The sequence below is a fragment of the Phocoena phocoena genome, chromosome 2, assembly GCF_963924675.1.
Source record: "Phocoena phocoena chromosome 2, mPhoPho1.1, whole genome shotgun sequence".
Classification (NCBI taxonomy): domain Eukaryota; kingdom Metazoa; phylum Chordata; class Mammalia; order Artiodactyla; family Phocoenidae; genus Phocoena; species Phocoena phocoena.
Genome location: NC_089220.1, coordinates 32,409,429 through 32,481,517, shown reverse-complemented (window position 1 = coordinate 32,481,517; position 72,089 = coordinate 32,409,429). Strand labels below are relative to the sequence as shown.

At 40.1% G+C, this 72,089-nt stretch overlaps 1 protein-coding gene across 1 annotated transcript; it reads left to right on the top strand.

The window, feature by feature from the left end:
* The first annotated feature begins 36,410 nt into the window (after positions 1-36,410).
* On the top strand, positions 36,411-68,547 carry EXD2 (exonuclease 3'-5' domain containing 2). The gene is made up of 8 exons (XM_065872359.1): positions 36,411-36,749; positions 50,732-50,988; positions 55,292-55,418; positions 62,632-62,963; positions 63,973-64,079; positions 64,334-64,469; positions 65,572-65,928; positions 68,331-68,547. The coding sequence occupies exons 1-8, from the start codon at positions 36,411-36,413 to the stop codon at positions 68,545-68,547; spliced, it is 1,872 nt and encodes a 623-aa protein (XP_065728431.1).
* Positions 68,548-72,089: the final 3,542 nt, after the last annotated feature.

Here is a 72,089-nt window from a genome sequence, read left to right as displayed (position 1 = left end):
TCTCCACTGCAATCAGGGAACCCATCTCAACTATAACTTCTCCCTTCGTGAAACCTGTCTACAGAAAACAGTCACCAAATAGTTTACAAGGATACTGGTGCCCATTCACTAATGTATTTCTCAGTGCTTTAGAGAAGGGAGTGTCCTCTGGGATTTCTCAGATGAGAGAGTGAGGGGGTGGCAATTCATACATATAGATCCACTCCAACATTTCTATCTCCTTAAGCCTTTGGATTCCTTCTAAGTATGCCAGGAAGGTTTTGCATCTCAACTTTATTGAATATAGGCCACTACTAAAATGCAGTTTCAGTCAACCAACTGTTAGAGTCATTTCCAGCTGCACAGATAACACAGTAAATCTAGAATTTTGATGAGTGCCCACATCAACAATTCAACCAAATCTAATATTACATTCTGTCTTCTTTACTTATTTCCTTCTTGGAAAGGAAGAATCCATTCTTCCACATATTCTCCAAGTTTCTTCAAATATAAATCAGCAAAGTATTGCAACATTAAGTACAAGTCATTTCTTCCCAATCAGACCGTGGAAAATGTTGCGATCTGACCCTGGTTATGGATCTAGAGCAGTGGTCCTCAGCTGGGGATGATTTTTTCCTCTAAGGGTACCTTTGGAAATGTCTGGAAATCTTTTTGGTTGTCACAACTCAGGCTGGGGAAGCTGCTACTGGATCTAGTGGATAGAGGTCAAGAATGCTGCTAAATATCTTACAATGCATAGGACATCTCACAACAAAGAATTATCCACAGCCATTGAGAAACCCTGATCTACAGCTAACAATGAGTGGTTGGAGTGAAACTTGGGGAACATAGACATCCTGCAGATGATATAATTACAGGACTTTTAAGCAAGGGATGAAGGGCTGTTTCTACTGGAGAGATTTGGGCATTCTAGAATCTTAACTTTGTTTGTGTTCCTAATGTCCCCATTCCAAGTTTCAGTGTCATACCCTTCCCAAACAATGCTCCATCTTTCACTAGAGTTTTGGCAAGGCTATGAAATCAACTTCTGTTGTAATTCTGAAACCTGCACAATTAAATTTTATGATTGATTTAGCCTTCAGGTGCAAAAACTAAGGGGTTCTTTTAGGGCTGCCATAGAAGCTTTTGTCGTGCCTTGAACTGAATGTTTAATGACTTGAACTTTTAATTTCTTTATGTAAGTTCTTCAGTGCGTGCAAATAAAGTCACTCCCAGCCTACAGTTGTTATAGTCACCATTACCATCAGTCAAATATGGCTCCAAAGCATTTGCGTTAGTGGGCACTTCAACACAAATGACTAAAGGTGATAAAATGATGTCATTACGTCTCATTTCCCGTTGATGAGTTGCTCAACATTGAGTTTGAATTTAAGGATATGACCAAATCAACCCGAAATCCTATATCTGAAAGTCTGTTTCTTAGAAACACTCTTAGACTATTTTCTGCATTAGTCAGGATTCAATAAAGAAACAGAAACTGCAGCAGTTATCTGAGGAAATTAACACAAAGAGTTATTAGAGCTATCACAGGTGTTGGAGAATTGAAAAGGGAAAGTGAAACAGAGAAAGTAGTAACTGCAAGCAGTAGATGGAGAAATAAAAGGTCAAGGTTGGGGTTATTGGGACCAAGCACTTGAAGGAAGGGTCTTAAAGGTGGAATCCAGACCCTGAGGAGAACATGCTGCCTTGTACTGACCTTATACTGGTACCTCAGTGGCTCAGAGGAGGGACCTGAGTCCCGAGGTCTGTCAGGACTCAGACCGCTGAGGAGGTTGGCTGGCTGGCTGGTACTGGTATCTCTGAGGAATGTGATAAGCCTCCTTCTGGGAATATGGAAAGAAGTCCAAAGCTGGAACCAACCGCTGCTGCTGGCATGAAGAACTGTTGCCTGGGTGACACTGATAGAAACCGGAAGTGAACAGGAAGGAGCAAGTCCTTTCTCCCTTATTTCTGTCTCTGATCTCCCACTATTGGCAGAACCTAACGGAGAGCCAGGCTGGCAAAGGAAATATGTGAATTGCAGAGACCTAGCCTAGCACCAGAAGAGAGAGCAGAGGTCGGAGGGTTTGAAGAACAATTTCTTGACAATCAGCATAGTTAGACAACCATTATTAGATTACATACAAAAAGATGATGGAGAGGAAGGAGCCTAGAATATTTCACAGGTTTCTAGTATTAGTAACAAAAGGAATAGTGGAGAAAGAGGTAGAATATATGTGGAGTGGGGAGTAGAGAGGAGGTAGCTTGTAGTGAGTGAAAAAATCTGTTGGGATTGATAAATTTAGTTGGAGAAACCTGGAGTCTAATGTAGTATAATTCAAAGTGTCGTCTCTGGATTAGCTAGTATGCAATTTTAAAAAATTGTGGCAAAATACACAAGATAAAATTTATCATTTTAATCATGTTGTCAATTGTGGCAGGTAAATAAATATATAAAATTGACCATTTTAACCATTTTTAAGTATACAGTTCTGTGGCATTAGTTATATTACATTCATATTGCTTTGCGATTGTCATCGCTATCTAGCTCCAGAACTTTTTCATCATCCTAAACTGAAACTCTGTACCATTAAACAATGACTCCTCATTCCTCCTTCACCCAGCCCCTGGCCACCACCATGAATCTGACTGTTCTAGCTACTTCGTATAAGTGAAATCATACGTTATTTGTCCTTTTGTGTTAGGATTATTCACTTAGCATGATGTATTCAAAGCATGTATTATAATTTAATTCCTTTCTAAGGCTGAATAATATTCCATTTTTGGTACATACCACCATTATGTGCAATCTGTTTTTATCAATCCTCAACAAGATAAAAGCTTGTGCCAAAGTATAAACTACCTATGTCAGCAAGCACAATGTTAAGTTCCCTTCACATTTTTGTTGGAAGATTTTTCAGTGAAGGAAGCAGAATGCTGATTTACATTCCATAGCAAGGTCATTTGCTCATTTCAGCCCAGTATTTTGAGTAGCATTGGTATAATAAGTATTTAGAGACACAGCTTTGGACTGGAGATTTGGGAATCATCATCTGTAAAAGAAAAAAGTCCAAACTAGGACCAAGATGCAATTTTTGCGTAATGTAATTTACAGCCTCTTTCCAGGAAGAAATCAGAATTACTGATTAAATGCTCACAACTAATGGGATTATAACTTCTGAGAAACCAGTTATGCACCCACTCACCCTTCAGTTAAGAGTATAGTGAGTTTTACCAAATATACTTTTCTTTTTTGTATCTACTCTAAAATGATTTTCTAACCAATCTCTTCCTCTCAGATATCCCTACCAAAAGTAAATCTTTGAATTTAACTTCTTAAAGGATAATAGTTTTAAAAAAATCATGATAGGTACAGATATGAAATGAATGTGTCAAAGATTTAATTTAACTCATTAATTAATGAGGGAATTGGAAAAGATGTTACAATCAGTTCAAAGGAACATCCAAAGACCAGACAAGTATCTAAGCCCATGGGAAATGTTGAAACCAATTTTCTTAATAGATGCAAAGCTCGCTTATTGGAGGGTGTGGGGGGGCAGGGACGTCAATAGAAGCTTCACCTAACAGAATTTGTTTGCAAATATAAAGACAATAATTATTTGCATTACTATTAGGTTTTTTTTTTACAAATTAGCTTATATCTCTTCAGTTTTGTAAAACAGTTCAAAGTCAGTAAAAGGCATAAATCCCATAGAATCTAAGTGGCAAGAGTATATTTAAAACAATGCATAGTTTCCAATTTCCCAGTAATCTTTCGGTTCATTTAAAAGTATTTCACACTTTCTCCCATATCCTACTACAGAGCTTCTTCCTTATTGCAAGATGATAATGAAATTTTGATACATGCTCATATCAAAATTATCTGAGAATTTTTCTTCAACACTTGGCTTCTAACGTTGGTTGCTGATGTGAGAGAGTGATGCAGGAGTCTCAAAAGAAGTGATTTTCACTGAATTCTCATATTATTAGCATGGCACCCCTATCCTTAACTAGATAACATAACCTCTACCCTCTCCAGGAAATCAATCCTAAACCTTCTGCAGGGGCCCGTAGGGGAGTGACTTGGGAACTAGGGAGGAGCTGGTGGTCTGCTTCCAAAGTAGACTTTTAACCAATTATTGTGCTTTTAGTCCCAACTTTTACCTGCTTCTTGAGGTACCTGGTGCTGCCAATTCTAGAGTCTTTTGGTGGTTCTCCGGGACAAAGCAGGCTTGCTCTTAGCCTGTCCTTTGACAGATGATGAGTCTGCTAAGTCAGTTCCCACCATCCTTCTGCTTTCCAGCTTCCAAAATGTTAGTGATTTTATGTCCTGTTCCGTGAGAGACTGACTATACAAATGGACAAATAGCCATACCACGTATGACAATAGAACACTGACCCCTAATCTCCACGGCAGGCAACCAGCCTCTGGGGCAGTCAGCCCAGAAGTGTCAGTGAGTCAGCTTCCTTATATCTTGCCCCCACTTCCAACACAGGACCAAACAGAGAAAGCCAAAACAATCACAGAAGAAGCCTGGCTTCCATTTAGCATATCCCTAGCTTCCCCATGACAATGAACTCCATTCAGAGAATATCTAAAGCCTTCCCTTGTTTTCACTATAAAGATTTCCCATTTCTCTGCCTGCCTTTGAGTCTTTGCCAAACAGAAGTGATGGTGGCTGACTCCCTGCCACAGCAAGTTCTGAGTAAATAGCTTCTGTTTTTTCTCATTTGGGTGGCCTTCATCTTTTTCTATATCTTTTTACCTTGAAGCTTTGTGTTTTCCCATTTTTTAAGAGGGATTTCAGGAGGAAGTGGACTTATATGTGGCTCAGTCCGTCACCTTTAACTGGAGTTCTCTCTCTGTGCTCTTTTCTCTGTGATCTAGAGGCCAGAGTCTACACTTTTCCCCCAGCTCCAGAAAACCCAAAATAACCTTTGTCTTTTCCTCTTGCAAACCTGGATGCAAAATTCAACACCTATTCAAAGTCCTCCAAAGAATCTACTGGAACAAAAGCATTAGAGAACAATATAGACTTAAGGGAAACCTACATAGGAGGGAGAGAAGATGAAGTTGCATAACACACACGCCCCCATGACCCCGCATAAAGAACTTAAACTCACATCCCAGAACACTTTAAACACTCTTTCTCTCCCAAAGTGTCTCCTCCAAGGTGTCTTTCTCCCAGGAAGATTCAGCCTTTCAGTCTTTCAACCCCTATTGTTAGATGAACTTGTCTCACCGGGGGATGTATGTGTCTCACCCTCACTCTAAGGAGGCTTCATGAATTTCTTCTAAATGAATTCAGGCATCTTTCCCAAGAGGTAGTCTCATTCCAGCTCCTTAAGAGAAAAAAAAAGTTCTGATTCTCTAAATCACCAAAAAAGGATACCTTTTCTCACTTGCTCACAAATAGTCTTTTTGTGTTTCCAACTAGCTTGTAAGCTTCTTGAGTGCATAGCTACATATTTTTATAATCTGTATAGTACCTAATAATATTACAAAAGTTTATAGATGTGACCAGCAGGCAGAAAGGAGCAATAGAATTTCAATGGAAGGAAATAGGATATTCAGAAAGAGGCTATTTAGTGGTTCCTCAAAGTTTTGACCTTTATCTTCAAGACACTAAACAAATCCAGTAAAGGGTATCCACTGTTTTTTTTGCGGTACGCGGGCCTGTCACTGTTGTGGCCTCTCCCGTTGCGGAGCACAGGCTCCGGACGCGCAGGCTTAGTGGCCATGGCTCACGGGCCTAGCCGCTCCGTGGCATGTGGGATCTTCCCGGACCGGGGCACGAACCCGTGTCCCCTGCATCGGCAGGCAGATAGATTCTCAACCACTGCGCCACCAGGGAAGCCCAGGGTATCCACCTTTATTGTACATCTCCTGGGCACTGTATTCAGCAGGTTTAAGTTGACCTGGGTGGCATGCATTCATTATTAGTATCTTTCATGTCCTGTATCACTTAGGGATTGGGTTCTATTGCTAGTAACAAAGACTTGACTGCATGGCTTAAAAAAAATTAATTTATTTTCTCATGTAAAAGAAGTCCAGAGGTAGGTAGTTCAGGGTTAGTACAGACTATAGAGGGAATCAGGGGTCCAGGCTTCTTCCTCCTTTCCACTCCACCTTTCTAGGTACCTGGCTTCCATCTTCAAGGTGCCACTGCAGTGGCAGAGGGCTGTGGAGTGCCAGCCATCAGGTCCTAGTCTCAGCAAGAAAGAAGTAGAAGGGTAATGACAAAAAGGCAAAAAAAAAAAAAAAAAAAAAACCACCAAAAAACGCCCCCTTTTTAGTAACTTTACCCAAAGTCCAATGCAAAAACTTGTTTATACCTCATTGGCCAGAATGTAGTCACATGGCTACCATAATTATTCACAATGGAGACAGAAAAATGCATTTTTTTTAGTGCATTTAATACCCTGACTTCTGTTACTAAGTAGAGAGGAGAATGGATATTGGGTAGGCCACTAGCACTTCTGCCACAGTTCCTCTTAAATTTTCTGTACATGATGTCCTAATGCTTGGCATTAAGTTGTCCTTGGAATCAATAAATAAATGAATAAGCCATTTTTAGATAAATCAAGCAGTTCACAGCATGATCTCTCTCTCTCTCTTTTTTTTTTTTTTGTAGTTAATTGACTTTATTACTAGAGCAGATTTAGGTTCAGAGAAAATTCTAACATAAAGCACGAGTTCCCATATGCCTTCCCCCCATATCCCCCCGCCTTGCCACACAGGCACAGTTTCTGTTAACATCTTCCACTGGTGTGGTATGTTTGTTACAATTGATGAACCAATATTGATGCATTATTACTAACTAAAGTCCATAGTTTAGGATTTTCTCCTTGTGCTGCACAGTTCTGTGGGTTTTAATACATGCATAATGTCATGTATCCATGACAGTATCATACAGAATAGATTCACTGGCCTAAAATCCCTCTGTGCTCCACCTATACACCCCTCTCTTCCTCCCCAGGAACCTCTGGCAACCACTGATCGTTTTACTGTCATCATAGTTTTGCCTTTTCCAGAATATCATATAGTTGGAATCACACAGTATGTACCCTTCTCAGACTGGCTTCTTTCACTTAGCAATATGCATTTAAGGTTCCTCCACGTCTTCTTATGGGTTGATAGCTAATTTCTTTTTATCACTGAATAATATTCCATTGTATGAATGTAATACAGTTTTGTTATCTATTCACCTATTGAAGAACGTCTTGGTTATTTCAATTTATGACTAAAGCTGCTATAAACATTTGTGTTCAAGTTTTTGTGTGGATTAAGTTTTCAACTCATTTGTGTAAATACCTAGGAGCATGATTGCTGGATTGTATGGCAAAACTATGTTTAGCTTTGTTAAGGAACTGACAAAGTATCTTCAGAAGTGGCTGTACCATTTTGCATTCCAGCCAGCAATGAATGAGAGTTCCCGTTGCTCCATATCCTTGTCAGCACTTGGCACTGTAGTGTTTGGATTTTAGCCATTCTAACAGAATTTACAGAATTAATGAAATACTGGTATCCCATTATTGTTTTAGTTTACAATTCCCTAATAACATATAATGTTGAACATCTTTTCACATGCTTATTTTGGATATCATATAACTTCTTTGAAACGTCTATTCAGATCTTTTGCTCACTTTTTAATTGGGTTGTTGAGTTTCAAAAGTTCTCTCTGTATTCTGTATAACAGTCCTTTATTAGATATGTTTTGCAGATATTTCCTCCAAGTCTGTGTTTTGTCTTTTCATTCTCTTGTCTAATAAATTTTTGGCATAAAGTCATTCATTATATTTTCTAATTTCTTATATCTCTGCTGTATTTTGTTATGTTCCCCCTTCTAATCCTAGTATTATTTATTTGTTGTTATTTCTCTTCTATCTGGATCAATCTCACAGAACTTTTTTCATTAGTGTTTTCAAAGATCTAACCTTAGTTTTGTTGGCCATATGAATAACATCTTTTTCTATTATATTAATTTATTCTCTGATTTTTGTTATCCTCTTCCTTCTAGTATTTTGGATGTATTCTTTTGTTTTTTTCTAATGTATTACCTGATCACTTATGTAATTGATTTTTAGTCTTTCTTATTTTCTAGTGTAAAAAGCATATAACGTTATCAATTTACATGAATCCTATAAATTTTCATATAGGTATAGTATTTATTATTCTCAAATCTAATATTATAAATTTCCATTGGGATTTCTTTTCTGAGCTTTAAATTACTAAGATTTTTTTTTAAAAAAATTCTCCAGGGGCTTCCCTGGTGGTGCAGTGGTTGAGAGTCCGCCTGCCGATGCAGGGGACAGGGTTCATGCCCCAGTCCGGGAAGATCCCACATGCCGCGGAGCGGCTGGGCCTGTGAGCCATGGCCGCTAAGCCTGCACATCTGGAGCCTGTGCTCTGCAACAGGAGAGGCTACAACAGTGGGAGGCCCGTGTACCAGAAAAAAAAAACCAAATTCTCCAAATATATGGAGTTTTAAAAACAATCATTTTATTACTGATTTCTAACTTAATTGTAATGTGGTCAGAAAATGAGATCCGTATGATAGCATTTTTTTTTCAGTATGTAGAAAGTTGCTCAATGGCCTAAATTAAAATTAATTTTCTTAAATCTTTGTTTTTAAAGTATGTGTGTGCTTAAAATACTGGGTGTAGAGTTTATACATGTTCCTTAGTAAATGTTAATTAATAGTGTTGGAGACAATCCTGCAATCACTGGTGAGTCTTGGATGTCTTTTCATATTTAAGAGTGCTATAGGCTGAATGTTTTGTGTCCCTTCAAAATTCATATGTTGAAAACTAACTCCCAACATAATGGTATCAGGAGGCAGAGGCCTTTGAGAAGTGATTAGGTCATGAGGGTGGAGCCCTCATGATTGGGATTAGTGCCTTATAAAAGAGGCCCAAGAGGACTTCCCAGTGATTAAGACTGCATCCTTCCAATGCAGGGGATGCAGGTTCAATCCCTGGTTGGGGAACTCAGATCCCACATGCTGTGTGGTCTGTAAAAAAAAAAAAAAAAAAGAAAGCCCAAGAGAGCTCCCTACCCTTGGTTAAGTGAGGACACAGTGAAAAGACAGCTGTCTATAAACCAGGAAGTAGGCACTCACCAGACAATAAATCTGTCAGCACATAGATCATGGACTGTGAGAAATAAATTTCTGTTGTTTACAAGCTACCCAGTCAATGGTATTTTGTTATTACAGTCCAAAGGGACTAAGACAGAGTGAGTACTAAAAAGTTGACTGGAAATTATTTATGCATAGATGGGGCTTGTTGACTGGGCCTTAAATGTAGGGTGATTGCTTATGGATGTAGACAGTTTATTATGGGATCCCTCAAATGATATATCCTTCCATTCTAATAATTTCTGTCCTCTAAAATTATACTGATATTTGTTTGGCTGCTATTATTGCCTCTCCTGTTCTTTTTCTTCTTTGGGCTTATAAACTTTTCACTCCTTTATTTTCATTAAAAAAAAAAAAACCCAAAGAAACCCCCCCCCCAAAAACCCATCACTTTTTATTGATGTATGTATGCATTCAGAAAACCAACATAAATATGCAACCTGAACACACATGTAAACCAGCACTCAGATTAAGAAACAGAACATTATTAGCACTTCAAGAACCTCCCCATGTTCTCTTCCAGAGTCACTGCTCCACTAAGAATAATCACTACATTTGTTACCCAACCATACTTGGGTCCGCTCACCTGCGCATAGTAAAGCCAATCTACTGACACTGGATTGTGGTGTAGGAAAGTGCAGCATTTATTGCAAGACACCAAGCAAGGGTCCAGGCAGCTAGGGCTCAAAAGAGCTGAACTTCCTGATGGCTTTCAGGGAAAGGTTTTTAAAGACAGGGTGTGGGAAAGGGGTTGTGGGTGTGAGTGATCAGCTCGTGGACATTCTTCAGATGGGTTGGTGATGAGGTACTAATAATACTACTGTCTCATGAGGTTATGAATATTAAATGAGGCAAAATATGTAAAACATTTTGCAAAGTTCCTAGCACACTGTGATCACAGTCATCAAATGGCGGCTATTATTATCCCTTATACTGTTTATGCACGTCTCATTTCTCCTATTTTACACATTCTATGACAAAGCAACAGCACATAGCACACATTAGCTGCCTCACAAATAACAGTTGCTGATAAAGACTGGGTGAATGAAAGTTTTTAAATATAAATGGAAGGTATTGTGGTTATTGTTATAAAAGATGGGATAAATTATTATAATGGCTATAGTATAAAATGTGCTGCTAATGAGGAATACATTATTTAAACAAGTGTCTCTTCTATTTACCTTCATCATTTAACAGTTAAGAATATCTATGCAGTGGAGAAACATTCCTGGAGCTAATTAGTAAGGACAGTTAGATGTCCCAGATTGCATTTGTAAGGGTTCCAGAGGCTTCTTTCTTTAAAACCAAAACAAACAAAAATATCACCTGGAAACAAAAACAAAAACACCACTTATCTGAAAAGATGTTAAGGTTTTCCAATTTTAACAAATCTTTTGTTCAGCAGTGGAGAAACTCGGGAGGCACCACCTGCCCCCAACTGCTTCCGTACAAGATGGCGTCGTCCATTTGTACACCCTGACTGGGGTTGTCCCTTCAGCCCGTCACAGGACCGGAAGTGGTTTCGGTCCTAGTGGATCCGGGTGGGTGCGCGCAGGTGGCCACAGAGGTTCCAGGTCTTCAATGTGAGGCGCCGCAGGTGTTCCCGGTGGGGTCCAGGGCCGCAGGTAAGCGAGGATCAGGGGCGGGCGAGGCTCTTCTCCAGACTTGTGCGAGTAGCGGAGGGGGTTTCCAGCGCGGATTGAGGAGAGGGCTCAGGAAGCTGGCGATGTCACCGTGTGCGGGGGCGACTGCATGCGGGGACCTCGTTTTCCCCAAGCGACTTGGCCCTGCCCCTCTCCCCGCCCCGCTCGCCCGTTGCGGGGGCGGTTCAGCACCCAGGTGCGCTCCGAGGGCTGTCATCTCGGTCCGCGGCCTCCCACGCCCTTCCCTCGGCGCCTCCTCGGACCCCCTTTTGCTCTCTATAGGAGTATATACCAAACCTTCGTGGCTTCTTTTTTTTAAAATTTTAATTTAATTTATTTTTTATACAGCAAGTGCTTATGTTATCCATTTTATACATATTAGTGCATATATGTCAATCCCCGTCTCCCAATTCACCCCACTACCACCCGCCCCTCGCCTTCGTGGCTTCTTGACCCAATTCTTAGGCACCGCTCGCAGCACCTGGCAACTGCTTGGGCGCTGCGTGTTGCACGCGTCCACAGTTACAGTTTGGTCCCCTCCATTCGTCCCCCGCCCCCATTGTTACCGCCTCTTTCCTCTCAGACCACACCCGTTGCTCCGGGCCTTGCTGGGAGCCACCTCCTTCCCTTTTCGCATCCCTGGAATAGAGCAGAACCAGAACGTTAATGATTATTTATTACAAAATTGATATCTGCTCGTTTAAATATAAACGAAACCCAAACCTTTATAAACTTTTAATATATTAATGGACGCAAACTCCCTTAGATACCCATTCCTTGAAAACACTATAACGTATTTTTTTAGTTTCATTGCAAGGGTAGAAGGAACAGTACTGAAAGGTTTTGTTAATATCGAAGTTACGAGGTACGAGAGAAAAGAGTTTTAAGAAGGGGAAGAAATTATAAATTTTGGTCAAGTTGAGTTTGTTTTAAAAAATGTATTTATTCTGTATTTATTTTGGTTGTAGTCCATGCATACAATCATATCAGAAATTTAAAATAGATCCTCTTTGACCTATCTCTTTACATCTCCATCTTTTCTTCTTTAATCTCTTGACCCCAGGTAAAAACTGTTATCAGTTTGGGGTGTTTTTTCTATTTCTTTGTCTTAACATTTATTGATATGTGTTTGTACATATAAGTATGTAAGGTTTTGTGTTAAACTTTTACAAATGTGGCATATTGTACCTCTTCAACAACTAGGGTCTTGGAACTTTCTCTTTGTCAATATGTAGACATCTAGCGTATTCGTTCTACCTGCTCTGTACATTTCAGAGTGTGTTAAGATCCCATTGTATGTGAGATACCATAGGTTGCTTACAGTTTTTCACCATTAGGCACAGTGTCGCAGAGAATATCCTTACACCTGCGTCTGTGTGCTTGTGTGAGCGTTTGTCAAGGATAGAAACCTGCAGGTGGAATCAGTGGGTAGGAGGGTGTGGACGTTTAATGCCAAACTGCCCAACAGTGTATAATCATACCTATTTCCCCAGCTCTTTTAAACACTTGATGGTATCAGTCTTTTTTACTTTTGCCAACCTGATGGGTTGAAAATGACTCTAATTTGGTGTTTTAATTTGTATTTCCCTAGTCATTGGTGAGATTGAGCATCTCTTCATGATTGTTGGCTGTTTGTATTACCTCTTTTGAGAAATGTCTCATTTCTATTGGGTTGTCTTTTATATATGGTAGTGTTTTATATATTCAGGATATTAATCTTTTATCATTCATATATGTTTGAAATATTTATTCCCAACATACTGCATTTTAAAGTTGTTACTTACCTTTTAACCATAGAGCATCTTTGTAGAACAAAAGTTGTAAATTTTATGTTTAAATGTATCAGTCTTTTACTATGTGTGTTTTGTATTTTGTGGCTTTCATTCCTTATCCCAGTGGTTCTCAAATGGGAGCTATTTTGCTTTCTAGGAGCAACTTGGCAATGTCACGAGACATTTTTTGGTTGTCATCTAGTGGGTAGAAGCCAGGGATGATGTTAAACATCCTACAATGCACAGAAAAGCCCCTATAACAAAGAATTTTTCTGGCCTAAAATGTCAGTAGTGCTGAGGTTGAAAAACCCTGTTCTACCTTGAAGCAGAGTTTTCTCTTATGAGTATGTTTTCTCCTGTAAGTTGTTATATGGTAGAGTTTTTCTCTAATTCCTGTGTGAGTGTGTTTGAGTGTGTGTGTGTGTGTGTGTGTGTGTGAGAGAGAGAGAGAGAGAGAGAGAGAGAGAGAGAGAGAGAAAATGGTGTGTGCCTTACTCTTTCCAAACAATGTCACTCTGAATATCAGTCCATTCTTGACCCACTAATCTAAAATGACGCATTTATCATGTACTAATTTCTCACCCACATAGTGTCTGTTTCTGGACTCTCTTCTGTTCTATGTCCTAATTTTCTATTTTGCTGGACCAATACCATAACATTCTATGTCAAATATATATTATACTTTGATATCTAGTAGTGTAAATAGTCCTCATGATTATTTTTATTGTTATTTTATTAGACGTCATATACTTTATCAGCTCACATACTCATTATTTAATCAGTGTTTTGGTGGTAGTCTTACAATTTATTTTCCAGATTAATTTTAGAATCAGCTTGTCAAGTACTTTTTTTGTTTTTTTTTTTGTTTTGTTTTGTATTGTTTTGTTTTGGCTGCATTGGGTCTTTGTTGCTGTGTGTGGGCTTTCTCTAGTTGTGGCGAGCAGGGGCTACTCTTCGTTGCGGTGCATGGGCTTCTCATTGCGGTGGCTTCTCTTGTTGTGGAGCACGGGCTCTAGGCACGGGGACTTCAGTAGTTATGGCACGCAGCCTCGGTAGTTGTGGCACACGGGCTCAGTAGTTGCGGCTCACAGGCTCTAGAGTGCAGGCTCAGTAGTTGTGACGCATGGGCTTAATTGCTCCGCGGCACATGGGATCTTCCTGGACCAGGGATCAAACCCGTGTCCCTGCACTGGCAGGTGGATTCTTAACCACTGCGCCACGAGGGAAGTCCTCAAGTAGTTTTTTTTTTAAGTGGCTTTATTGAGATGTAATTCACATAATTTGTTGTTTAAAGTGTACAATTCAGTGATTTTTAGTATATTCACAATTATGCAGCCACTACAACCTAAATTTAGAACATTTTTATCATCCCCCAAAGAATCCCATACCTATTAGCAGTCACTCCCCTTCCCATTCCCCAGCACCCTAGCCCTAGAGAGCCACTAATCTTTCTGCCTTTATAGATCTAAATATTTTGTATAAATGGAATCATACAATTTGTGGTATTTTGTGATTGGCTTCTTTCATTTAGCATGTTTTCAAGGTTCACCCATGTTGTAGCATGTGTCAGTACTCATTCCTTTTTATTGGTGAATAAAATTGTATCATATGGTGTATTTGTTTCCTAGGGATACGGTATTGAAGTAACACAAACTGGGTGGCTTAAAATAACAACTGTATTCTCTCACAGCCCTGGAGGCTATAAAGTCCAAAATCAAGGGGTCAGCAGGACTGTGCTCTCTCTGAGGGCTCTAGGGGAGGATCCTTTCTTGCCTCTTTCTAGCTTCTGGTGGTTGCCAGCAATCCTTGGCATTCTTTGGCATTCCTTGGCTGCAACTGTGTAACTACAACTTCTGCCTCTGTTTTCTTCACATGGCCTTCATCCCAGAGTGTCTGTCTTCACATCGTAATTCTCTCTGTGCAAGTCTGTCTCTGCGTCTCTTCTCCCCTTCATGTAGGACACCAGTTATATTGAATTAAGGGCCCACTCTACTCCAGCAGGACCTCATTTTAACTTAATTAGGTATACAAAGGCCTTTTCCAAATAAAGTCACATTTGTAGGTAATGGGGGTGAGGACTTTTAGCATATCTTTTGGGGGAACACAATTCAACCCATAACATTATGGATATGCTATATTTTATTTATCCATTCATGAGCTGATGGACATTTGGTTTGTTTCCAGTTTTTGGCTATTATGAATAATGCTGCTATGAACTATTGGGCGGACATGCGCTTTCATTCCTCTTGGATATATACTTAGGAGTGGAATTGCTAGGTCATACGGCAACTCTATGTTTAATCATTTGAGGAACTCCCAGATTATCTTCCAAAGCAGCTGTACTATTTTCTGTCAACATCAGCAATGTATGAGAGTTCTAATTTCTCCATATTATTGCCAGTACTTATTAGCTGTCTTTTTAATCAGAGCCATCCTCATGGGTGTGAAGTAGTATCTCATTGTGCTTTTGATTTGCATTTCCCTAATACCTAATGATGTTGAGCATCTTTTCATGTGCTTATTGGCCATTTGTATATCTTCTTTGAAGAAATGTCTATTCAGATTCTTGCCTGTTTTAAATTGGTTTCTTTGTCTTTTTATTATTGAGTTATGAGTTTTTAAAATTTATTTTATTAAAAAAATTTTGGGGGTCTGTGTTGGCTCTTCTTTGCTGCCCATGGGCTTTCTCTAGTTGCAGTGAGCAAGAGCTACTCTCTGTTGTGGTGCGTGGGCTTCTCATTGCGGTGGCTTCTCTTGTTGCAGAGCATGGGCTCTAGGCGTGTAGGCTTCAATAGTTGCAGCATGCAGCTCAGTAGTTGCAGCACGTGGGCTCAGTAGTAGCGGCATGTGGGCCCTAGAGAGCAGGCTCAGTAGTTGTGGCACATGGGCTTAGTTGTCCCATGGCATGGCATGTGGAATCTTTCTGGACCAGGGATTGAACTCGTGTCCCTGCGTTGACAGACAGATTCTTAACCATTGCGCCAACAGAGAAGTCCCATAAGAGTTTTTTATATAGTCCAGATACATGCCCTTATGAGATCTATGACTAGCAAATATTTTCTCCCATCCCATGGGTTTTTTCACTTTTTTGATGGTCAATTCATTTTTTTGTTTCTTTGTTTTTTTGTTTTTATTTCCATTACTCTAGGAGGGGGATCAGAAAAGATCTTGCTGGGATTTATGTCAAAGAGTGTTCTTCCTATGTTTTCCTCTAAGAGTTTCATAGTGTCCCATCTTACATTTAGGTCTCTAACCCATTTTGAGTTTATTTTTGTGTACGGTGTTAGGGAGTGTTCTAATTTCATTCTTTTACATGCGCTGTCCAGTTTTCCCAGCACCACTTATTGAAGAGACTGTCTTTTCTCCAGTGTATATCCTTGCTTCCTTTGTCATAGATTCGTTGACCATAGGTGTGTGGGTTTTTCTCTGGGCTTTCTATCCTGTTCCATTGATCTGTATTTCTCTTTTTGTGCCAGTACCATATTGTCTTGATTACTGTGGCTTTGTAGTATAGTCTGAAGTCAGGGAGTCTGATTCCTCCAGCTCTGTTTTTTTCCCTCAAGACTGCTTTGGCTATTTGGGGTCTTTTGTTTCTCCATACAAATTTTAAGATTTTTGGACTTCCCTGTTGGCGCAGTGGTTGGGAGTCCACCTGCTGATACAGGGGATATGGGTTCGTGCCCCGGTCTGGGAGGATCCCACATACCACGGATCAGCTGGGCCTGTGAGCCATGACTGCTGAGCCTGCACGTCTGGAGCCTGTGCTCTGCAATGGGAGAGGCCACAACAGTGAGAGGCCCACGTACCACAAAAAAAATAAATAAATAAAAATTTTAAGATTTCTTGTTCTAGTTCTGTAAAAAATGCCATTGGTAATTTGATAAGGATTGCATTGAATCTGTAGATTGCTTTGGGTAGTATAGTCATTTCCCCAATATTGATTCTTCCAATCCAAGAACATGGTATATCTCTCCATCTGTTTCTATAATCTTTATTTTCTTTCATCAGTGTCTTATAGTTTTCTGCATACAGGTCTTTTGTCTCCCTAGGTAGATTTATTCCTAGGTATTTTATTCTTTTTGTTACAATGGTAAATGGGAGTGTTTCCTTAATTTCTCTTTTAGATTTTTCATCATTAGTGTATAGGAATGCAAGAGATTTCTGTGCATTATTTTGTATCCTGCAACTTTACCAAATTCATTGATTAGCTCTAGTAGTTTTCTGGTGGCATCTTTAGGATTCTCTGTGTATAGTATCATGTCATCTGCCAACAGTGACAGATTTACTTCTTCCTTTCCAATTTGTATTCCTTTTATTTCATTTTCTTCTCTGATTGCCAGGCCTAGGACTTCCAAAACTATGTTGAATAATAGTGGTGAGAGTGGACATCCTTGTCTTGTTCCTGATCTTAGAGGAAATGCTTTCAGTTTTTCACCATTGAGAATGATGTTTGCTGTGGGTTTGTTGTATATGGCCTTTATTATATTGAGGTAGGTTCCCTGTATGCCCACTTTCTGGAGAGTTTTTATCATAAGTTGTGTTGAATTTTGTCAAAAGCTTTTTCTGCATCTGTTGAGATGATCATATGGTTTTTTTTCTTCAATTTGTTAATGTGGTGTATCACATGGATTGATTTGCATATATAGAAGAATCCTTGCATCCCTGGGATAAATCCCACTTGCTCATGGTGTATGATCCTTTTAATGTGTTGTTGGATTCAGTTTGCTGGTATTTTGTTGAGGATTTTTGCATATATATTAATCAGTGATATTGGTCTGTAATTGTCTTTTTCTCTACTATCTTTGTCTGGTTTTGGTATCAGGGTGATGGTGGCCTCATAGAATGAGTTTGGGAGTGTTCCTTCCTCTGCAATTTTTTGGAATAGTTTGAGAAGGATGGGTGTTAGCTCTTCTCTAAATGTTTGATAGAATTCACCTGTGAAGCCATCGGGTCCTGGACTTTTGTTTGTTGGAAGATTTTAAATCACAGTTTCAATTTCATTACTTGTGATTGGTCTGTTCATATTTTGTATTCCTTCCTGGTTCAGTCTTGGAAGGTTATACCTTTCTAAGAATTTGTCCATTTCTTCCACATTGCCCATTGTATTGGCATAGAGTTGCTTGTAGTAGTCTCTTAGGATGCTTTGTATTTCTGCGGTGTCTGTTGTAACTTCTCCTTTTTCATTTCTAATATTCTTGATTTGAGTCCTCTCCCTCTTTTTCTTGATGAGTCTGGCTAATGGTTTATCAATTTTGTTTATCTTATCAGAGAACCAGCTTTTAGTTTTATTGATCTTTGCTATTGTTTTCTTTGTTTCTATTTCATTTATTTCTGATCTGATCTTTATGATTTCTTTCCTTCTGCTAACTTTGGGTTTTGTTTGTTCTTCTTTCTCTAGTTCCTTTAGGCGTAAGGTTAGATTGTTTATTTGAGATTCTTCTTGTTTCTTGAGGTAGGCTTGTATTGCTATAAACTTCTCTCTTAGAACTGCTTTTGCTGCATCCCATAGGTTGTGGATCATCGTGTTTTCATTGTCATTTGTCTCTAGGTATTTTTTGATTTCCTCTTTGATTTCTTCAGTGATCTCTTGGTTATTTAGTAACGTATTGTTTAGCCTCCATGTGTTGTGTTTTTTACGGTTTTTTCCCCTGTAATTGATTTCTAATCTCATAGCGTTGTGGTCAGAAAAGATGCTTGATATGATTTCAATTTTGTTAAATTTACTGAGGCTTGATTTGTGACCCAAGATGTGATCTATCCTGGAGAATGTTCTGTGCGCACTCAAGAAGAAGTGTAATCTGCTCTTTTTGGATGGAATGTGCTATAACTATCAATTAAATCTATCTGGTCTATTGTGTCATTTAAAGCTTGTGTTTCCTTATTAATTTTCTGTTTGGATGATCTGTCTGTTGGTGTAAGTGAGGTGTTAAAGTCCCCCAATATTATTGTGTTACTGTCTATTTCCTCTTTTATAGCTGTTAGCAGTTGCCTTATGTATTGAGGTGCTCCTATGTTGGGTGCATATAGATTTATAATTGTTATATCTTCTTCTTGGATTGATCCCTTGATCATTATGTAGTGTCCTTCCTTGTCTCTTTTAACATTCTTTATTTTAAAGTCTATTTTATCTGATATGAGTATTGCTACTCCAGCTTTCTTTTGATTTCATTTGCATGTAATATCTTTTCCCATCCCCTCACTTTCAGTGTGTATGTGTCTCTAGGTCTGAAGTGGGTCTCTTGTAGACAGCATATATATGGGTCTTGTTTTTGTATCCATTCAGCAAGCCTGTGTCTTTTGGTTGGAGCACTTAATCCATTCACGTTTAAGGTAATTATTGATATGTATGTTCCTATGACCATTTTCTTAATTGTTATGGGTTTGATTTTTAGGTCCTTTTCTTCTGTTGTGTTTCCCTCTTAGAGAAGTTCCTTTAGCATTTGTTGTAGTGCTGGTTTTGTGGTGCTGAATTCTCTTAGCTTTTGCTTGTCTGTAAAGCTTTTGATTTCTCTGTGAAATCTGAATGAGATCCCTTGCTGGGTAGAGTAATCTTGATTGTAGGTTCTTCCCTTTCATCACTTTAAATATATCATGCCACTCCCTTCTGGCTTGTAGAGTTTCTGCTGAGAAATCAGCTGTTAACCTTGTGGGAGTTCCCTTGTATGTTATTTGTCATTTTTCCCTTTTTGCTTTCAGTAATTTTTCTTTGTGTTTAATTTTTGTCAATTTGATTACTATGTGTCTCAGCATGTTTCTCCTTGGGTTTATCCTGCCTGGGACTCTCTGCACTTCCTGGACTTGGGTGGCTATTTCTTTTCCCAAGTTAGGGAACTTTTTGACTATAATCTCTTCAAATATTTTCTCAGGTCCTATCTCTCTCTCTTCTCCTTCTGGAACCCCTGTAATGCGAATGTTGTTGCATTTGATGTTGTCCCAGAGGTTCCTTAGGCTGTCTTAATTTATTTTCATTCTTTTTTCTTTATTCTGTTCTGTGGCCGTGAATTCCACCATTCTCTCTTCCAGGTCACTTATCTGTTCTTCTGCCTCAGTTATTCTGCTATTGATTCCTTCTAGTGTAGTTTTCATTTCAGTTATTATATTGTTCATCTCTGTTTGTTTGTTCTTTAATTCTTCTAGGTGTTTGTTCTTTAATTCTTCTAGGTCTTTGTTAAACATTTCTTGCATCTTCTCGATCTTTGCCTCCATACTTTTTCTGAGGTCCTGGATCATCTTCACTATCATTATTCTGAATTCTTTTTCTGGAGGGTCGCCTACCTCCACTTCATTTAGTTGTTTATCTGGGGTTTTATCTTATTCCTTCATCTGGTGCAGAGCCCTCTGCCTTTTCATCTTGTCTATCTTTCTGTGATGTGGTTTGTGTTCCACAGGCTGCAGGATTGTAGTTCTTGCTTCTGCTGTCAGTTCATTTTTTTAAACTTTTTTAAAAATTAAGTTTGCATTTGATTTACTACATTATTTTGAGTATTTGAGTAAAACAATCTCTTGTTTATTAAAGAAAAATAGGGTAATTATCATACCTTCTGTAGAGAGTTGTTGAAAAGATTAAATGAGTCATGTATATATGAATATACATGAGTATGCATGTAAAGAGCCTGGCACATTATATGTGCTCTGTAAGTGACAGCTGCTATAATATATCTGTGCTCTTCAAGTCTTCTTCTGTATCTTCAGTAAAGCTTTCTGTTTTTCTTCATATTGATCTTGAACATTTCTTGTTGAGTTTACACCTAGGTTTGTTTGTGTGTACATGTGGTTGTTGTTTAAATACATGTGGCTTGTGGGACTTCCCTCGTGACCCAGTGGTTATGACTCTGTGCTCCCAACGCAGGGGGCCTGGTTTCGATTCCTGTTCAGGGAAGTAGATCCCACATGCATGCTGCAACTAAGAGTTTGCAACTAAGGAGGGCTCGAGCTGCAACTAAGGACCCCACGTGCTGCAAGTAAGACCTGGAGCAACTAACTAACTAAATAAATAAATAAAACAAAAAACATGTGGCTTGTAGTTTTTTTTTTTTTTTTTTTTTTGCGGTACGTGGGCCTCTCACTGCTGTGGCCTCTCCCGTTGAGGAGCACAGGCTCGAGGAGCACAGGCTCCAGACGCACAGGCTCAGCGGCCATGGCTCATGGGCCCAGCCGCTCCGCGGCATATGGGATCTTCCCAGACCGGGACACGAACCCGTGTCCCCTGCATCGGCAGGCAGACTCTCAACCACTGCGCCACCAGGGAAGCCCTGGCTTGTAGTTTTAAAACAGCTTATATTGCTATGGGATTTTCTTCATATTGTTATAATGGGTATAGAAAACTATTGATTTTATATTCATCAAACTTTCAAAATTTTAAGTTGTAAAAGTTGTGACTTGTTTACTAATCCAGGTGATTCCAATACTGCCATTCTGTTAAGAGCTATTCTTTTCCATTCTGCCTTCTTCTGCCCTGATTTGGATCTTCTTTCCCTCTTGGCCGTGCTATTGTGAGTCTTCTAACAGGTCTCCTTGCCTCTAGCCTTGCCCACCTGCAGTCCAGCACCCACACTGCCACCATGGTGTTCTTTGAAATAGGAGCCTGAACTTGTCACTTCCCTTATAAGTCTGTTATTGGCTCTCCATTACCTATAAGGTTTTATCTTTCAGGGTAATAGAAGGCTCCTCACAACTTGACCTGTATCTACTCCTTCTCGCATCATCCCTCTCTGTTTCCTTACTTGCACATTGGGCTCTAGCACAGTGCTATCCAGTAGAAATAAAATGTGAGCCCCATAAATCATTTAAAGCTTTCTAGTAGCCACATTAAAAGTATAAAAAGAAACAGGTGAACTTAATTTTAACCGGTTTTATTTAACCCAGTATATCCAAAATATTATTTCAACGTAAGATGTAAAAAATCGGGAATTCCCTGGCAGTCCAGTGGTTAGGACTCTGCGCTTCCAGTGCAGGGGGCACAGGTTTGATCCCTGGTCAGGGAATTAAGATCCTGCAAGCCATGTGGCACGGCAAAAAAAAAAAAAGATATAAAAAATCAATATGGAATTAATAAAGATAGAAAGTATAATAGAGGTTACCAAGAGTTGGGGGAGGGAGGAATGGAAAGTTATTGTTTAATGGGTACAGAGTTTGTTTGGGATGATGAAGTAGTTCTAGAAATGGATAGTGGTGATGGTTGCACAACCTTGTGAATGCAGTTATGCTACTGAATGTTACACTTAAAAGTGATTAAAATGGTAAATTTTGTGTTATGTATGTTTTACTACAATAAAAAAAAGTCACCTTAAAATATCAATATAGAAATTATCAGTAAGATATTTTTTACTTTTTTTAAAGAGTAATTCTTCAAAATTCGGTATTTTACACTTGCAGTATGTGTTAAATTTGCTTGTACTCTTTCACGAGTACCACGATGCTTCGTGCCTTTTGTGTCCTTACGTGCTATTCCCTCTGCCTTGCGCACCTGGAGAATGTTTGCTCATTTTTTAACACCAGTACCAGTCTCAGTGTTCATCCCTCTCAGAGAGTGTTTCTCTTAATAATCCCCTTACTCTTCCCTCTTTGCCATCCCTGTACTTGTGTGTGCTTCTGTTGTTGGTGTTTCCTCACCAAATTGCAGCTTGTTCAATACATGCATTTCTCCTTTTCTGAATCCTGCATTTTTGAAAGCAGCTTGTGCCATTTAACTCTTTTTACCCAAAGTCTAACACAATGTCTGGTTTATTGAAAGTGCTATTTACATGTTTGCTGAATGAATCCCTTGGCTAGGAAAAAACCCACACAAAATCTCTCCATATAAAAATGAATTAATAAGTTTTTTGAATGTTGCCGACAGTTCCCTCATATGGAGGTACCCCACTTGCTCCTTCAATTTCTCTGTGAGGCCTTTCTTTTTCTCAGGTCACACATGATAAAGAATAAGTAGGAACCTGATAGCCTGGGAATTCTAGATCTGAGGGAGCCCTTCTCAATGGAAGCAAATCAATAATACTTTGTTTTTTCAACTTTTCTACTGTAACGTAACCTCATTTTAGTGTTATTAAACATGGAGATAGTTTGAAATACAAAAATAAATTTGAAAAATGAATTAATAAAAACATGTTAGATGCTGTTATTTTCTTTGAAGACAGAAATTCACTTTTCTATACAAAAACATGTTTAAGTTGGGAGGGAAGGCACAATCAAGATGAAAGTCGATTTCAAAGGGTAAAATGTTTGGCTGAAGCAGACAAGAGAAAATTTAGAAGAAAGAAATGTAAAATTTTGTATTTAACTGCAACGTATAAATTACAAGTATATAAAATGGGGAACTCAATATGATTTCAGTGAATTTTAATTTACCACAAACTCTATGAGGGTCGGTGTGATTCTGCTATTCAAAAACCTATCATTTCATCCATCATTAATAAAATATAGGGTCCAGACCCTGGGAAGTAATAGTACCAATGTAGTCCACATCAATTAGAACATGTCTCAAGTTTTGAATACAGACCTGGGTGCCACATTTAAGAGATACCTTGACAAGCTTGGAGCCATTCCGAAAGATCTGGCCATAATGGCAAGTGGTCTATAAACTAGGTCACGGGAAGCTGATTGGGTTAAGTAAAATGTACTAAGGGGAGTCATAAGAGCTATCTTCACATATTTCACAAGCTCTAAGGAGGGAGTAAACACTTGTCATTTCAGAGGCCAGACTGAACATCAAAGAGAGCAGTTTCTATGTAGGGAACTTTTACAGAATGCAAGGACTTTTCAACAAAAACTACCTCTTAAGGTGATGAACTCTGTTCCTGGATGTATTCAGGTAGAGATAAAGTCATGATCTATCAGGATTACCGTGGAAAGAAATCTTGAATTGTGTGAGAGCTGAATTTGGCTTCTAAATTTTAACTCTATGATTCTTTGTTTTCCTTTAATAGTTCTGTGGTTTATAGAACCTCAGTAGTAGTCATAGCTAACATTTATTGAACCCTAATGTGCTAGCCAATATGCTGAGTATTTTGATCATCTTACCTAAGTCTCACAATAATCCTGCATGGTAGGTACTATCCTTCCCATTTTACTGAGGAGGAAACTGAGGCTTAGAGAAGTTCAGTAATTTGCCCAAGTTTATATAGCTAACAATTGGCAGAGGCTGGATTTGAACTCAGGATATTTGACTCTACTTTATCCTCTACTTTATGCTATTCTCTAAACATTTTAACATATTTGTTTAATTCATTAAAATGAGATTTATTTCAAGAATATAATCATATGTCTTAAATGTTAAGTGGGATATTTACTTTGCCTATCTCTAAAAAGCACCACTAAAAAAACTTATTTTTTTCTAATTATGAATATATACATACTCGTATAGAATTTGAAAAATCAAAACTATTTATAACCCTACTACCCTTAGGTAACCATTGTTATCGGTTTGATGTTGTTGTTTTATACAATTTTGTTTTTTAAAGAATGGCAGATCCTTTCAGTCACTGAAGATAGTGAAGCACTGAAAGCTTTGGATCCCCAAGCAAGTCCTTAGCAGGTGTTTTAATCTGTTTGGGCTGCTGTAATAGAATACCACAGACTGGGTGGTTTATAGACAGCAGTTCTCACAGTTCTGGAGGCTAGAAGTCTGAGATCAGATTGCCAGCATGGTTGAGTCCTGATGAGAGTTCTCTTCTGGGCTGCAGACTGCCAACAACATCTTATTGTATCCTTTTATGGCAGAGGTCAGAGAGAAGCAAGGTCTCGTGTGACTTTTTAAGGGCACTAATCCCAGTCACAAGGGTGCCACCCTTTTGACCTCATCTGATCCTAATTACCTTCCAAAGGCCCCACTTTTTAATACCAAAAATTTAGGGTTGTGATTTCCACATGAATTTCAGAGGGACACAAACATTCAGTCTATAACACAAGATTTGATTTTTCTCACTCCTAACCCAGTATTGAACCATACTGCTTCTTTTTTTTTTTTTTTTTTTTTAATTTTTTTTTTTTTTTAATTTTTGGCCGTGTTCGGTCTTCGTTTCTGTGCGAGGGCTTTCTCTAGTTGCGGCGAGCAGCGGCCACTCTTCATCGCGGTGCGCGGGCCTCTCACTGTCGCGGCCTCTCGTTGCGGAGCACAGGCTCCAGACGCGCAGGCTCAGTAGTTGTGGCTCACGGGCCTAGTTGCTCCGCGGCATGTGGGATCTTCTGGGACCAGGGCTCGAACCCGTGTCCCCTGCATTGGCAGGTGGATTCTCAACCACTGTGCCACCAGGGAAGCCCCATACTGCTTCTTTATAGTATGAAGCCTCAATAAGGGGGAAAAAAATTTGTTTCACATGAATAAACGGATTTTTGTAATTTTCATAATTGAATTAGAAATATTTATCATAGGACTTCCCTGGTGGTGCAGTGGTTAAGAATCCGCCTGCCAATGCAGGGGATACGGGTTTGAGCCCTGGTCTGGGAAGATCTCACATGCCATGGAGCAACTAAACCCGTGTGCCACAACTACTGAGCCTGTGCTCTAGAGCCTGCGAGCCACAACTATTGAGCCTGCAAGCCACAACTACTGAAGCCCACGTGCCTAGAGCCTGTGCTCCGCAACAAGAGAAGCCACTGCAATGAGAAACCTGTGCACCACAATGAAGAGTAACCCCCGCTCGCCGCAACTAGAGAAAGCCCGCGCGCAGCAACGAAAACCCAATGCAGCCAAAAATAAATAAATTTATTTATTTATTTAAAAAATATTTATCATAAAATGTTAACATATAGTACCTTGAATTGAGTTTTATTCATTCAATAAATATTTATTGTTATCAGTTCTGTGCTACTTGCTGGAGATATTTATATATAAATGAAGAAACCAGTTAAGGTCCCTATACATGCTGGAAATATTTATATATAAATGAAGAAGCCAGTTAAGGTCCCTATTTTCATGAGGTTTACATTCTAGTGGGAAAGATAGACAATGAATGAACCAGCAGTCATTAATTCTTTAGTTGGGCCAACAGGAGAAAAATCAGAAATATCCCTGAATTTTGACAATTGCATACACTTGTGTAACCCAAGCCTCCATCAAGACATGAAACTTCACCACAGTTCCAGAAAGTTCCTTCATGCCTGAAATGCTCTTCCTTAGAATTTGTCATATCTGGCTTTTTTTGTCATTCAGTGCTCAGCTTAAATGTCTCTTCCCTGTACCCACCTCTCCCAGAGGCAACTATTGTTCATATTTTTTTCTACCATAGATTAGTTTTAGCTGTTCTAGAACTTTATATAAATAGAATTATACAGTATCTCTTTTATATCTGGCTTCTTTCACTCGGTCTAATGTTATTTGAGATTCATCCAGATTGCATGTATCAGTAATAAGTTCCTTTATATTGCTGGTTAGCATTCCATATAGATATACCACTAGGGCTGTTTCCAGTTTGGGGCTGTTATGAATACAGCTGTAATGAATATTCTTATACAAGTCTTTCTCTGGATATATTTAATTTCTCCAACTTGGGACTCAGAGAACTGTACCAAATCTGACCTCCTTCATCTTCCAAATCTTCATTATGTGGATACTGAGTTTCTCAATCCATCCTCTGTGTCTCTGTTCTTATATTTTCTACCTCTTTATCTCTGTGATGTGTTCTGGGTGACTTCCTCAGATTTATCCTCAATTCGGTAATTTTTTCTCTCTCTCTGTATGTCTGATCTGCTGTTTAACCTGTCTGTTGAGTTTTTAAAAATTTTTAACAGATATTTTTCATACCTAGAAATTCTTTTTGTTGCCTCCTGTTCATGTTTGGGATTTTATTTTCCTGAATTTCCCTGGTTGTTACTTTGAAGTCTCTTTCAGATCTCAGTTATAGATATTTTTTTCCTGGCTCTGTGAGCTATTATTATTGATTTTAGGGTTTTGGGTTTTGTTTTGTTTTCATTCGTTTGTGAGCACTCTTCTAGGGAGTGATCTTCTGTGGGAGTCCTGCATGTTTCCTGCATGATAAAACAGTTTTACCATTGCATGATAAAACAGTTTTACCATTGCATGGTAAAACAGTTTTATGATCAGCTCTGCCTGGTTCCAACAGAACTGACCAATTCTAAGCATTTTAGTTTTAGTTTCTTGGCTGAGGGTTTCCTTTTTCAAGGATAATGTGAACTTGGGTCCTTTATCTGTCCAGAGTGCAGGTTTGAGGGGCTGTCCTTTCATGAGGGACTCTGTTCATATTCCTTTTTTTAAATTGAATGAAAGATTCTTTATATTCTATAATACTTTGCAGTTTTCAAAAGTTTCACACACATGATTTCATATAATCCCAAAATAACCCCCTTTTTTCCTCCTACCCCTATATTGCCCCTCCCACTTCCCTCTCCCCGCTGGTAACCACTAGTTTGTTCTCTGTGAGTCTGCTTCTTTCTGTTATATTCACTAGTTTGTTGTATTTTTTAGATTCCACATGTTGGTGATATTATACAGTATTTGTCTTTCTCTGTCTGACTTATTTCACTTTGTGTAATGCCCTCTAAGTTCATCCATGTTGCCGCAATGGTAAATTTTCATTCTTTTTTATGGCTGAGTAGTATTCCTTTGTATATACTGTATCTTTTTTTTTTTTTTTTTTTTGTGTGTGTGTGCTACGCGGGCCTCTCACTGTTGTGGCCTCTCCCGCTGCGGAGCACAGGCTCCGGACGCGCAGGCTCAGCAGCCATGGCTCACGGGCCCAGCCGCTCCGCGGCATGTGGGATCTTCCCAGACTGGGGCACGAACCTGTGTCCCCTGCATCGGCAGGCGGACTCTCAACCACTGCGCCACCAGGGAAGCCCTGTATCTTCTTTTTAAAAAAAATTATTGAAGTATAGTTGATTTACAATGTTATGTTAGTTTCAGGTGTACAGCAAAGTGATTCAAATATATACATCCTTTTTCAGATTCTTTTCCCTTATAGGTTATTACAAAATATTGAGTATATTTTGAGTACTAGGCTATACAGTAGGTCCTTGTTGGTTATCTATTTTATATATAGTAATGTGTATATGTTAATCCCAAACTCCTATTTTATCCCTCCCCCACCTTCCCCTTTGGTAATCATAAGTTTGTTTTCTATGTCTGTGGGTCTGTTTTTGTTTTGTAAATAAGTTCATTTGTGTCATTGTTTTAGATTTCACAATTAAGGGATATCATATGATATTTGTCTTTGTCTGACTTACTTCACTTAGTATGAATCTCTAGGTCCCTCCATGTTGCTGCAAATCGCATTATTTCATTCTTTTTTATGGGTAAGTAATACTGCATTGTGTATATGTACCACATTTTCTTTATCCATTCATCTGTTGATGGACATTTAGGTTGCTTCCATGTCTTGGCTATTGTAAATAGTGCTGCAACGAACATTGGGGTGCATGTATCTTTTCGAATTAGTGTTTTCGTTTTTGGGGGGTATATACCAAGGAGTGGAATTGCTGGGTCATATGGTAGTTCTATTTTCAGTTTTTTGAGAAACTTCCATTATGTTTTCCACAGTGGCTGCACCAATTTACCTTCCCACCAACAGTGTACAAGGGTTCCCTTTTCTCTGCATCCTCGCCAACATTTGTTGTTTGTGGGTTTTTTTGATGATAGCCATTCTGACAGGTGTGAGAATGTGGTTTTGATTTGCACTTCCCTGATGATTAACGATGTTGAGCATCTTTTCACGTGCCTGCTGGCCATCTGCATTTCCTCTTTGGAAAAATGGCTATTCAGTTCTTCTGCCCTCTTTTTAATTGGGTTGTTTGTTTTGTTTTGTTTTTTCATGTTGAATTGTATGAGCTGTTTATATATATTGGATATTAATCCCTTATTGGTCATATCATTTGCAAATATTTTCTCCCATTCAATAGATTGTCTTTTCATTTTGTCAGTGGTTTCCTTTGCTGTGAAAAAGCTTTTTGTTTTTGGCTGTGTTGGATCTTTGTTGCTGCGCACAAGCTTTCTCTAGTTGTGGCGAGCGGGGGCTACTCTTTGTTGTGGTGCACGGGCTTCTCATTGCAGTGGCTTCTCTTGTTGAGAGGAGTGGGCTCTACGCGCGCGGGCTTCAGTAATTGCAGCACACAGGCTCAGTAGTTGTGGCACACAGGACCTAGAGCACACGGGCTTCAGTAGTTGCGGCACGTGGGCTCTAGGGCACCTGGGCTTCAGTAGTTGTGGCGTGTGGGCTCAGCAGTTGTGGCTCATGGGCTTAGTTGCTTTGCGGCATGTGGGATCTTCTTGGACCAGGGATTGAACCCATGTCCCCTGCATTGGCAGGCAGATTCTTAACCACTGCACCACCAGGGAAGTCCCTTTTTTTTCTAAAAAATTTTAAAATATATATTTTTAAATAAAAACAATTTTTTTTCTGTGCAAAAGCTTTTACATTTAACTAATTCCTATTAGTTTATTTCTTCTTTTATTTGCTTTAGGAGATGGATCCAAAAAAAGATTGCAATTTATGTCAAGAAGTGTTCTGCTTATGTTTTCTTCTAGGAGTTTTATAGTATCCAGTCTTACATTTAGGTCTTTAATCCATTTTGAGTTTATTTTTGTATGTGATATTAGAGAGTGTTCTAATTTCATTCTTTTACATGTAGCTGTCCAGTTTTCCCAGCACCACCTATTGAAGAGACTGTCTTTTCTCCATTGTATATTCTTGCCTCCTTTGTCATATATTATGTAATCAGAGGTGCATGGGTTTATCTCTGGACTTTCTATCCTGTTCCATAGATTTATATTTCTGTTTTTGTGCCAGTACCATACTGTTTTGATTACTCTAGGTTTGTAGTATAGTCTGAAGTCAGGGAGCCTGATTCCTCCAGCTCCATTTTTCTTTCTCAAGATTGCTTTGGCTAGTCAGGGTCTTTTGTGTTTACATACAAATTGTAAAATTTTTTGTTCTAATTCTGTGAAGAAATACCATTGGTATTTTGGTAAGGATTGCATTGAATCTGTAGATTGCCTTGGGTAGTAAGGTCATTTTCACATTAATTCTTCCAATCCAAGAACACTATGTATCTTTCCATATGTTTGTATCATCTTCAATTTCTTTCATCAGCATCTTATAGTTTTCCAAGTACAAGTCTTTTACCTCCTTAGGTAGGTTTATTCCTAGGGATTTTATTCTTTTTCATGTGATGGTAAATGGGATAGTTTCCTTAATTTCTCTTTCTGATAGTTTGTTGTCATTGTATAGAAATATACAGTTTTCTGTATATTAATTTTGTATCCTGCAACTTTACCCAGTTCATTGATGGGTTCTAGTAGTTTTCTGGTGACATCTTTAGGATAGTATCATGTCATCTGCAAACAGTGACTGTTTTACTTCTTCCTTTCCAGTCTGGATTCCTTTTATTTTTTTTTCTTCTCTGATTCCTGTGGCTAGGACTTCCAAAACTATGTTGAATAAAAGTGGTGAGAATGGGCGTCCTTGTCTTGTTCCTGATCTTAGAGGAAATGCTTTCAGCCTCCACCATTGAGTATGATGTTAGCTGTAGGTTTGTCCTTTATGGCCTTTATTATGTTGAGGCATGTTCCATCTATTTCTTTGTATGTTTTTAAAGAATGTGTACTCTCAAAATGCTGGGTGCAGAATTCTTTTTTTTGTTGTTGTTGTGGTACACAGGCCTCTCACTGTTGTGGCCTCTCCCGTTGTGGAGCACAGGCTCCAGACACGCAGGTTCAGCGGCCACGGCTCACAGGCCCAGCCGCTCCGCGGCATGTGGGATCTTCCCGGACCAGGGCACGAACCCGTGTCCCCTGCATCAGCAGGCAGACTCTCAACCACTGCGCCACCAGGGAAGCCCTGGGTGCAGAATTCTATACATGTTCCTTAGAAAATGCTAATTAATGATGTTGGAGACACGCCTGCAACATGTTCCTTAGAAAATGCTAATTAACGATGTTGGAGACACGCCTGCAATAACTGGTGATTCTTGGATGTCTTTTCATATTTAAGAGTGCTATAGGTGAATGTTTTGTGTCCCCTCAAAATTCATATGTTGAAAATTAACCCCAATTGGGGTGGCTTTGAGAAGTGATTAGGTCATGAGGGTGGAGCCATCATGAGTGGGATTAGTGCCACTCCCTTCTGGCCTGCAGAGTTTCTGCAGAAAATAAGCTGATAGCCTTGTATATTATTTGTTGCTTTTCCCTTGCTGCTTTTAATATTCTCTATCTTTAGTTTTTGTCATTTTGATTACAATGTGTCTTGGTGTGTTCCTCTTTGGGTTAATCCTGTATGGGACTCTGTGCTTCCTGGACTTACATGTCTGTTTCCTTTCCCAGGTTAGGAAAGTTTTCAGCTATTATGTCTTCAAATATTTTCTCAGGCTCTTTCTCTTTCTCTTATTCTTCTGGGACCCCTATAATGTGAATATTAGTGGGCTCGATGTTATCCCAGAAGTCTCTTAAACAGTTCTCATTTCTTTTCATTCTTTTTTTTTTCTGTTCAGTGGCAGTGATTTCCACTACTTTGTCCTCCAGGTCACTGATCCATTCCTCTGTATCATTTAGCCTACTATTTATTCCTTCTAGTGAATTTTTCATTTCGGTTATTGTATTCTTCATCTCTGTTTGGTTGTTCTTTATAATTTCTAATTCTCAGTTAAAAACTTCTAACTTCTCACTTTGTGCATCCATTTTCCTCCTGAGTTCTTTGATCATCTTTGCAGTCATTACTCTGAACTCTTTCTCAGGTAGATAACCTATCTTCACTTCACTTAGTTCTTCTTCTGGGGTTTTGTCTTGCTCCTTCATCTGGAACGTGTTTCTCTGCTGCCTCATTTTGTCTAAGTTACTATTTTTATTTTTATGTATGTGGTAGATTAGTTACATTTCTTGACCTTGAAGAAGTGTCCTTCTGTAGGAGATGTCCTGTGTGTCCCAGCAGTGAGCTCCTGTCTCATCACCCAAGCTATATGCTCTAGGGGTTCCCCTTAAGAGGGCTGGGTGGGTCCTTCTGTTGTGGTGGACTGACTGTGTGGGTGGTCTGGTAAGCCTGGTTGGTCCCTAGTCTGGTTGGTTGCCAGGTCCTGCCTTGTATGGATGCTGCTGGGTGCTGTTAAAAGGGCCTGTTAACAAGGTGACTGGCTTCAGAACCCTAGGGAGTCCTGGGGCTAGTGCTGGCTCTACTGGTGGGTAGAGTCAGAGTCTGGAGGACTCTGGGGCTGTTGCCTGCCTACTGACGAGTGAAGCCAGGCCCTGAGGTTACTGTTGGACTACTGGCAGGCAGAGCCAGTTCCTGGAGTCTGGCTGCAGGGTCCAGGGATCCCAGAGCTTTTTTTTTTTTTGCCGTACGCGGGCCTCTCACTGTTGTGGCCGCTCCCGTTGCGGAGCACAGGCTCCAGACACGCAGGCTCAGCGGCCACGGCTCATGGGCCCAGCCGCTCCATGGCATGTGGGATCTTCTTGGACTGGGGCACAAACCCATGTCCCCTGCATCAGCAGGCGGACTCTCAACCACCGCGCCACCAGGGAAGCCCACAGAGCTTGTTTTAGATCATTGGTTGGCAGGGAGTTGGTGATTGCTGACACAGTTGGTATGGGGTCTGGGGTGTCCCAAAGCTTGAGTTGGCCTGCTAGTGCACAGGGCCAGGGCCCACCTGGTACCAGGGTAGGTTCTAGCCTGCTGCGGCAGGCTAGGTCCACAGGCTGTGGGATTGTGGTTTTCTTGTGTCTGGTGTCTGTCCCCTGGTGGCTGAGACTGGTCTAGAGTCTAGTGTAGGCTTCCTGGAGGGAAGGGCCACTGTCTGCCCACTGGTGGGTGGACCTGGGTCTTGGCCCTCTGGTAGGCAAGGCCCTGTCTAGAGGAGTGTCTAGAGGAGGCTGTGGGCTCAGGAGGACTTTAGGAAGCCTGTCTGCTTATGGGTGGGGCTGTGTCCCCACTCAGTTAGTTGTTTGGCCTGCGGCATCCCAGCACTGGTGCCTACAGACTATTGGATGGGGCTGGGTCTTGGCTCTAATGGCTAGAGGGAGGAGCCCAAGATCACACCCACCAGCACTGGCTTCCAAATGTGACTGAGCTGCCAAATGTAGCTGTTGTCAGCTATGGCTGGCTCCCCACCTCTTCAAGGCCAGCAGGTAGGTTTGACTCAGACTCCTATCAAGTTACTGCTTTTGCCCTGAGTCCCAGTGCATGTAAGATCTTGTGTGTGCCCTTTAAGAGTGAAGTTGTATTTCCCACAGTCCTTCCTGAAATTAAACCCAGCTGGCCTTCAAAGCCAAATGATCTGGGGGCTAGTCTTCCTGGTTCAGGACCCCCAGGCTGGGGAGCCTAACGTGGGGCTCAGAACTCTCATTTCTGTAGGAGAACTTCTGCACTATAATTTTTTTTTTTTTTTTGACCACGTGGCTTGTAGAATCTTAGTTCTGTGACCAGGGATCGAACCCACACCCTTAGCAGTGAAAGAGTGGAGTCCTAACAACTGGACCACCAGGGAATTCCCACGTCTGCACTATAATTATTCTCCAGTTTGTGTGTTGCCCACCTGGGAGTATGGGACTTGATTATATCATGTCCCCTCCTACTCATCCTGTGGTTCCTTCTTTGTGTCTTTAGTTGTAGACGATCTTTTCTGGGAGGTTTTGGTCTTTTTCACAGATGGTTGTTCTGCAGATAGTTGTGGTTTTGGCGTGGTTGTGAGAGGAAGTGAGCTCAGGGTCTTTCTACTCCACCATTTTGGCCGATCTTCAAGGGACTGTGTTCATATTCTCAGCTTTGGGCAGGTGTCTTGCCTGGACCATAGTAGGTGAACAGTTACAGGTTCTTGTTCATGGACAAGGCAACACTCTTCTGCATCTCCACTGTGCCCTGGGCCTGTGGCCTAGACTTCTGTCCCTGGGCTGGTGATGTTCTCCAGCACTGGGGCTGGTATGAGTTCTGGTCTCTGCCCAGCTTTATCTCCTACCCACTGTGGGTTCCCTTCTTCCATTTCTGACACTTGATGATTTCCCTTTCTTCTTTTTAAGTTTAACTGTGTATTAAACTTTCATTATCTTTTTAAAAAATATTTGTTTATTTATTTATTTGGTTGGGTTTGGTCTTAGTTGCATCATGTGGGCTCTTTAGTTGTGGCAGGCGGGCTCCTTACTTGCAGCCTGCTGGCTCCTTAGTTGTGGCATGTGAACTCAGTTGCAGCAAGCATGTGGAATCTAGTTCCCTGACCAGGGATCGAGACTGGGCCCTCTGCATTGGGAGCACGGAGTCTTAACCACTGTGCCACCAGAGAAGCCCCTTATTATCTTTTTAATGTTTTCTCCAACATTTGTATTGTTTAGAATGAGAAAGGGAAGGGTCTTTATGTCTTCTCAGAGTATTTTAACTAGAAATCTCTCTATGCAAGTTCTTTAATCTCATTAAGTCTCAGTTTCCTCTTCAATAAAAGTGCTGGAGAAAGTACATATGAATACTTAAGCATAGTTTCTGCAAAAAAGTAAATATTTGAAAAACAGCATAGCCATTTTATTGTTTTCATTAGTACTATAATAATTGTTGTCATTCCATTTTTCCTCTCCATTGCTGAATATCTCTGTAGGCAAAATTATAGCCCAGGGTTGTTGTAAATATTAAATTATTTTTAAAAATTTGTTGTTGACGCTTTTAAAAATTGATAAAAGTAGTACACATTGGGAGTTCCCTGGTTGTCTAGTGGTTAGGATCCCAGGCTTTCACCCCTGTGGCCCGGGTTCAGTCCCTGGTCAGGGAACTAAGATCCCACATGCCCCCCACAGCATGTCCAAAAGAAAACAAAAATGGAATTCCCATTAAATGGGAAACCCTCAGCCATAGAGAAGTGTAGGCAGGGTCTAATAGGTCACTGTGTCTTTGGGCAGTATAGATTTTAGGTCAGAGCCTACAGATGGGTAACCCAGAGCCCAAAATGTTTTTATTTGGCTGGCACAGTGTTTCAAAAACTCTAAATTTGTTGCTAACACTTAAAAATGGTGATGTTTCACATAAAATTCAGATATCTAACTTTTCTTGAGTAATCAGGATTATCAGGATAATCTGACCACACTGGGCCTTCTTCACAAACAGGATCAACAGCTTGTGCTGAATGGTTGCTCTCCCATGTTTTCTCTCCATTATTGAGTCCAAAGGCCACTTACCTTTATTGTTACACACTTACTGTTGTTTTTTAAAATAGTACAGAAATGGTTGTATATGCCTATTTTTCTGTCAAAAATAGGAAAACAAGAGATAGATGGAGAAAAACCACATTGTAAACATTGATGAAAAAATTAATCAGTTGGTCTAAGAAAGAAATGGAAGATTTTATTTGAGCCAAATTTGAGGATTATAACCCAGGAAGAGCATCTCAGAAAGCTCTGAGACCTGTTCCTCCCCTTAGAAGTCAAGGCGCAGTTACATAAGTTTTTTGAGACAGAGGCTGTACATCAAATGCTGTATTATTGGCAGTTTACATAATCCAGATCTAAGTGCCATGTGACCCCTTATGAGATCAAGAAGGAATGGCATCTTTAAGGAGTTGTCTTATTGATGCTAGAATATTGCTCTTTATGGTTGAGCAGGTATTTCTGTCAGTGGGGAAGGTTAGGTTAATGCATAATGTAGATAGATACACAGTGCACAGTGGGAGGAGAGAGGAGACCAAAGGATAGAAAAAATTTTTTTGTTTAAATTTTTCTTGTCTTGCCATAAAATATGAGTTTTATTTCACGTACAGAAAATGGAAAAGAGGCTATTTTGTGATAGAAAGGGAGACAGTTCCTACATATTTAATAGGATGTCTGTGTCAGTTTTCTCTTGCACTTGGCTTGCTTCACTTATTTGTGTTATCCTGTTTGGACCCTGTGGACATTTCAATTTGCAGCCTCCTCCTGAACATCCTGGCTCTCTAAGTTCTGTTCTTTTCTTTTTCTTTTCTAGTCCTGTCTTCCCTTTTGTACTGTCCTTGCTTACCCTCAATAACTGAGTGTGTTTCCACGGAGAACTACCGAGACCTCTGGAGCAACGGAAAATCCATGTGTACTCAAGCCTGTTTGCTCCATCCCTCACCAACCACGCCTCCTAGAAAAGTAAAAGTCCCCCTACCACTTGCTGATGATTAGATTTTTTTAAATTTTCATTTATTTATTTTTGTCTGCGTTGGGTCTTCGTTGCTGCACACAGGCTTTCTCTAGTTGTGGCAAGCAGGGGCTACTGTTCGTTGCGGTGCAAGGGCTTCTCATTGTGGTGGCTTCTCTTTGTTGTGGAGCACAGGCTCTAGGTTTGCAGGCTCGGTAGTTGTGGCACGTGGGCTCAGTAGTTGTGGTGCATGGGCTCTAGAGTGCAGGCTCAGTAGTTGTGGCACACGGGCCCAGTTGCTCCGCAGCATGTGGGATCTTCCCGGACCAGGGCTCGAACCCATGTCCCTGCATTGGCAGGCAGACTCTTAACCACTGCACCACCAGGGAAGCCCTAGATTTTTTTTAGATTGCAAAGCAGAAGTTTCCATTCTACTCTTAGAGATTGAAGGTTCAAACACAAACACCCTGAGGAAGATCCATTAACTAAAATTTACTCACAGTAAATCAGCAAGTGGAAGTAAGAGTCTAGTTTATTCTGTTTTGATTGATGTGATTTTATAGGATTAAGAGAGCCCTGGGCAACTGGTAGAGGGCAGGGGTTTTTTCTTGGATGGAGATAGAGGTGGAGTACAGAACATACAAAAGGGGGAGAATATTTTAAAATATCACTGTTTCATATAGAAATTTATAGCAATTTTTTTAGTTTGTGAGCACATGGATTGTGAATGCAACATTTTTTGCGGGGTGGTGGTGGGGGACGTGTGTCCGTGGAGCTTTAAATTCTGTATGTGAATATATTGTTGCCATTTGTTTTGCAGATTGTGGAATTAGTGATATGCTTTCCTAAACAACAGAAAAGTTGAAGATGTCTAAACACTTAGTGGCTTTGACAGTGACCACCCTTCTTGGTATGGCTGTCGGGGGGTTTGTCCTGTGGAAAGGCATCCAGCGTCGGAGGAGTAAAGCAAGTCGTGTGACCCAGCAGCAGCTGTTACAGCAGCAGCCGAAAGTGCCAGGCAGGAGAGAGCGGCCTGCTCCAGCAGAGGACCAGCAGCACTCCAGTGCCCCCAGAGCCTCGTGGGAAGAGAGGATCCTTGGAGCAAAGGTGGCGACTGTGTCTCAGGAGGCGGAGTGGGATCAAATTGAGCCCTTGCTTAGGAGTGAGTTAGAAGATTTTCCAGTGCTTGGAATCGACTGTGAGTGGGTAAGTTAAAAGGCAAAAACGAAACGTATCTTTTCTGCTTTTCCAGCTAAGGACCTTGAATAGTCAAATAGAGGATAAGATTAAAGGAGAATTAGCTTGTGCTCAACTTATTTGTAAATAGATTTTAGCAGAAGGAGAAGCGGCTTCTCTTCTCAGGATAGGGGAGTGCTTATAATCATGGATTCTGGAGTCTGAGCTACATGAGTCCATTTTCACCACTTATTCTGTGAACTTGAACAAGTACTTAACCTCTTTGAGCCTCAGTGTACTTATCTGTAGCGGTGTGTGTGTGTGTGTGTGTGTGTGTGTGTGTGTGTGTGTGTGTAATGGTATCTACTGCCCAGAGCTTAAGGATTCAAATAGATAATCCCTATATAGACTTCAGCACAATTTTAACAGAGAGTAATTGCTCATTATATATTAGCTACTGTTAATATTTTTAATAGTATTTTCATAGGATGCCATGGAGAAGATAGTTAAGGAGGTCTAGTTAAATGTGTGTTTATTACACAAATTGGGATTTAAAAAGATAATAGTTTAAATGCTGGACACTATTTACTCTAAGCCAGGTATTATGTTGGTTTTTTTTTCGTTATCTCATTTAATTTTGACAATAATCCTTTGTAGGAAGATACTGTTATTATTTCTTTACAGATAGGAAGTGTTAAAAGGTTTAGTTACTTGCCCAAGGCTATGAAGCTAGTAACCAGCATTTGAGCTGGTCTTCCTTTGGGGGAGTTGCGATGAGGATAATATGGTACACCTACTCTTCTGTCATTCTGATTCACAGAGTGAACTTTAATCTCCTTGCAACAGAAGATACTACAAAATATAAATAGTCACAGTTATCATTTCTTATTAATTCAGTATAATACCTTGCCAAAATTCTGTGATCTATGTCTTCTGGGTATCTGGAATACAGTCAAGAGCCAAGAAATGTAATAGAAAGAGGCCCTAAGCAGAATTGCTGTCACAAAATCAGATCACAGGTTGGTAGGAGGAACTAAAGGTGCCAGTACAATGATGACCAAGAGGAGAACACCTGACAGTGTGGGAAAAGTTTAGTAGTCACATAAGGCCTTAAGGAGCTACTGAGGGTATTTTCTTTTTTTTCTTTTTTGGCCGTGTGCTGCACGGCTTGCGGGATCTTAGTTCTCTGACCAGGGATTGAACCTGTGCCCTCTGCTTGAAAGTGTGGAGTCAGCCACTGGACCAGGGAGTTCTCGAGGGTATTTCTTTATATCAGCCATAGCAGTAGTAGTTTATACCAATGACCTTGGGTCATCAGGAAAGGATTGGGCACCTTTTGTTTATTGTGTATAAGAATTATATCATTTTAGAAATAAACATATTTCTATACCATTTTAGACATATTTACACCAACAACCATAGAAGAAAACATTAGTAAACTGTGAGCTTTAGTAGATTAGGAAAATTCACATTTGCCAAACACCTTGATTATCCTACCAAGTGAAGTATAACTGCAGCAACAACAAGGTAGTCTGAAGTGAATAGTAATGTATCCATTTAATAATAATATGTTTAATCACCGTAGCAGAGTAAGTTTAAGTGGCAAATAATCCAAAACCCAGTTCCTTATGGCTTTGGAATGTATTGAACTTCTTCTGATGCCACATTCCCTTCAGGTGTGATTGCATTTCTCTGATTGCTGCCACAGAAGAACTTTCATCTATCCTCCTTCTTTTCATTCTTCCATTTCTGATTCATTTTCTCTTTCATTCACTTTTGTGTAAGTATTTGCTTAGTTATTGTTTTTGTTCTTGTTTTACACAGTCAGTATTTGTTTCAATTTACCAAAGTGTTTACCTTTTTCTTTGCTCATCTTTCCTTATATCTCAGAACTTTCTGGCATCATTCTCTTTAAGGTTGTCCTTTAGAAGTTCATTTCTTGAGGGGTCATTGATAGTAAACTTAATTATTATTGTTTTGAAAGTGTCTTTATTTTGCTTTTGATCTTTGAAGATATTTTCACTGGATGTGAAATTCTAGTTTAGCAACTTATCATTTTCAAGATCACATTCCACTTTCTTCTGGCTTCCGTTGTTGCTGTTGAAAATAACTGTGAGTGTAAATGTTGATTCTTTATAGGTAATCTAATTTTTGGTAGCTCCTTTTAAGATCTTCTTGAGTTGCTGGTTCTGAAGATTTGCTGTCATGAGACTAGTGTTGTTATCTTTCTGTATTTCCTGTTTGGGATTCAGAGAGATATCCTGGATGTAAGGATTGGTATCATATATCAATTTTTTAATTCTCTTTGAAGATTGCCTTGTTTTTTCTTCTTCTCCTCCTCCTCCTCCTCTTCTTCCTACCCCTCCTCTTTAACCTTCTTCTTCTTCCTTTTTTTTTCCTTCTTCTTTCTTGCTGGAATTAGATAAGCTATATTCTGAACTTTTTCTGCTCTCCTACATGTCTGGTAATCTCTTTTATATTTAACGTATCTTAGTCTCTCTGGATTCATTCTGCACAATTTCTTCAGGTCTCTTTTATAGTTCCCTTTTTCTTTCTTTAGTTTTGTGCAATCTGCTATTTAACTTACCCCTTGAGTCTTTTTTTTTTTAACCTTTTTTATTGTGAAATAAAACACATCAAGAAAAGTGCCTGGGCTTCCCTGGTGGCGCAGTGGTTGAGAGTCTGCCTGCCGATGCAGGGGACACAGGTTCATGCCCCGGTCTGGGAGGATCCCACATGCCGCGGAGCGGCTGTGCCCGTGAGCCATGGCCGCTGAGCCTGCGCATCCGGAGCCTGTGCTCCGCAGCGGGAGAGGCCACAACAGTGAGAGGCCCGCGTACCGCAAAAAAAAAAAAAAAAAGAAAAGTGCCTGAAACAAAAACAAAGAGCTAAATGATTTCTCTAAAGAGAACAGCTGTGTAACTGGAAACTAGGTTAAGAAACAGAATTTGCTAGTACCCCAGAAGCTCCCCTGTGACCCCTAATAATCACTGTCCTCCCACCAAGGGTTACTATTATCCTGATTTTATGGTATTTACTTTCGTGTTTTTCTTTATACTTTTACTACTTAAACATGCTGCGGGCTTCCCTGGTGGCACAGTGGTTGAGAGTCCGCCTGCTGATGCAGGGGACATGGGTTCGTGCCCCAGTCTGGAAAGATCCCACATGCCGCGGAGCGGCTGGGCCAGTGAGCCATGGCCGCTGAGCCTGCGTGCCCGGAGCCCGTGCTCTGCAACGGGAGAGGCTACAGCAGTGAGAGGCCCGCGTACAAAAAAAAAAAAAACATGCTGCATGCCCTAGCACACTACTGTAAAGCAATTATACTCCAATAAAGATGTAAAAAAAAAAAAAAGCATGCCTAGGTACGATAATTGAGTTTTGTCTGCTTTTTAAATTTAATGTAAATGAAACTATCGTGTGTGTATTTTGTGTCTGGCTTCTTTTGTTCAACATTACGTTTGTGAGATTTACCCATGTTGTGTGTGACTGTGATTCATTGCCATATGTCCATTGTGTAAATATATCATGATTTATTCATCCGTTCTAATATTGATGGACTTTTGGGTTGTTTACAGTTTGGGGCCCTTACAAAGAATGCTGCAGTGAACAAATGCACTTATTATTATTGGGCATATGTATCTATGAGTGGAGTTCTAGGTCTTAGAGTTTGTATATATATCTTTAACTTTCATAAATAATGCCAAATTGTTTTCCAAGGTAGTTTTAACTAGTTTACCCTCATCAGTAGTAATGAGTGTACCTATTGTTTTAGCTGTTTTCAGAAGTGGTTCTACTAATGTAATCTCTCATCAAGACTGTATGAAAATTCCCTTTGTCTTATATCCTTGTCCACATTTGGTACTGTCAGATTTTAAAATTTTAGCCATCCTAGTGGATGTGTAGTAATATTTCATTGTGGTTTTAATTTGCATGTCCCTGACCAGTACTGAGATTGAGCATCTTTCTATATTTTATTGATTATTTTGATATCTTCTTTTATGGAGTACTTGTTCAAGTCTCTTGCCTCTTTTTCTATTGAGTTGTCTTTTTCTTACTGATTTATAGTTCTTTATATATTTTGGTTATGAACCCTTTGTGATTTAAATGTACAGTAAATGTCTTCCCCCATTCTGTGGATTGCCTTTACATTCTTTTATTGTTAAAGCTTGATGATCAGAAGATCTATATATAGTGCTGTGTAACAAGTCTTACCTTATCCCTAGTCATGAATATACTCTCCTATGTTATTTTCTTGGAGTTTTTTGGGTTTTTTTAATATATATATAAATTTACTTATTTTATTTATTTATTTTTGCCTGTGTTTGGTCTTCATTGCTGCACTTTCTCTAATTGTGGCAAGCGGGGGCTACTCTTCGTTGTGGTGTGTGGGCTTGCAGTGGCTTCTCTTGTTGCAGAGCACGGGCTCTAGGCATGCAGGCTTCAGTAGTTGTGGCACATGGGATCAGTAGTTGTGGCTCATGAGCTCTAGAGTGCAGGCTCAGTATTTGTGGCGCACGGGCTTAGTTGCTCCGCGGCATGTGGGATCTTCCCGGACCAGGGCTCGAACCTGTGTCCCCTGCATTGGCTGGTGGATTCTTAACTACTGCGCCAACAGGGAAACCCTAAATGTGTGACTCTGTTTATGTTTTGTAATTTAGTTCACGTGTAGCCATTTTTAGATTCCACCTATAAGTGATAACTTATGATAAGTCTCTTTTTCTGTCTGACTTATGTCACTTAGAATGATCGTACCTAAGTCCACCCAAGTTGCTGCAACTGGCCTTATTTCATTGATTTCATGGCTGAGTAATATTCCATCGTACATAAGTACCACATCTTCTTTATCCATTTTTTCCTTCCAAGGACATTTAGGTTGTATCCAAGTCAAAGCTCTTGTAAACAGAGTGGCACTAAACGTTGGGATGCCTGTGTCCTGTCGATGTTTGGTTTTCCCAAGATATATGCCCATGATTGGAAGTGCCGTATGCTCTGTAGCTGTGTTTTTTAGATTTTTTATTAAACACAATACACTTCTCCAGAGTGGCCGTTGGCAATTTACATTCCCACCATGAGCATAACAGGGCTTCCCCTTCTCCACGCACTGTCCTGCATTTCTGGTTTTTACACTTTGTGAGGATGGCCCTTCTGACTGATGCGAAGTGATACCTCTTTGTAGTGTTGATTTGCATTGTCCACCTGTTTGGTTGGTCAAAAAGGATGTATGCATTTTTCCTGAATATCAGGAAAAACGCATACGCCCTTTTTGGCCAACTGCATCATTGGCGAAGTTCAGCCGCTTTTCATGTGCTTTAATGGCAGGTCCAATCTACCTCTTGAAATCCCTTTCCTGCAATTCTGCCTTGCTTACAAGTCCTTTTTGATGACTTACCTCAAGACATTTTTCGACAATAAGTATCATTTACAACCCTGCAGTTTTCTGAATTGCAGTGCCCCTGAGCTCCATTTTTCAACTTGTTGTTTTGGAACTGGCCACAAAACAGCAGGATTGCTTCAAGCCCTATTCTGGTTCCGGGGGCAGGCTGAGCCTTTGGTCAGTTCCTCTTCCTGATTGGAAATTAGAGTGGCATGTGCCTGTCCAAACAACTAGGGCTTGTCTCTCATTGGTTCCTCCCCTTCCACTTCATCTTCCGGACAAATTCCAAACTGTGTGAAACAGGATGTTGAAGGTGCTGACTTCCCCAAGTTGGGAGATTGTTAGGAAAGAGGCTGGAGGGGGTAATCCGACCACCAGGAGATGAGGAGATGAGGTGCCTTTTCCAAACTCTTCCCCATCAGCCGGTGTACCATCCTCTGGGTGTCCCATGAATGTTTTAGCTGTAGGAAGGGTCCCCAGCACCTGGAGATTTGGGACCCATGGAATGGGGACCAGGCAGTATTACTCTAAAGGGGCTGCATTTGCTGGCCTATCCTCACCAAGCCTCTCAGCCCCACGAGTGTGCAGCCTTAGGTCCCATCCAGCTGTGGGTCTAGATGTGGTCTGTCCAGGTTGCATCACAGCCCCTGAATGAATTCTGTAAGAATTTCTCTCTCTCTCTTTTATTTTTTTTTTGGAATTTATTTTTGTAACGGTGTATAGCTGATTTTCAATGCTGTTTCTTGCTGCTGTACATCCACTTGATTCACTTACAGAGAGACATCAGTAAATTCTTTTTCAGATTCTTACCAGTCTTTTTTTTTTTTTTTTTACATTTATTTTTGGCTGTGTTGGGTCTTTGTTGATGCACACAGGTTTTCTCTAGTTGCGGCGAGCGGGGGCTACTCTTCGTTATGGTGCATGGGCTTCTCACTGCGGTGGCTTCTCCTGTTGCGGAGCACAGGCTCTAGGTGTGTGGGCTTCTGTAGTTGTGACGCATGGGCTTAGTTGCTCCATGGCATGTGGGATCTTCCCGGACCAGGTCTCGAACCTGTGTCCCCTGCATTGGCAGGTGGAATCTTAACCACTGGGCCACCAGGGAAGCCGGAGTTTTGTGGTTTTAACATTGCATATTTAGATTTATAATCTATCTGGAATTGATTTTTGTGTGTGTGTGTGTATGATGTGAGGTAGGGTTGAGTTTCATTTTTTCTTTTTATGGATATCCAATTGTCCTAGCACCACTGATTGAAAAGATAAATCTCACTGCTGTGCAATGCTACTTTACTATAAAACAGGTATTTCTTTTTTTCATTTTCTTTTTTTAAATAAGTTATTTATTTTTTGGCTGCATTGGGTCTTTGTTGCTCCACGTGGGCTTTCTCTAGTTGCGGCGAGCCGGGGCTACTCTTCGTTGCGGTGTGCGGGCTTCTCGTTGCAGTGACTTCTCTTGTTGTGGAGCACGGGCTCTAGGCACGTGGGCTTCAGTAGTTGTGGCACGTGGGCTCAGTAGTTGTGGCTCGTGGGCTCTAGAGTGCAGGCTCAGTAGTTGGGGTGCACGGGCTTAGTTGCTCCGTGGCATGTGGGATCTTCCCGGACCAGGGCTCGAACCCGTGTCCCGTGCATTGGCAGGCGGATTCTTAACCAGTCCACCACCAGGGAAGTCCCAAAACACGTATCTCTATATGAATAGATCTATTTCTGGACACTCTAGTAGTCTATTTTTCTATTCTTGCACCGGTGATCAAAAACTGTCTTAGTTACTGTTGCTTTATAATGACTCTTGATATCTGCCACAGCAAGACTTTCTATCTTGTTTTTTTCCCGGAGGGACTTGGATAGTCTTGGTCCTTTGCATTTCGTTATACATTTTAGAATCAGCTTTTCAGGTTCTACCAAAAACAATTTCTTGATATTTTGATTAAGACTGCATTGGATCAATAGATCAGTTTGTGGGGAATTGACTTCTTTCCAGCATTGAGTTTTATAATCTAAGAATATTTATTTCGATCTTTAACTTCGCTTAATAATATATTTGTAGTTTTCTGTGATTAAAAAAAATTCTGTTATAAATGAAATCTTAAAAAATGTTGTGGGACTTCCCTGGTGTTGCAGTGGTTAAGAATCCGCCTGCCAATGCAGGGGACATGGGTTCGAGCCCTGGTCCGGGAAGATCCCACATGCCACGAAGCAACTAAGCCCGTGCACCACAACTACTGAAGGCTGCACACCTAGAGCCCGTGCTCTGCAACAAGAGAAGCCACTGCAATGAGACGCCTGCGCACCGCAACGAAGAGTAGCCCCACTCACCACAACTAGGGAAATCCCACGCGCAGCAACAAAGACCCAAAGCAGCCAAAAATAAATAAATAAATAAATTTTTTAAAAAGTTGTGTTTTTTTCTGATAAATAGAAATGCAACTTTATATGTGTTTCTCTTATATTAAATAACTTACTAAACTCACTTATTAATTCTAATTACTTTTAGATTCTTTTGGGTTTCTTTATAAACTATTATATTATCTGTGAAGTGACAATTTTTTTTCCAGTCCTTACACTTTGTATTTCTTTTCCTGCCTTACTGAACTGGCGAGGATCTCAATATAGTGCTCAGTATGAGTGGTGACAGTAGGCATCCTTGACTTATTCTCTGTCTCAGATTGACAGCTTTCAACATTTTCATATTGAGTACGATATCTGCAGTAGGTTTGTTTACAGATTAAATACATTCAATTCTATTCTTGGTTTCTTAAGCGTTTTTTTGTTTTGTTTTGTTTTATTTTGTCTGCGCCATGCAACTTGTGAAATCTTAGTTCCCTGATCAGGCACTGAACCCGGGCCCTTGGCAGTGAAAGTGTGGAGTCCTAACCAGTGGACCGCCAGGGAATTCCCAAGTTTTTTTTTTTTTTTTTCAAAGAATGAGATATTGTCATTTACAGCCGCAAGAATGGACCTAGAGAATATCATACTAAGTAAAGTAAGTCAGACAGAGAAGTACAAATATTAATAGGACATCACTTATATGTGGAATCTAAAAATGATAAATGAATCTATATACAAAACAGAAATAGACTCACAGACATAGAAAGCAAACTTATGATTAACAAAGGGGAAAGGGGGTGGAGGAGGGATAAACTAGGAGTATGAGATTAACAGATATAAACTATTATACATAAAATAGATAAGCAACAAGGATTTATTGTATAGCACAGGGAACTAGATTTAATATCTTATAATAACATATAATGGAAAATAATTTGAAATATATATATATACATATATACATAAAAAACTGAATCACTTTGCTGTACACCTGAAACTAACACAATATTGTAAATCAATTATACTTCAATTTTAAAAAAGTTATTTTTTAAAATTATGAATAGTTGTTGAATTTTATTAAGTGCCTTTTCTGAACTTCTTGAGATGAGTATGTAGTTTTTCTCCTTTATTCTGTTCTTGTGGTGAAAATACATTGATTTTTGAATTCCTGGAATAAATCCAACTTGGTCATGATGTCTTATTCTCCTTATACATTGCTGAATTCACTTTACTAGTGTTTTAAAAATAGTCTATATTCATGAGTGATACTGGCTTATAATTTTCCTTTCTAGAAATGACCTTGTCAGATTTTGATAAAAATGTTATGCTGGCCTCATACAAGTTAGGGCTGTTCCTTGTTTTTGTGTTCTCTGGAAGAGTTTGTGTAAGATTGTCATTCTTTTTTCCTTAAATGTTTGATTAGAATCTACTGGTGAAGCCATCTGGAGTTTTCTTTTGAGGGAAGTTTTTGAATTATGAATACAATTTTTTAAATAGTTTTGAGGCTATTCATATTTTCTATTTCTTCATGTCTGTTTTGATAAATTTTATTTTTCATCTAAATATATCTTCTTTTAAAATTTTAAATTACAGGCGTATACTTGTTTATAATATCCAGTGACATTTTTTTTTCCTATCTGATGGATATGTAAGGACATTTTTGACAATGCTTATTTGCGTCTCTTTTTTTTTCTTGATTACTCCTTCCATGGGTTTATCAGTGTTATTAGTCTTTTCAGAGAACCAACTTCTGGCTTTGTTGATCTTTATTGTATGTTTACGTTCCATTACACTGATTTCTGCTCTTTATTATTTCTTTTCATCTACTTGTTTGGGTATAATTTGCTATTCTCCATTTATTCTTCGACCTACTCTAATCTGACATCCTACCATACTACTCCACTGAAACGGATGAAGTTGATGGCTTTCTTGTTTTCCAGTCCAGTGGACACTTATTTGGACTCATGCTATTCTAGCTCTCAAAAGCATCTGCATAATTGCTGCACAAGACATTCTCTTTGGCTTTCATGCCATCATACTCTCCTATCTCCTGTCTTACTGTTCTTTCCTCTTTTTCCTTTTCTGATCCCCCTTCTACTTCACATCCAAATATTGAGTTGACTTAGGCTTGGTCTCTTCTGTATCTACCCCAGGGACTGCAAACTCAGATGCCTACAAGGTCCAGACAGGAAATATAAATGAACAATGTAGAGTGATTGTTTGCATTTTCAAGCATAGGAGTATTCTTCAATTTCATAAAGAAGTATGCTCCCTTCCTTTTTTCTTTAAACATAAGACCTCTGTGATCTATCTTCCATTTTCCTAGTTTTAGAGACGTGGATCCTGAGAAATAATTCTTTGCTGGAAAAACAGTGGTTTACAAATACAATGATAGATGGGAAGTGACAGTTGGCTTCAGTGTTGAGAAGACATTATGGTGAATTAGAGAATTCATGCCTTATATAAATGAGGAAGCTGCTATACAGTTCAAGCCAAGCGTCGCCAGATTGTCCAGTTCTTTAAAAAGAAACTCGATATATAGATTTTTTAAAAATGCGAAATCCACTGCAAGTTAAAAGTTCTGGCACAAGTTTTTAAAATGCGGAGATCAAAGAAATATATAATATTAAACATCTGTGGGTCAGCAAACAGGTCCAAGGACCACTAATTTATGTCCTCTGATCTATATTCTTTTTCTAAGTGACTTCATCTAATTTTGTAGCTTTAAATATCGTTGATAGGCTGAAGACTCTCAAAATTAGAACTCCAGCCCTTTATATCACCTGTCTTTATATCCACCCTACTTGACATCTCCCTTGAATGTCTAATAGTCATCTCAGACTTAAGATGTTCCTAACAGACCTCTCGATTTTTCTTCCCAAACCTGTATTATCCCTAGTCTTCTCCACCTTTAAGATTAAAATCAAGAGAGACATCCTGCCTGCTAAGGTTTGTCTAACAGAAGTGATATGATTGAAAGTCAGACACAAAAAGGCAGTTATAATATGTTAAGTTTCTTTAATGGCAAAATACGTGGAAATTCAAAGAAGTGGTTATATAAAGCAGGAAATAACACAGCATTCTACCAGATAGAGGTATGTGTTTCCAGATTCCCCCGAGTTACCAATGGTGATGTGTAACTATGGATAAATCACCTATATAAAATGAGGATTCTGCCATGTTTTAGAAGCTACTATTGCCTTTCTCCTGGGGAGAGAGAGATGTTAAATAGATTTCTGGCCCCTGACTCCTGCCTGATTTTTTCTGGGGTCTCTGGCTATAGACTGCCTTGCTTAACAGGTGCAAAGTAATTGGTGTAAAAAAGACTGAATGAAGTGAAGGTCATTTTCCCAAGAGCATCCTTCTGCAGGCCCAGGCTTCAGGCTTGCTTGAAGTCCCCTCCTTTTTCCTTACTATTAAGCCTTCATTTCCATTTAGGAAGTATTACCCTTGTTATTTCCAAAATAGATTTTGCATCCATATACTTCTCTACATCTCATCTACTTCCTTCCTAGTCCAACCCTCAAGAGTCTCTTATTTGGACCTTTGCAGTAGCCTCCTGACTGGCCTCCCTACTTGGACTCATATACCTATGATCCCTTCTCCATAGAGTAAGCAAAGTGATCTTTTAAAAATGCTAATCTGATCATCTCAGCCCCCTGCTTGAAAAGCCTCCATTGCTTCTTATAAAACCAAGATGTCTCAATTATTTATGTGTTCCTAAGGACTCACATGCTCTTGCCTCTCTCAGCATCTCTGATTTTGTCTCCTTTTCTCTTCCTCTTACTACTTTCCAGCCTCATTGAGCCTTCATTCTGTCACTTGAACAGGACAAGCTCATTCCTGTCTCAAAGCCATGGTCTAATTTAACTGACACATAAACTCCACAGATAGGGATGTTTATTAGTTAACCTTGTTCCAGCCCAGAATATGGTCTCAGATTATTTTTTGCTCCCTGTTACCATTGTGGGGTCATTTAAAGAATCACGGACTTTTCCATAATGTTTTATTTGCTCTGGATTTGTAAGATCCCTGAAGCTAAAATGGATGATCACTGGCCCTCAGGAAGGAGGATCCCTAAACCAATCCTCTGTGAGTGAATCACTGAAATACAGAAAAAAGTGTTAGAAATTTTGTCTACAATGACTGATGGCATCATTCATTTCAAATTTTTACTTTCGTGTGTATTTCATAATGTCTTAACACGTTAGTATAGTACTACATTTCTATGATTTATAAATGCATATGTACATATATTGTGTATGTCCCAAACATTTCTTATGAGTCGACTAATCAAAAAATAAACAAAAAACCCAGTGACCCCTGGATTACATAATGCTAACAAAATTAAAATGTGGGTTTTTTTCCTATTAAGTACAATGTTGGTAAGCCAAGGGTTTCATTATTTTCCATGGGTGGTAAGTGATGTCAAGGCAAAAAGACGTTGGCAAAAGGGGGAAATATAAGAAATTAAGACTAGATATCTTATTCTTGGGACTTCCCTAGTGGTCCAGTGGGTAAGACTCTACGCTCCCAATACAGGGAGCCCGGGTTCAATCCCTGGTGGGAGAACTAGATCCTGCATGCATGCCACAGCTAAGAGTTTGCATGCCACAACTAAGAGTCTGCATGCCGCAACTAAGAAGTCCGCATGCCGCAACTAAAGATCCCACATGCCACAACGAAGATCCCATGTGCCACAACTAAGACCTGACACAGCCCTCCCAAAGAAAAGACTAGATACCTTATTCTTTAAGCCAAATTGAGTCTGCTAGAAGCAATATTCTTCCAATCATACATTCAGTATAAATTGGGTACCTATCGTAGTCATAAACATTTGGATTCCTAGTGGAAAAACCTTAGTTATAATACAGTGGATCTTAAGCACAATCCAGAAACAGTATTAAAAGGACAACTTATCTAGCTAGCTAGCTATTTATTTAATGTATTTTAGACAACGGAACTTGACTGAAAAGATTTTCAAAGATCTGGCCTTAGGAGTTAGCAGTGAGTATTATGTCAAATTAGCAGTGCTGAATATTCGAAGTAGAGATTTTCTGCTTTTTCTTGGAGAGAGCCAGTATTATAGAGGGAGGGAATTACGCTTTAATAAAAAAAAAAAAGTGATTTGGCCACATCCAGATGAATTGTTATAGAATAGGAACCAGTAGTCAAGTTTCTTCTGGGTCTTGTTGATCTTCCAAGAAATAGACACTTTGGAAATCAAACTGGCATGTTTCCATTTGAGGATATGATAAAACAATGCCTGAGAAGGGGAATCCTAAAGCTTCTCTGAGTTAAACCGTGGTTTTACGTAGCACTGAATTAGAAGTCGAGGAGGAAGTCCCTCCCAATTTTGTTTTTAACAGCAACTCTTCGTGATCTTGATCTTGACTGTTTCTTCTCTGTTGTACAGATTGGGAAATTTGGGTTCCACTTCTGACTTTGCCATCATCTCTGCATGTTTAGTCAAACTGTGTCATCTGTAGCCCTTAAATTTCCTCTCCTGGAAAATAAGAGGGATTGGAATTTATTGGATGCTTAACCTGGGTTCCGTGGATAGCTTTAGAGAACCTTTAACTCATGTGAATTTTGTATGTAACTTTTTCTGGGAATAATTTCCTTAGCTTTAAGCACTTTCTCCAATTTATGTATTACATCAAAAAGATTAAAACTAGATCAGTTAACATATAAAGTTATTTTCATTTCCTAATTAGATATCAGAATTCTAGCTTATGCTCAGTATACATTTTTTTTAATGAACAGCATTTGTGACCATAAAATGCTGAGAAAGCATTCTGTGCTACTACGATTTACTATATTGGCAGGTACCACTTACTGATGGTACTGTATTTCCTACCTCTTTTTAAAAGTCGGATCTTGAGGCAGTGATGACAAGTAAATGAGTCAGGTTACTCACATGTATGTTAAAGAGTCTAGAAAATGAAAAGAGTACATCATCATTTGGCGCTCTGCTCCTTAGCCTTTTATTTCCTCAGCTTTTTAAAACCAGTGTGTCTCACATGACTCTGCCAATGTGTGTCCCAGCGCTGCTCTGTGTCAGCTGGTCACTATTTATGGCCTGCTCATTTCAGGCTCATGTTTGGGCCCCCGGCAACCTCTGTTTAGGCCGCTGCTTCTTAGAGTCCATTGCATTCGTTAGCAAAGGCTCATCCTTAGGTTTGAGGCAAACTCTGGTCAGTTGTTCCCCCTGGGAAGTTAAGACTGTACCTCTTAGACTTTTTTGCCAGACTTTCATGTTGTACTTGGTCCTATGCTGGGGTGTGAACTGTGGCCCTCTTTTCCTCTGTTACAGGTGAATTCGGAAGGCAAAGCCAGTCCTCTGTCACTCCTTCAAATGGCCTCTCCAAGTGGCTTCTGTGCCTTGGTTCGCTTGCCCAAGCTGATCTGTGGAGGAAGGGCACTACCGAAAACGTTACTGGACATTTTGGCAGATGGCACAATTTTAAAAGTTGGAGTAGGATGCTCAGAAGATGCCAGCAAGCTCCTGCAAGATTATGGCCTCATTGTTAAGGGGTGCCTGGACCTCAGATACCTAGCCATGAGGCAGAGGTATGGTTTGTATGAATACTGGAACTCCTGTAGCTGGGGGGCAATTATTTTAGCAAGAGTTGTAGATTACTGAGACTCAGTAATGAAGCCTCTAAAATTCTTTAGAAGCTTAGAGGCTTCTGAGATGCATATTGAATTTGTGAGGAAATATTCCAACTTCTGGGAAAACTTTAGTTACCTAGAATTGGTCTTTTTAGATGAAACATTAATAAGGTGTCTCTATAAGCTACAGGCTGTAAACTGATGGGCTCCTTGGGCAAATTAGAGTTGCAGATTTTTTGTTTTTGATTTTTTCCTGCATGATATTTTGGGGAGATTTTAGTTTAAATTCAGAAGATTTAATGTAAAAACCTGTATTCCTGGCTTCTCTTGAAAAATTAGGTCATTTGACTACACTAGGTCAGTAGTTCTAGACGGCAGCAGCTGGCTGGAAGCACCATCCTCTTAGATGAGCATGCTTTGTTCAATTTGCCAGAATCCCCACCCCTCCCAGCTGTCACACCCAGCTCATCCTGATCAACATTTGAATGTGCAGACCCGGCTTTCGGCCCAGAATGATGGTAGACCTAATGCTTTACTGAGAGGAAGAGATTTTCCTTTCCTTTGGAATTCTATTCCTATGGAAATTCTACCTTGTTTAAGGAAGCTGCAGTTACCTTCTCATGTATATATGCAGGTCCTTATTTTAATAGTGTGGACTGAAACAGCCTCTCTCCCTGCCTTTCTCCCTGCCACTGATATTGAAGGGTTGGAGGATTTGATAAACTAAGAGAAGGCCTGATTAAAATCTATGCTTATCATAATTTTTTGGTAGTAAATGAAATTTTAGTTTAGTAGTTTGGCTTGTGTAAATGAAACTCTTATTAAAAAAAAGAAAAAGAAACTCTTATAGATGAAGTATCCATTTTTTTCCAAGTAATACATTGAAATATTTACTGTAAAATTCTTTTAGCTCTGTAAAAGTATTTGGAGTGTAGCAGCCAAAGCCGCCTTTCGTCAGGCCCTCCTTCCTTTGGTGCTGCCTCCCTAGAGCTGCCTGCTGTTACTCTGCTATTAGAGGCCATGTGTATAGTGGCCAGGAGTTGACTCCAGAGCAGGCTGTGTGGGTGGGAGTCCCAGTCTTCCTCTTACCAGCTACGTGACCTTTGGCAAGTTGCTAAGCCTCACTGTTCCTTAGTTCCCTCATCTGAAAAGTAGAAATAATAATGTTCCCATCTCATAGGATCGGTGTGAGGATTAAACGAGTTAAACTATGTAAAGAACTTAGAAATGGTGTTTGACATATAGAGAGTGCTGTGTAAATTTCAACTATTACTGTCCATCATCATCATCGTCATCACCACCACCTATAGCACCACCATGATCTGATTGGTTTGTCCTTCCAGATCTCTTTCTATCCATTTACAGTCCTCTCTATGAGTATATAGAAATTAGAAGTGCCCTTACTTATCTGGCTAAATGCAGAATGGCCAAGTGTCAAAATACAAAATTTGGCCAAAGCTGAATATGACCATGAACTTCTCTAGAAATAAGAATGAAGCATTTATCAGGCTTCTTCATTTTTAATGAAATCTTATTAAAATTTTAAACATTCTTATTTTATTATTGGATACTTTAGAAGTAAAATTAAAATTTTTTGACATATAGTAGAAGAAATTTGACATTATAATGCAAGAATTATGCTCAGCTTTTAGCCATAGGCTGCTCCTGGTGTTTGCTGTAAGTAGTTACTTTCATTTGACTTTGGAGAGGAGCACAGATTTTCTTGGTAATGCTGTCCTCTTTTCTTCATACTCTCTATATTTTTATTATATGTTAGCAGAAGATAGTTTATTATTGAGGTTATTGTATATGATTTTGGAACTTTTCCTAGCGAAACTTTGAAGTAGCAAAGGTGGCATCTTGTTTTTAATCCATCCTCGAAAAATGTGAAACCTTCCCAAATAGGACGTTTAAAAAAAGACTAATGGGGCTTCCCTGGTGGCGCAGTGGTCAAGAATCCTCCTGCCAATGCAGGGGACACGGGTTCGAGCCCTGGTCTGGGAAGATCCCACATGCCGTGGAACAACTGAGTCCATGTGCCACAACTACTGAAGCCCACGCACCTAGAGTCCGTGCTCCACAACAGGAGAAGCCACTGCAATGAGAAGCCCGCGTACTGCAAAGAAGAGTAACCCCCACTCCCCGCAACTAGAGAAAGCCCGTGCACAGCAATGAACACCCAGTGCAGCCAAAAATAAATAAATAAATAAAAGACTAATGACCTAAATGGAATTAAGTAACGAAAAACTAAGTGCTGTCTTTCAATGAGGGTAATGATTTCAAGGATTATGGAATACCCAGGCTTGATACATTGCACAGCTGTTACAAAGAATGTAATAAGTACATTTGTGCTTACTGTCAGGGAAGGAGGTCCCTGATACATTAAGTGATAGAGCAAGTTGCAGAATAAAAAACAAAACAAGTACCAAGAAACTATATCTGCTCCTCCGTCTAGCCATCTGTTTTTTTGTTTGTCTGTAAAAAAGGTCTGGAGGGGCCACAATATACTCATAAGGGTCATTCTTCCTGAGGAGTGGAAGTTGTCTGAATTTTTAACAATAAACATTCATTGCTATTGTAATTACTAATATAAAGGAAAGCATAAAAAGATTTTAAAAATTTAAAATAAAACGAAAGAAGTTTGTCTCCCCCAAATTCTTAATTTCCATTAATTGAACCACAACCTTACATATTTTACCTAAGTGTGTCTGGACCTTTTTTTTTTAACTTTTTAGTCAGTGCTGCCTTTTGGGGGTGATGAAATCCATCAAGTTACTGCTTGTTTTTGTAACGAAGGACTTCCTTTTCTTCATCGTTATAATGATTTCATTTTCCACAGTACCTGAGGGAATCGTGCATGTTGTAACAGTAACACTGATGTGAACCTCCACCTCCAAGCTTCCTCCTCTAAAACCTCTCGTCTCTCACTTGGTAACCAGCAAGTCAGCTCCACTTTTGTAGACTGGTGTGTTCTTAATTTTACATTAGCCCTTGTTTGGACTCTCCAATCCTTGGGTAAATTAATTTTTTTCACCACTCTGCAGCTATTTGAATCAGAAAGTGAAGAGCAGAAGATTATTTGATTTTATTGTACCTTCGCGCCCCCAATGAAAGTAGCCTTATCATATTTTTCAAATTTGAAAAGTAATACACAAACACTAGCCAATTCAAATATAAAAAATGTAGGACTTCCCTGGTGGTGTAGTGGTTAAGAACCCTCCTGCCAATGCAGGGGACATGGGTTCGAGCCCTGGTCCAGGAAGATCCCACATGAAACTAACAACTAAGCCCGTGCGCCACAACCACTGAACCGGTGCTCTAAAGCCGGTGAGCCACAACTATTGAGCCCATGTGCCACAACTGGTGAGCCCGCACGCTTAGAGCCCATGCTCCGCAATAAGAGAAACCACTGCAATGAGAAGCCTGCGCACCACAACGAAGAGTAGCCCCCACTTGCTGCAACTAGAGAAAGCCTGCGCGCAGCAACGAAGACCCAACACAGCCAAAAAAAAAAAATATATATATATATATAAAATATAAAGATTTATGATCACCCCAAACCCCGCACCCAGAGATAACATCACTAACATTTGATTAATATCCTTCTAGTTAACTCTTTATGCTTCCTCTCTCTCACATACCTAGAATCACATACACACATTTATTGTGTAGTGTATATATATATATTAATATAAAGAGTTCATATGATGTTTTCTTTCATAGTCTCTTGTTACTTAACTAATACATCATGGACATCTTTTCACATCAATATAGATCTACATCCTTATTTTTAATAGCGACGTGGAATTTAATTGCATGGATATTTAACCAGTCTTCTATTGAGGATGTTAGGTTGTTTCCAGTTCTTTGCTACTATAAACAGTGCTGTAATGAAGATTGTTTTACGTACATTTGTCTTAGGATAAATTACTAGAAGTGGAATTATTGAATCACAGAATTTTCATGTTCAAAATTTTGATAGCTATTTACTGACAAACTGTTTTTCATAAAGGTTATACAAATGTTCAGTGCACAAATTTTAGATTAGATGGTGATTCTTCATGTTCCACCAATACTAGATATAGTTATTTTTAAAAAATCTTTGTAATCTGATAGATTTTAAAATTGTATATACTTTTTATTTGGTTTGATGTAGTGAAATTATGTGTCATTTGTTTATTGGCCATTTGTATACCTTTTTTGATTTGCCTGTTCTTGTCCTTTCCCATTTTTGACACATGATTTTATTTATTTCTTGTAGAAACAATTTGCTCTCTAATGGGCTTAGCCTGAAATCACTCGCTGAGACTGTTTTGAACTTTCCCCTTGACAAGTCCCTTCTGCTTCGCTGCAGCAACTGGGATGCTGAGAATCTTACTGAGGACCAGGTACTTCTTATCAGAGTAGTTGAAGAGTGGAAGAGTCATTGCTTGTGAAATATAATTATTTTAAAAATTCTAATCCTCAAAGATGATATGTGTTGGGCAGAAATGCCTTAAAATAGCCTCATTGATAATACCAAGAAAAATGCTCTATAATAATGTAGATGCTACTTAGATAAAAGGGTAAGAGTCCCCATTCTATTTTTTTTGGAGCATTTACTATATGCCAGGCATTTCAGAAAATGTAATTTTTTTTGTCATGAATACAAATGCATAACTTAAAAAACCAAAGTGTTATAAGACTTATTATAAGAAACAGCCAGCTGGGCTTCCCTGGTGGCGCAGTGGTTGAGAGTCCGCCTGCCGATGCAGGGGACGCGGGTTCATGTCCCGGTCCGGGAAGATCCCACATGCCGCGGAGCAACTGGGCCCGTGAGCCATGGCCGCTGAGCCTGCGCGTCCGGAGCCTGTGCTCCGCAACGGGAGGGGCCACAATAGTGAGAGGCCCGCGTACCACAGAAAAAGAAAAAAGAAACAGCCAGTAGTTCCCTGCCTTCCTCCCCCATTCCTAATTACTCTTCCTTCTTTTCAGAGACAACTGATTTCATTTCTTTCTGGTAATTACCATTATCTTCTAAAATTACATGCATATAGTACTCTTTCTTGTTTTACATATTATCTTTTGACTTCTTGCTGTGGAAGACATGATTTAGTATAGTACTCTTGCAATTCCTGTATCCCCAGACAGGTACTTGTTCCCTTCCCCATGCTCCCAATAGAGGTAAATCATCATTTTTATCAGGTTAATATCTACTTATATTGATATTATTTATAGCTGCTCCACATAGCAAACTGACTAAAGTAAATGTTTTTTCCTTGTACAACTTTTTGTTTTCCCAGGAGTAGTAATTTATATTTTTGTTTGCTTAGTTTTCTATATACCTGTTAACTGTTTCCACCTCAGGCTCTAACAGAACTATGTAGCGATCTCCTTTCTGCTGCTTCAGACACAGTCAGGTAACTTACTCATTTCATTTTCCCTTGGAGCTAGCCCTGCTAGAGCTCTGTCATCCTGCTCCTTTCAGGACTGGCTGCACTCCAGCCCTGCTGTGCAACTCTCATCCTGAAATTTGCATTTACCGTCAACCTGGGAATTCCCTTCACCTCTCTTCTATAGTAGATCCTCTGTTTTAAAAATATCATGTGTTTTTACTTTCTTATCTTGGTGGAGTACATTCAAAATAGCTTCTTGAGGAAAGGAGCATGGGGAGTTAATTTATGACACCATGCATGTCTGTAAAGATATTAGTTTCCCTCTCTATTAACTGATAGTTCAGCTGAGGGATAGCATTTTAGGGTGGAAATCATTTTCCTTCAGAACTTTGAAGGCAATGCTCCTTGTAGCTTCCAGTGTTGATGTTGAGTATGTCACTTGTTTTTCTTTCTGGAAAATCTCTTTATTCTTAGTTTTTAAAATTCATGATGATACTGAGGGCCATTTTTCATTATAGTTTTACAATTCAGTGGACCCTTTCGGTCTGTAAGCTCATGTCTTTCAGTTCAGGGAATTATTCTCATACTCTTTCTTGGAAAATTTCCCTCTTTTTTGTTTCTAGATTCTATATTGAATTCCTTGAATTGATCCTCCAATTTTCTTAGTAAAATATTTTCTCTTTGATTTTCCATCTCTTTATATTTTTTTACCTTCTGGGAAATGTCCTCAAGTTTATCTTTCAGTATTCCAATCAACTTTTAATTTCCTATCATATTAAGTCATAAGAGCTCCTGGTCTTTTCTCAATATTCACTTTTAAAATAACTTTGCATTTTTGTTTAATGGATATCATAGCTTCTGTTATCTTAGAGTATTGAAGATTTCTGAAGTTTTCTTCTCTTTCCTGCATTGCCTCTTTTTACTCTGAATTTCTAATTTAAATGTTTGATTTGGTCTTTGTCTTCCACGTTAAAGATTTTTCTAAAATGTTTAGATCCTTAGCTATCCATTTTTGTTTACAAAGGAGACATTAAAGCGCCAGTTGAATCTATCAATTAATGAATGAGTAAATAAAATATGATATAGCCATACAATGGAATATTATTCAGCAATAAAAAGCTACAACATGGATGAGTCTTAAAAACATTGCACTAAGTGAAAGAAGCTAGTCACAAAAGATCACATATTGTATGATTCCATTTATATGAAATATTCAGAACAGGCAAATCTATAGAGACAAAAAATAAATTAGTGGCTGCCTAGGACTGGAAGAAGTGGGGGATGACTGGTAAAGGATATAAGTTTTCTTACTGGGCTGCTGAAAATGTTCTAAAATTGACTGTGATAAAGGTTGCATAATTCTGTAAATAATTCTAAAAATTCTAAATAAAATTCTGAAATTTCTGAATCCTGCAACATCTGTAAAAGACATCTTTGAGACTGTTGGAGACATTAGAATACAACTGTTAAAGTTGTTGGGTGTGATAATGGTGTTGTGATTATGTAGGAGAGTGTCCTTGTTCTTAGAAGATACACACTAAAGTATTTAGGGATGAAGTAAATATCATAATAGCTGCAACTTAATTTTGAAAAGTGTTCATCCCCCCCCAAAAAAAAAGTATTTGTGTGGTGTATATATTGTATTATAAAGAGATAAAGCAAATGTTGACAATTGTGAATGTCAATTATCATTCTTTTAACTTTTCCTTAGTTTTGAAATCTTTCAAATAAAACATTGGGAAGAAAAAGTTAATTTCTACCAAATTTGAAACCAAATTTGTGATCCATATTATTGTGAGAATTCAGAATTTCCAAAGACTCTTATTCATTCTTCATTTAAAAATTTTTGTTTTTCTAATTATAAACATAATGCTTAATGAGATTTTGTAAAATACAGAAAATAATATTTAAATTTGACATTTAAAAAAATGGAATGAGGGCTTCCCTGGTGGCGCAGTGGTTGAGAGTCCGCCTGCCGATGCAGGGGACACGGGTTCGTGCCCCGGTCCAGGAAGATCCCACATGCCGCAGAGCGGCTGGGCCCATGAGCCATGGCTGCTGAGCCTGCGCGTCCGGAGCCTGTGCTCCGCAACGGGAGAGGCCACAGCAGTGAGAGGCCCGCGTACCGGTAAAAAAAAAAAAAGAAAAATGGAATGAGAGCACAGAGCATATGGCCAGGTATTTTTGACTAGCGAGTTTTATTATCAGTAACTATTAATATAAATTAAAGTCAAATGTCAGTAACTGTAAGTCTTTTCTCTCAGGCCACTCAGTTTCTCCAGACATGAATCTCCTACTCTTCTGCCCAAGAGGTATCAGCCCCACAGCCTATATTCTGGTAGCTGAGTGGGAGCGAAGGTGATGGTAGTCTTATCATTTAATATGTAGATTTTCCCATAATCCCCCTTTTTCCTGGTGACACTTTGCCCCCAGCCTCTGCCATGCCTGGTATTACCAGGTCCAGATCCTCTGTGATTTAGCCACTATATGACTTAAACTTGTCAAAACCCAAACTCTGCACACCGAGTAAAACAAAGCAGAAATATGAGTTTATTGCAACAGTTTTGACCTGCAAGCTGGGAAACTCAAGGCCGTGGGAGCAATGAGTTTCAAGTAGCTCACAGACTAAAGGGTTTTCATTGGGTAAATGTGGAAGATTTTTGGCTTTTTCAGCTGATTGTTTGCCTAGTGGTCTTCTTCCTTATTTGGATCAGGATAGCTGAGACAGGGGAATAAGGAAGTCTAAAGATGGCATGAACAGACTCAGTGGAGATTGACTGACATCCTCTGCTGCTTTCTGAGGAGAGCTGTAAATTCCTGCAAGTTATGTTAAATAAAGTTTCATTTTCTTTAATGCGCCTGCATTGGCCACCTCCATTTTGTCTCTGACATAAGTGACTCCATTTTAGTTTTGGTTCTACAAACTTTTCCTCTTTTCAGTCAGGGAAGGAGTAATTGCCTGTCCCTATGCCGTAAGAGAGGAGATCTGGGGTTGTAAGTGTTATTTACAGACTGTCACCTGAGCCTCCTGTTTTCACCTTGTATCATTTGTATCATTGCTTTTATAGATACCTGTTGCCTCGCATTCTTTATACTTTGCCATTCTTTGTGGCTCAGATTAATTTGATTTTTGGATATTTTGCTTACTACCCCCTACAGGCCTAGGTTTCAACCTTCTCTTGTTTGCTTAGTTTGTTACCATTTGTTTGTTCATCCTTCTAAAACATTGTGTTGTGGTTTTTTTTTGGACCGCACCACATGGCATGCAGCAATCCCAGTTCCCGACCAGGGGGAACCCACGCACCCTGCAGTGGAAGCGCAGTCTTAACAACCAGACCGCCAGGGAAATCCCCCAAAACATTGTTAATGGAAAGAGTTAGCAATAGTTAGTATCTTAGGATTAATATTATCCTGTGAGAGAGTTCTGGGAATCAAGTTATCTGATTTGTTTTTTCTAAAGCTATCTCAGATTTGCTGCGACCCTGAGTAAGTTACTTCTTTGTGCCTTGGTAGGTTCATTCCTTCCTTTCTTTTAATAGTTTTATTGAAATATAATTTACATACAATAAAATGCACCCATTTAAAGTATACAAGTCAGGGACTTCCCTGGCGGTCCAGTGGTTAGGACTCTGCCCTTCCACTGCTGGGGGCCCGGGTTTGATCCCTGGTTGGGGAACTAAGATCCTGCAAGCCATGTAATGCGGCCAAAAAAAAAAAATAGTATACAATCAATGGATTTTAGTATATTTACAGAGTTGTGTAACCATCACCACAATCTAGTTTTAGAACATTTTCATCACCCCAAAAGAAACCCCATACCCATTAGCAGTCACTTCCCACCTCACCTCCCCAACACCCCAGCCTTCGGCAACCGCTAATCTACTTTCTGTCTCTATAAATTTGCCTGTTCTGGACATTTCATATAAATGGAATCATACAGTATGTGGTTTTTTTGGATTGGCTTCTTCACTTACCGTGTTTTTGTGGTTCATCCATGTTGTAGCATCTATTGGTACTTCATTTCGTTTTTATTGCTAAATAATGCTTCATTGTATGGATAGACCACATTTTGTTTATTCGTTTAATCAATTGGTAGAGATTTGGGTTGCTTTCATTTTTTTAGCTGTTATGAATAAGCCACTATGAATATCTGTGTATAAGTTTTTATGTGGACATACATTTTCAGTTCTCTTGGGTAAATACCTAGGATGGAATTGCTGAGTCATGTGGTAACTTTATGTTTAACTCTTTGAGGAACTGCCCAACTATTTTCCAAAGCAACCATACCATTTTATAGTCCCAGCAGCAATATATGAAGATTCCAATCTTCCATAACCTTACCAACATTTATTATTATTCATCTTTTTGATTAGAGCAATCCTAGTAGGTGTGAAGTGGTATTTCGTTGTGGTTTTGATTTATATTTCCCTAGTGACCAATGATGCTGAGCATCTTTCATGTGCTTATTGGCTATTGGTATATCTTCTTTGGAGAAATGTCTGTTCAGATCCTTTGCTCACATTTTAATTGTGTTGTTTGTCTTTAAATTGTTGAATTTTAAGAGACGTGTGTGTGTGTGTGCGTGCATGTGTGTGTGTATTCTGGATACTAATCCCTTATCAGATATATAATTTATAAATATTTTCTCCCATTTTCTGCAGATTGTCTTTTCACTTACTTGATGGGATCATTTAAAGCATGAAAGCTTTTAATTATGATGAGGTCCAGTTATCTATTTTTTCTTTTATTTCTTTTTTCTTTTGGTGTCATATCTAAGAAATCATTGCCTAACCCAAGGTCATGAACATGTACTCCGCTGTTTTCTTTTTTTTAAAAAAAATTTATTTACTTATTTATTTTTGGCTGTGTTGGGTCTTTGTTGCTGTGCATGGGCTTTTTCTAGTTGTGGCGAGCGGGGGCTACTGTTCGTTGTGGTGTGCGGGCTTCTCATTGCGGTGACCTCTCTTGTGTGGAGCATTGACTCTAGGTGTGTGGGCTTCAGTAGTTGTGGCTTGCAGGCTCTAGAGCGCAGGCTCGGTACGGTTAGTTGCTTAGTTGCTCTGCGGCATGTAGTATCTTCCTGGACCAGGGCTCGAACCCGTGTCTCCTGCATTGGCAGGCAGATTGTTAACCACTGTGCCACCAGGGAAGTCCCTCCTATGTTTTCTTCTAAGAGTCTTATGTTTTGGCTCTTACACTTAGGTTCATAATCCACTTTGAGTTAATTTGTGTGTGTGGTGTGAAGTAGGAGTCCAACTTTATCTTTTTGCATGTGGACATCCAGTTGTTCCAGCATCATTTGTTGAAAAGTGCCTTGGATTCCTTATCATTTGGAAATAATTTGTTAAAAATCATTCTGAACTCTTTACGTTCAAGCACCCTCTTTTCCTGTGGGAGACAACTTGCTGACAGAGATGTAGATGGTTGGGTCTAGGTGGAGAATTTTACCCAAACCTTATTTTTCTATTCTTTTTTTCTATTATTCTAAAAGCACACAAAAAAATCCATACTAATAGTTTTATTTACCAGGCTTGATTATTAAAGGTGAATTAAAGGAATTTTAAAGTCCTCACATGCTTTGTTGGGAAGAGCTATTAATTATAGTTTTGACAACTTTTATCTATGACCAGCTTGCCTGTGCCTAGTTGCTTGGGTGAATGACTTACTATTAATAAATACATAAATTCCAGAAGTGGGCCCTTGTGACTTTTGATTTGAGGTCCATGTTTGAAACTGTTTTCCTTGTTTTACACATTGTATTAATATGTACAGCAGTTTGTTTCTGATCAATAGTCACACAGGCCTCTTAATGAATCTTGGTTTCAGTTTTCTAGATGATGACAGTTTCCAAAGTGAAGTTGTCAGACCTGTGGTAACTACCCTACCCCAAACTTGAGAAAAATCTGTCCAGCAGGTTTGGTAGCAGATAGAAAGAAACTTCACTGATTTATATAGATTAGGAATTTTGAGCACATAGAGTAGGTCATTATTTTAGCTATGTTAGTTAAAAACATAGAGAACGTGAGGATTCATTATACTATTTGATTTGTTTTTGTATCATTTGAATTGTTTTGTAATTAGAAGGTTTTAAGGAGTACACGGTGCCTGGGTTACTGTACATCTTGAATTGGAACCTAAAAGTTGTCTGTGTCTTGGCGATTGATTTTGAAGTTGCTCTCTCTGGTTTGCCTTCCGGATTCCACTGATCTCTGACTTTTCTCTTCAGGTAATTTATGCCGCCAGGGATGCCCAGATTTCAGTGGCTCTCTTTCTCCATCTTCTTGGATACCCTTTCTCTAGGAATTCAACTGTAGAAGAAAATGATGACTTCATTGGCTGGAGAAAAGTCTTGGAGAAATGTCAGGATGTGGTAGATATCCCATTCCGAAGCAAAGGAATTAGCAGATTGGGAGAGGAGGTTAACGGGGAAGCAACAGAATCTCAGCAGAAGCCAAGAAATAAGAAGTCGAAGACCGATGGAATGATGCCAGGCAACCACCAAGGGAGAGACCCCAGAAAACATAAAAGAAAGCCCCTTGGAGTGGGCTATTCTGCCAGGTAACTGAGTTGTTCCATGTCTGGTAGAGTCCAAGGCCCAGCTTCCAGCAAAAGGCATGATGCCTTACCTTGGCTCTGGGGAGAAGGCTAGTGCGGTAAGGTGGCAGAGGCTCTCCAAGGATTAATTCTATTTTTCCTTTCCTTCAAGGACATTTGGAGCTATCCTTTGATTTATTTGTATATTTTTTCCTTTTGCCCTTCTTCTACTTTTTTATTTGTGGGCAGTTGGAGTGAAAAGGAGGAGAGCTTAACCTAGCTTTGTCACTGACCTTGATGTGACCTTAGACCTGTACTTTTCCATTTATAAGTGAGGGCATAATTATTATTCCTTGCTTGCTTCAGGATAGCTGTGAAGGTAAAATGAAGTGCCTCATACTTTTCAGGAGACATGCATCATCTGATCTCTTATTCGTTTGGCATTTGATTATTTGGAATGGCATCCAGTCCTAAGCCGATGTTAATTCTCTAGCCAATGGGAATTTTCCTGTACACCTATGCCTCTACTGCAGAAGGATGACTAATAAGTACTTTGGAGTGGAAGTTTGGTCCCTATAGTAAAGTGCCTTTAGGAATTGTGTGATTAAATTGAAGCAACTATTGCATATGAGCCGGAAATAAATCCACGTGGCACCCATTACTTTAGCTTGAAGTTCTTTCATTTTAATTTACTTTGTTAATCCAATGATTACTCCACAGGGAAGTTTTCCTGGTGTTCTGTTCCTGCGTGCTTTCATGATAGAACTATGTAAACACTACCCAACTCTCTCTCTAATGTTCCAACCTATAAATATAAAAACTAATAGTATAAACTGATTCATTTTAATTTCTCTTTCCTAGCCCAGTGCAGATGGAGGAATAAACATGATTTCTTGCCTTTTTTTTTTTTTCCCAAAAAGGTAATGTTTGACCCTAGTGTTGAATAGTTTGGGTCACTCAATATAGGAAGGCAACTGGTACCTTGATCAATAGTTAGCTCCCAGTTTTAGATTTCTCTCTCCCTTCCCCACAGAAAATCACCCCTCTATGATAACTGCTTTCTCCACGCCCCTGACGGACAGCCCCTCTGCACTTGTGATCGAAGAAAAGCTCAGTGGTACCTGGACAAAGGCATTGGAGGTTTGAGATTCAACTGTCATATTAGATTTACAATTAGGTGCATGCAGGCACTGACCGGAGTGGGCATGAGATAAGGCAGAGGGATGGATGGGATGGATAGAAGGCAGAGAGACCTAGAGACACGTGGGATGGGGCTATTCAGAACCCAGAAATGGTGATCTCTGCCAGGATACAGCAGAGAACAACTGAGGTGGTGCTTCTTCCTTGTGGGAGAGGTGGGCAGTCATACACTAACACTGCTTCTTTCCTCTAAGAGCTGGTGAGTGAAGAGCCTTTTGTGGTCAAGCTACAGTTTGAACCTGCAGGGAGACCTGAATCCCCGGGAGACTACTACTTGATGGTTAAAGAAAACCTGTGTGTAGTGTGTGGCAAGAAAGACTCATACATTCGGTGAGTGTGGGCTGGGCTGCCCTATTGGAATTTGCCCTTCAAGCCACACGCAGAGCCCTTGGCGGGCTTGACTCAGTCTGCCTACTTTGGCTGGGAGACTTGTCCCCAGGGGGCATCCCAGTGTCCTCAAGAGCTTCAGCACTCTGCCTGGCCTTGCTGTAGTGGCTTCTGCCCCTCCTGAGCCAGTTCTTCGTTTCCGGAATGAAACACTCTTCTCGATAACAGTTTGCCATGAAGAGAGTCATTCCCTTTGCTCATGAAGGAATGGAGACCTTCCTTCCTTAGGAAGCTGCCTTTCTCTCTGTGTCCTCATGATCCTCCCTTGAGTGGCTCACAAGCTTTGTGACCCTTGATTTATGGGTATCCAGACGACCCGAAGGCACAGTCCAGAGTAGTCTGAGAAGATTATGCTGCGTCAAGGTCCCCAGGCAGTGAAGGTGAAGTTACCACTGGTCCTGGGTGCCCAGAACCCTGGCTTTCTCCCTGGCTTCTGTGTAGCAACTCGCTTGCCTCCTTTCTCCGCTTGCAAAGTATGACAAATGGTTGTTGCTGCCAAGGGGTTTCCCTGAGAGCTTAGTTCTCCTTAGACAATAATGATGGACTTCGATGAACCAGGGAAACAATTTTAGAGTAAGGGGTTCTTCAGGTGAAGGAAATGGGCTTTCACAGGTCACAAGGCTTCCAAAGTTTCAGGAGTAGCAGTTACCTGCTGTGTGCTTTGAGACAGTTGTTTTCCAGAGGTTGAAGGCCATTAGAATTTCTTTTCATTTCTCGGATGATACTTTTCCTTCTGGGAGCACAGCCTTCCCAAAGGTTGTTATTAGCTTCTCCCTGCCCCTGGCCTGCCAGAGGAGTCTGACCGCCAGTGGCCTGCACTCACTTCAAGGAGAGGAGAACCCAAGGCCCGTAGGTAGGTGGGCCAAGAGTGGAATAGGTGGTATGGCCTTCATGTCACCTCTGTTGGCCTGTGGGACCCCAGCTCCTCAGGTGTGTCTAGGCCCAGATCAGAACGCTAGGAGCCTGCCTGCCTGCCTGCCTGCTGACTCCGTGTATGTTCTGTGTCGTGTGCTAATGAGCGTTGCCTTCTGTTTGGCCTCTTTAGGAAGAACGTGATTCCGCACGAGTACCGGAAGCACTTTCCCATAGAGATGAAGGACCACAACTCCCACGATGTGCTGCTGCTCTGCACCTCCTGCCACGCCATCTCCAACTACTATGACAACCACTTGAAGCAGCAGCTGGCCAGGGAGTTCCAGGCCCCCACTGGCTCCGAGGAAGGCTTGCGCCTGCTGGAAGATCCTGAGCGCCGGCAGGTGCGTTCTGGGGCCAGGGCCCTGCTCAACGCAGAGGGCCTGCCTGCGCCCCGAAAGGAGGAGCTGCTGCAGGCGCTCAGAGAGTTTTACCGTACAGACACGGTCACGGAGGAGATGCTTCAGGAGGCTGCCAGCCTGGAGACCAGGTACGATCTACAGTCCTGCCCAGAGGGCATTGAGGACTAGTCCAGCGACTTAACCCCGACTCCTCAGTGAGAATGCTTGCCAGGGAGGGAGCAGTGGTCGTGCAGGTGCAGTGCACAGCCTCCTGCTTGCCCCGTTGAGTTTCTGTGGCTTGAGATAGCATCCGGGGGGGGGACAAAGCAGTCTGTTTGCTAATTTACTTTCCACAGCAGACTTGCCTTCTATCCTCGACCCTTCGAGGTCGTATACTTACGTCCAGCCATTTTCATGCAGGACAGTTCAGAGGCACCGGAGTTGTACCTCATACATTCCCTGCAGAAATAAATCCTCAGGTCAGCTCATAAGAGGAAAATAAGAGTCAAAAAATATCCTCCGGGGCTTCCCTGGTGGCGCGGTGGTTGGGAATCTGCCTGCCAGTGCAGGGAACACGGGTTCGAGCCCTGGTCTGGGAAGATCCCACATGCCGCGGAGCAACTAGGCCCGTGCGCCACAACTACCGAGCCTGCACGTCTGGAGCCTGTGCTCTGCAACGGGAGAGGCCGCGGCAGCGAGAGGCCCGCGCACCGCGATGAAGAGTGGCCCCCTCTCGCTGCAACTAGAGAAAGCCCAGGAACAGAAATGAAGACCCAACGCAGCCAAAAATAAATAAATAAAAATTTTTAAATATATATCCTCCAGTCTCTGGAGTTGCCCGTGAAGTACAGTGTGTGTGGTTCTGCCTCTCTTCCCTTATCTAGGTCTGTGGGAATCGAGACAAATGGATTCATGTTTCTTGTCTCACCTGTACTCCGGGGTGTTGGCCTACTGAATGGGATGTTGGCCAGAATTGCTGTTACTATTTAAATTACTTTTTACCTTTTTCCTTCCTTGCTTGCTTTCTCTCTTTCCCCGTCAGTACATACTTGAATTCATATCATTTAGTTCAGTGTCCCTAAATGAGAAGCATTTTTTGGTCCTGAGAAATAAATGGGCACGTGGCCCAGATGATAAAAACTCTGGGCTACCTGCTATAGTTTTGCTTCCCAACTTGCCACCTCTTTCAATGGTAACAGGGGTTGAAATAATTAAACCGATAAGGTCGCAAATCCTGGTAGTTGTGCTGGTTGCCTTAGTGTTTTGTTATAAAAACAAAACAGCCCTCCCCCACAAACTTAATTATAGCAAAAAATATTTATTGAACAAATTTTGTATAGATATCCTAATCTATTCCACCAAGTTAATAAACTTTATATAAATTGCCTTAATTATTTCTTATAACAACCCTATGAGGTAGGAGTTTCTTACTGGTAACTGCTAAACGTATCCTATATCTTTAAAATCTTTTAAAATTTTAAAAAATTATTCTTAAATTTTATTCTTAAAACTGTTTTCCAAGTTTTATATTAGATGACCCGAGGTTAACGTTCAGTAACTTACCAAGGTCATATTACAGATTAATGAGACTGGCTCCTTTAACCAATTCCCAAATGTATTTCCTAAAACAGCTAAACTTGCCCTTTCAGTGACAGACCTTTCTAACAAATTCATCTTGCTGACTTGGATGGAAGGGTGCTGGGCTTGGATATCTAGGACCGAGAAGAACAGCTGTTTGGGGAAAGTTTAGGCAAGTTAGGGGGATGCTTGTGAGCTAAATAAGAAAATGCCCTGCATATACCCAGGGGGCACGAACACTGTTAGTTAGCGAGGATTGAGAGTAGGGTATGGATTGTAGGGAGAGGAACTGAGCCCCGGGCAGGGAGCTTCCTTTATTCATAGGAGCTGACAGTACTGTCCACAAGGTATCTTAGTTAGAAAGGAAGCAGGATTCATCTTCTCATTAAACAGCACTAGCTGTGCAACCAAGCAACCACGGTAGAATTTCATCGCAACAGAAGCACGTCTTGTGGTTGTGGTTTGGCATTCTTTGTATAAGAAGGAAGACACCGAAGAAATATTACCACCTTGATTTTACATTCAGGTGTTACACTGTGATGAAAACCTGGAACACGCAGGCTGATTGAACAGCTAATATAAAGACTGAGTATGGTTCAGAATGAGTAACTTAAAAGAAGTAACTGGGGAGCCCTGGAGTCAATGAAAGACCAACATTCTTCACCCATCATCAGCCAGACAGCGGGGCCTCTCTAGTGGGGGCTGAGCATTATGCAGTGGCCTTCCCATAAGTATAGATCAGAATCCCCAAATGCCTTCTGCTGGATTGTGTGTTATATGTCCAAACTATTTTTAAAAAGGCAGATATGGGAAAGAGGATATTTTTAAAAGCATCAAAATAACCAACCCTTTAGGAATGCAGCAACCTCTCCATAAACCCCTGTCGAAGCATCTTGGCCCATAGCATTTGGAGCCACTGTGATACTGTCCTGAGCTTGTTTCCCTCAGACCCATGTACTTTGTGTCCTGACAGGATCTCCAATGAAAACTACATTCCGCACGGGCTGAAGGTGGTTCAGCGCCACACCCAGGGCGGGCTGCGCTCCCTCATGCAGCTGGAGAGCCGCTGGCGGCAGCACTTCCTGGACTCCATGCAGCCCAAGCACCTGCCCCAGCAGTGGTCAGTGGACCACAACCACCAGAAGCTGCTCCGGAGATATGGGGAGGACCTTCCCATCAAGCTGTCGTGATGGCTGCTTCCCTTCCACGTTGGGACAGCTGGGAAGCTGGAGCCAGGGGTGAAAATTTCACCTTTTCCTGTTTTAATGTCATTGTCAAAGCCTGGTGACACAATTCACAATACTAACCTGTACTGATCCCAGGATGCTTCTGGTGGAGCAAGGCTGTTGTTTTCAGGGGGAGCTTATGGTCTTGAATTTTAGTTGGGCAGGGTGAGAGTTCTTTACTCCACCCTCTTATTTTATTTTTCTGGACAAATGGGAGGCTTGGCCTTCATTTTACTCTCCCTCTTCTGCTTTCCCTGTGCAGGCGACAAATGAAGGATTCTCCCTGAAGGGTCTTGTCAAGACACTCAGGTTTTTAATGCTTTTCCTCCCTGTCCAGCATGTTGGTTCATCTCAAACAGGAGCTGTCAAGTATTTCAAGCCCATCAGGTTAGGAGGGGAAAAAACATTCTTCTAGAGGTTGGAGAGGCGAAAAGGGGTCGGATTCATATTCCCAGTTCAACCTCATAATTAGAAATTCTTTGGCTTAGTGCTCTGCGGTAACTCACCTGGTTGGGATCCAGCCCATCTGGGTTGCTTCGGTTTATTTCACATGCTTGAAAATGCTCCCATTTACACATTCAGGACCAAAGCAGCAACTTCCTGCCATATGTTCTCACCCTAACGCTGGAGGGAATTCTTTTCTGGAAAGAGGCCTTCAGCCTGGGTGGGGCACAGAGAAACACAAGAACCATCTCCCAAGAGAGCTTGGATAATTTGCTCAGCTTTCCCTTTCGCTGTTCCTTGCAAGCCTCCTGCCCAGAACGGCAGGGTTTTTAGCTTAATCCCTTTCTGAGAGGAAGGTTATCTTTTCTCAGAATCCGTATCTGGTCCCTTCAGTGTTCCATCAGGTTTGCAATACTGACCTCTTTTAAGCTCTTAATTCTCTCCCAGAGTCATTTGGTTAGGTTGAGAGGATTTCTCCATCTCCCTTCATGCCTGGGACGCCAAGACTAATTAATACGTTTCGATGTTCAAAACGGTGGTGTTTCATCTTTCCAAACGTGAGGCCACCACTTGGAGTACGGAATCAACTTATTAGCGGTTAGTATTTTTATCAAGTATTAGGAAAACTTTCTTACCTTACAAGATCTTAACAAGCTTAAAAAAGAGCTTTATGGCCAGAATTCAACAAGAGCTCTGTTCTTTCGGAATTGTGCCCGAGTTGGTGATGGTTGCTCTAACACTGGTAAATAAAACAACTTCTAAGCACAAAGTTCATTGATTGTAAATATAAAACCTTTTTCTTCATAATTTTATAAAATCGGCAGATACTCTTGGGGAAGGAGCTCTTTATGCTATAGGTCCCTGCCGTGTGGCAGCCCATGATATGTGTGCAGGTGTCGTCGTGTGCCTCCGCCAACAGCTTTGGCCTGTCGACAACGGCCCACGACACATGCACACCCTGCAGTTTCTTCCTCTGCCCTTTCATCCCCACTCATCCTCGAATAGGTGTCTCTGGGATCTAAACTAGAAAGTCTTGAAGACAAATAGTACCAGCTGCCTTGGGGACCGTTTGTTCAACACACTAAGTTTATTATTAGGGGCGAGGTTCCTCAGAGGCTCTTACTGCCCACAGCCCGGGGCGGAGAACCGTGGGGATGGATAAGTGGTTGTCGTAGTCAGGCTTGCCACAAGGGGGCGTCGTAGATCTTGCTTTATATTCATTCTTGAGAAATAAGGGGCATTGATAACACAGGTCCTAAACATAACTCATTAAATAAATTAAAAAAATAACGTAACTCATGAGTTATATTTCAGATTGTGTCTATCTCACTTTGAGTCATTTTGACAGCTTTACAAGAAAAACGTCTTCCTCCGAAACGAGAGTAGGCTCTTCCTTTCTTTCCCTGTGATCCTCATACTGAGAGGTGAGAACCACGTTAAGAGGTCGTTTAAGACACTGTGGTTGCTGCGGAAGGAGGAATGGTTTCTCCAGTAGAGCTCCCTGCAAAGCTTAGTAATGTAGAGCCAGCAGCCACGGTAGAGGAAACATCTAGACTGTGGCACCCTCGATTTCTCATCCTTTTCAGAGCAGTTACTGTGTAGGTTTGAATCTTTTTGTTTTCTGAGTCAGCCTTGGACGCCTTTCTCTAAGACTGACAATTGCTATCTCTAGTGAGTTATTTTAGGGCGGGCATATTTTAACATAAAATTTTTTTCTGATACAAAAGTAATGTGTATGCTTGTTAGAGACGAATCTAAAGAAAGAATGAAAATCCATCTTCCCTCCATGTAGCACAGAGCTAATCTCTGCTGGTATGTTTATGAATTTCCTTTCAGTATTGAAAAATGCATATAACATGTAAGGTGTTTAAACAAACTTGAGAGTCATATATACAGCTTGGTATACAATTTTCTTTCCTCATTTAACATGGTATCACAAGTAATTTCTTGTGTCTTTAAATCTTGGAAAGTAGATTTGCAGTAACTCTACCTTGCTTTATTATCCATTCCCACACTGTTAAATTTTGGTTGTTTCAGATCCTTTGTTAATATCAATGATGTTGTGATGAACTTTTTTGTGTATAGATCTTTGACTATATCTTTACTAACTTTTTTAGGTTAGAACCCTAGAAATCGGGTTGCGAGGAGGGGGACTCACATTGCTGGAGTGAGTACAAATTGATATCGCCTTTTAGGAATTTCTGTGAAGGGAATGCTTCCCTTTGACCCTTTAACTCACGTCCCAGTGCATTTGCTGAGCTTCCTCCCCTGTGAGTAGAGGTGAGCGGACAGTGTCACAGCAAAGGCCTCTCTGAATGTGCCTGATCATTGAAATTGCAGGCTCAGAGTCTTTTCTCTGCTTCCCTTCTGTCTCCCATCCTTTATTGCCTCATTCCCCCTTGCAGCAGTGTTTTTGGAAATAGCTTGTTTTAAAATAAAAATGTAAAAAAAATTTATATTAAAATAAAAGCTATAGACTTTTTTTTTTCCTGATTGACAAGCAATTAGTGATTTGCCATCCTTAAGTGAACAAGGCACAATATTCAGGGATTTGTTGCCTCTTAAGAGTGCAGCCATAAGTTCCTTATTCTTATCCATGTCACAGACAGAGATCAGATGACAAAATGTGTTCTGTTGAAATAAAGCCATTTTAATCCCTCATTTTAGACTCTTAGGGACCCAGCAAGCAGAAAGAGCTTTTGTTCAGCTTTGTGTTCTAATGTTTGGGACCCTAACATTTGACTATAATTTCTTTGTTACCTTGCCTCTTTGAGTTTTTCATTCATTCATTTACCTTTTCTTCCTTTTTTTTGTTTTTTTCTTCATTGTGTCTCATCCTCTGAGAGGTATCAGAGTTTCTCAGTTTTCTAGTTTGCTAATTGTTACGTATTTTAAAAGGATCCTTCTTTCTGGTCTCTTGTCTTTTCTGTGGTTTACCTGGTCATTTTTTTAGAGTACTTCATCCCTCAGGAATACAGTGAGAATCAGTTTTTCTTGGATGAAATAAGCTGTAAGAGGGTATAAGAATGATTCTCATATAGTTAACTCTTGATCAGAGTAAT

What these genes read in the sequence shown, in the direction of transcription:
- EXD2 (XM_065872359.1), top strand. Translation starts at nt 36,411, where the DNA reads ATGTCTAAACACTTAGTGGCTTTGACAGTGACCACCCTTCTTGGTATG. An exon ending in TACCTAGCCATGAGGCAGAG is followed by an intron (nt 50,989 to 55,291) that starts GTATGGTTTGTA and finishes TATTTCTTGTAG; the next exon opens with AAACAATTTGCTCTCTAATG. An exon ending in GGAGTGGGCTATTCTGCCAG is followed by an intron (nt 62,964 to 63,972) that starts GTAACTGAGTTG and finishes CCTTCCCCACAG; the next exon opens with AAAATCACCCCTCTATGATA.